The sequence below is a fragment of the Stegodyphus dumicola genome, chromosome 6, assembly GCF_044657685.1.
Source record: "Stegodyphus dumicola isolate Sdum_Otavi_A_Nest chromosome 6, ASM4465768v1".
NCBI classification, from domain to species: Eukaryota; Metazoa; Arthropoda; class Arachnida; order Araneae; family Eresidae; genus Stegodyphus; species Stegodyphus dumicola.
This window is the reverse complement of record NC_140773.1, coordinates 190,303,163-190,375,251: the sequence shown is the minus strand read 5'-3', so window position 1 is coordinate 190,375,251 and position 72,089 is coordinate 190,303,163. Positions and strand designations below refer to the sequence as shown.

At 33.9% G+C, this 72,089-nt stretch overlaps 2 protein-coding genes across 2 annotated transcripts; both read right to left on the bottom strand.

Annotated features, from left to right (window-relative positions):
• Positions 1-32,232: 32,232 nt before the first annotated feature.
• On the bottom strand, positions 32,233-33,531 carry LOC118197231 (acid-sensing ion channel 2-like). Its single transcript, XM_035368740.2, has one exon. It carries the CDS (start codon positions 33,529-33,531, stop codon positions 32,233-32,235), a length of 1,299 nt encoding a protein of 432 aa, XP_035224631.2.
• Positions 33,532-43,403: 9,872 nt separating this feature from the next.
• On the bottom strand, positions 43,404-56,680 carry LOC118179950 (uncharacterized). Its single transcript, XM_035349108.2, has 4 exons — positions 56,621-56,680; positions 51,457-51,549; positions 46,124-46,351; positions 43,404-43,542 (listed from the first exon to the last, which is right to left on the bottom strand). The coding sequence occupies exons 2-4, from the start codon at positions 51,542-51,544 to the stop codon at positions 43,517-43,519; spliced, it is 342 nt and encodes a 113-aa protein (XP_035204999.1). The 5' UTR covers positions 51,545-51,549; positions 56,621-56,680; the 3' UTR covers positions 43,404-43,516.
• Positions 56,681-72,089: the final 15,409 nt, after the last annotated feature.

The following is a 72,089-nucleotide window of genomic DNA, read 5'->3' as shown; positions in this document are numbered from 1 at the left end:
AGTTTATCGGCCAGAGAAAGCCTCTACCAAGCTTCGCGTTGTGTTTAATGCATCCGCGGCTACTAGCAATGGAAAGTCACTGAACTCAATATTAATGAAAGGGCGAATACCTCAAGAAGATTTATTTTCTATTATTATTAGATTTCGAAAGTACAACTATGCATTAGGAGCTGATGTTCAGAAGATGTACAGACAAATACTTATTGAACCATCTCAACGAAACCTGCAGTTGATCTTGTGGAAGGAATCAGTTGGTAGTCCTGTGCAGACTTACCGTCTAAGGACTGTAACATACGGAACAGCAAGTGCACCATTCCTTGCAACAAGGGTCCTGAAGCAGTTAGCAATGGATGAAGCGACAGACTTTCCTTATGCCTCAAGAGCCATACTGAAGGACTGTTACGTGGACGACATTATTACTGGAGCTAATACGATGGAGCTAATACTTGGCTCGATGCAAGAAGCCAAGGAGTTGCAGACACAGTTAACCTGTCTTCTAGAACGTGGTGGAATGCAGTTACACAAATGGTGTTCAAACAATCCAGAACTATTGAAGAATAAAGAAATTGCTACTCAGGATTACTCCTTTCAAGTTACGGAGAAGCCTCAGATTACAAAAGCCTTAGGAATGTCATGGAATACGTCTACAGACTGTTTTTCTTACGATCTAAAGATACCTGACTTTGAAGAAACAGGCACGAAAAGAGATGTCTTATCAACGATAGGTCGCCTGTTTGATCCGTTAGGTTTAATTGGACCTGTTACGACAAAAGCTAAAATATTTCTACAAAAACTTTGGCTTCTAAAATTAAATTGGAATACACCTCTTCCTAAAAATTACTCTGAAGAATGGAAGGCATTTCTGCATAGTCTCAAAATAGTCAACGATTATCGCATCCCTAGATTTGTTCTAGCCAATGGATTACAACAAATAGAAATTATAGGATTCTGTGATGCTAGTCAGAAAGCCTATGGTGCTGCAATTTATGTGAAATGTATGTCATCTTCAAATGAATGTTCATCAAGACTTCTGTGCAGCAAGTCTCATGTGTCACCTCTGAAGTCAATTACCATTCCTCGTTTGGAACTTTGTGGTGCAGTTCTGTTGGTAAAACTAATGAAAAAAATATTAGAGGCCATTCAGCTACCTATTGTCAAGGTGTATTACTTCACTGATTCGTCAATAGATTCGTCATGGATTAAGAAGGAACCTTATCAACTAAATACATTTGTTGCTAATAGAGTATCTGTTATTCGAAGCATGACTGCGGTTCATGAGTGGTACCATGTTAGCACTCACAATAATCCAGCTGATTTAATATCACGTGGAGCTGAACCTAAAGATCTTCTTCATAATGATTTATGGTGGTGTGGACCAACTTTCTTGACTAAGGAGAGGTTTGTGACTAATCCTTGTGAATTAATTTCATCTGATATGGATGATGTGGAATACGTCAAAGAACTCAAACTTAAGGATAATGACTTAGTTAATCTAAATGTGAACTCTAATTCCCTTGTTTTAGATCATATTCTTAACATTAGTAATAACTATATTCGTATTATTCGTGTATTAAGTTTTGTTTGTAGATTTATAGCCAATTGTAAGGGAAAACATTTAATAGGTTCTCTAACTGTTAAAGAATTGGATGACGCTGAGAAAATCATTATCAGGTATGTACAGTTACAGCATTTTAGCAAGGATATTCTGTCTTTAAAAAATAGGAATTGTGTTTCTTCCAAAAGTAAGTTAAAATTTTTATGTCCATTTCTAGATAATGATTCTTTTCTGAGAGTAGGAGGCAGACTTGCCAATAGTAATCTTAATTACAATCAAAAGTTTCCTTATGTAATGCCAAAAGATCATGTATTTACTAGATTAATTTTTCAGTATTACCATGTTAAATATTTACATCTTGGTGCTCAAGCACTATTGCATCAGGTTCGTAGTAAATTTTGGGTTATTAATGGTCGAGATGTAGCTCGAAAGGTTGTATATGAATGTGTAACATGTTTTAAGGTTAAACCAACTGTATGTGAACAACTTATGGGAAATTTACCTAGTGAGAGAGTTAAGCCAGGGTTTGTATTTAATACTTGTGGACTCGATTTTTCTGGTCCATTCCTCATCAAGTATAAAAATCAGAGAAAGGGTAATTATGCAAAAGTGTACGTTGCTAAATTCATTTGTTTAGCTACTAAAGCAATACATTTAGAGGTAGTAACTGATTTAACCACAGATTCATTACTTGCTACTATTAAAAGATTTATTGCTAGACGTGGAAAATGTAATACCATAATGTCAGATAACGGTACTAATATGGTTGGTGCAAAATCAGAACTGAAAAAATTGCATAGTTTAGTCCTTAAATCTAATTCTGATATAGCAGATTTCTTAACATCTGAAGGTATAAATTGGAAACTAATTCCACCTAGAGCACCAAATTTCGGTGGTTTATGGGAAGCAGGTATTAAGTCATTTAAATACCATCTTCAGCGTACAATCAGCAGTTACAAATTAACTTTAGAAGAATTTTGGACTGTTGTCACGCAGATTGAAGGTATTCTCAATTCTCGTCCAATTTTACCCTTATCAACAGATGCAAATGACTTTGAAGCCTTAACGCCGGGTCATTTCTTAATTGGACGTTCCATTTCTTCATATCCTGAACCAGATTTGTCTCATCTTACAGATAATAGACTTTCTAAATGGCAAGTTATTACCAAATTCATTCAAATTATTTGGAAACGTTGGCAAACTGATTATTTAAATCATCTACAACAATGCACCAAATGGTTTATTAATAAAGAAAATTTAAAGGCAGGTATGTTAGTTGTGTTAAAGGAAGATAATCTTCCGCCATTTAAATGGTCTTTAGCAAGAATTCTAGAAGTTTTACCTGGTAAAGATAATAAGGCCAGAGTTGTTAAAGTGAAAACATCAAATGGTGTGTATATTCGATGTATTAGTAAAATTTGTTTATTACCTATCCAGGATAATAATGCTTAGTTTACATTATTATGCTCTTATTGAAAATTGTGCTTTACATTAAAATGGAATTGCTTAAAGAATAAGTTCGATTGTAGCATAGTGAATGTTTATGTTCTTAAAATGTTACATTATTTTATATTATATTCATGATGAAAGATTATCTATTAGCTTTCATATTGTATTGTAGAATTAGTTGTTCTTGATTGGTTAAATTGTGTGTTTGTTTGTAATTTACATGTTGAAATTTGTAATTTCAACGGGCGGCGGCATGTTAAGTTAGAATATAGCGCCACCTATTGGATAGGGAGAGAAACTCTCACTTGGCCATCTGGATTCGGCTAAGCAACATGCCAGAGCATGTATTAGATTTGAATAGTTAATTACTGTAAATAAATTACTTAGTTCTTTTGCTATACAGTCCACATATTAGTTTAGAGTCATAGTACACTGTCAAAATGGATATTTTCATTGAAGTATTATACCCTAAATATTTCGCGATTAAAATACTAAAGAAGTCTCGGTGGAATTATATAAAGCTTTAAAGCCTCATGGTATAACTGAATCAATTTTTTCTTACCAAATTAACAACTTAAATGTGCGGGAAGAAGGAAGAAAATTCTTTTTAAACTTTGAGTGCTTGAAATTCTAAGCCTACAACTAAAATGACTCGATTTAAAGCATTCCGACTAAAAAAATGAAAATCGGGACAACCTAGTACCCAAACACTGAGAAATTCCAAGAAGAGGTACTACTTTGAGAAACAGAACTAAATTTTATTCTTTATACATATCTAGAGATACGTGTAGTAATATAGAATTTTAGTGAAATGATGAAAAAACATGAAGAAGTAGAAGATGCTAGGTTATTACGCAGGTATAATTTCTTTGAATAATGAACGCAGTATAGCAATAAAATCAACGGAGGCAAATGCAATAAACAATTAGGTCAACAATTTCACGTGTATGTTTCATGATTGCAGTACCACAATTGGATAAAAATGTAAGGTCTCTTTAAATTTATTAACCAGTTATATTATGTTAATTTACTTTCTTATCCCTTATTTCCCATTTTCCGGCCAGAATATAAATTTCTAGCTCGCGTGAAGTTCAAATGAGGTAGAAAGGAGATAGTATTTAAAGGAAGGTTTTAGAGGGTAGAATTCGAGAGTATTTTTGCCTGTTGAAGGCCACGATATTGATTTTGATTCTCTTGAGAGTATTATTCTGAGGCGTTACATTATTCTCGCCATTAGGCTTGTCATGCCGAGTAAGGTCACAGCGAACTTGCGCGTTACTTGTTGTGTAACTGTTATACTAACTTGCGCGTTAGTTGTGTAACTGTTATACTAACTTTTACTCAGAGTCAATTTCAGTACCTTTGATTTAAGGCATAAATGCTGGCTTCTGTAAGCATGAGTTGCGGCTTCTGTTAACTTTTATTTGCATCAAATCAGTGTACTTTAAACCCTTTTCCCTGCCTCTGCTGTACTTACAAGACATAGTGGTAATTCATTTTTAAATGCTTTATGAATGTTGTATAATAAGCATATAAAAGTGACTAATTTTGAAATAATGCAGTTTAGAATGGTTTATTACAACTATGCTACAGTTTTAGAATAGAAAGTGGTAATAAACGGATTAAATAGAACACTAAAGGGGCTATGGCAAATTAAAGTTAGAATTTTAATCTTACATATTATTTATCTTTACATGCAATTTCTATCATGCCTTAAATATTCTATGTAATTCGTTGTGTTTACTCCCACTTTCCTATATTACTTACAACTTTAGGATGCTAAGAAAGAGGACTTTAAAGAGTTGCTTATTATGCCTTGGGGCATGCGACTTCCTAGTAATTTTGGGGAATACTCTGCGGAAGAAAAGAAAAATTAAATACAGGTTCTAGCATTGCCTTTGTATGCCTTGATATGGAAAGATTTTGGAAACTTTATTAGCAATGATTTTGCTTTAAAGAAAAATAATGATAGAACAAAATTACAGCCTCAAAAACAACGTTCCTTCTTAAAGAGAGAAAAAATGGCATAAATTATATGCAAAGTTAAATGAAATATTTTTAGATTTTGAAAATATGTCATGATAAGCGAATTCATGAGTTATTCGGGAGAATATGTAAAGGGATTTGGCTGCATTTAATTGGTAAAAGATTCGAAAAAATAGCAATAAGCTTAAAAGAATTCATAAACTGCATCAATTTTCAACAGAATTTCAAATCCATACAAAATTTTTATGAGATCTTTAGTACAGTGGAAGCTGAGATTCTTACTGAGCGCCGTCTGAGATAAACACTGACCTGACTTTGTCGCTGAAGTCTTACAGTGTTAATAGTCATACTAGCAGAAGGGAATATTTCTTCCGCATAAAAATACAAATATGAATATTACATGGGCATACAAGGCCTGTGTATAAGCATAGATATGTTAATTACAAACATTCTCTTGCACAATTTACATGTGATACACTGGTTATCATAAATTAAGGAAAAATCACAAAAATTAAAAAAAAAAATCATAAAATTCTACATGTAACTGAAAAAGTTACATGTAGAATTTTATGAAACTAACCCACAATATACAACACATAGTATAAATAACATAAAAAGAAATTACCAGACAATTATAGTAGTATAGAAATTAGCACATGTATAAAATGAACAAATCGAAGATGTCAGTTTGCTATAGTAAAAGTACCTTCAATATGGAATATAATCCCCTCTAGAAGAAATACAGCACATTCAGCGATGTGTGATGCTTTCAATTATGCGGTCTATCAGTTCCATAGGAAGCGAGAGTCATTGCTCTTGCAAAGCAGTTGCAAGGATCTAAGGGGGCGGATTGAGAGCAGCTAAACGTCTCCCTAAAGCATCCCAAACGTGCTCGATAGGATTCAAGTCCGGGGATCGAGCCGGCCACTCCATGCGCATAATTGTTTCCTGTTGAAGATAATCATATACGATGTGATCCCTGTGTGGTCTTGCATTTTCGTCCTGTAACAGGAAAGCATCACCTATTGCCCCAGCATATAGGCGCACATAAGCATCAAGGATGTCATCTCTATAAACATGAGCATTCACGGTTCCCCTAGGAAAAACATGGAGGTTTGTGCGTTCCCCCAAAGAGATGCCACCCCAAACACAGACACTGCCTTTTCCGTATGCATCTCTTTCACGGATGTTTGACGGATGATAACGGGTTCCAGGTTCTCTCCATATCAAATAAAGCCTACTATCGCTTTCTAAACTAAACCTGGACTCATCCGTAAAGAGAATAGCTCTCCATTGCTCAGGCTTCCAGTGGACATGTTGTCGTGCGCACTGCAAACAGTCCCTCCTATGGCGTGACTTGAGCAGCATGCAAATGGTTATTCGCCTCGCATACAGACCACCTTCGTGAAGCTTTCTACGTACAGTTGACGTTGACACCAACCTTCCGGTGGCTGCAGCAAAGGAGGATCTACGAAGAGTCGGAGTAGCGGTTCTATTCCTGAGTGCACATGTCAAATATCGGTCATCGGCGTTCGTCGTAGCAGTTGGCCGTCCTTGACTGAACCTCCTAGGTGCCGAATCTGTGATTTGAAATTGCCTCCAAAGTCTATCAACCACAGAAGGACTCCCATCTAGCCATCTGACCACTTCTGTTTGACTTTGTCCTGCCTCTAGTCTCCCAATGGCTTTCTGCCGTAGTTCTGCAGGCACATGATGCCTGGAGATCATTGTTACGAATTGGCTATCTCAGATTTCTGATCACAGTGAAATATGTGGGCTTGCTCTCAAACATGGACTTTTATGCTCCTCGCAGATGACGTATTCCGAGTGCAGCGCCACTAATTTGCATATTGGAATTTTACTCAGCTACTCTTACTTGGCAACATATTCAGATTTTACACGGTTTGGCTTATTTTTGAGGGAGTTATCGCTATTTATGTGATTTTTCCTAAATTTATGATAACCAGTGTAGTTACATAAAATATGTGCACATTTAAACATTATCTGATTTCATATTTACAATACTTTTCCTGAGATAATCAAAGTAAACTTGTAATTTATTAACACATTGACTGGATTTTCAATGTCATTTTAAACTGCTTTACAATATTATTTTTATCAAGTACATACAAACTGGATAGTAATATGCTTACATTACAATAGTTTTGCTCTTACAGTCCTGTTACTATTCTACGGGGTAAGCTATTTTTCTAGTGTTTATTTTCAATTGTTGTAGTATTTTGATTTGCTATTACAGTTATGCTGCGAAGATACAGTTCTCAAGGGAGGGGGAGAATTTCTCACTACCTTGCTGAGCATAGCCTGATCACCTCCTCTATCTTAGTTTTCGTCTGCTTGATGCCGCAGGTATTCTCCGTCCTTTGCGACCAGTATTCACTGCTTCGCATTTTTAAATGAAGTTTATCGGTTTGTGGGCAGTTGAAGAGGTAGTGATCTGCATCACCTACCGCACCACATTCACACAATTCTGATGCTCGTTTGCTGAATCTCTTATAATGTGGGAAGGGACCATGGCCAGTGTAGAATTGAGTTTGTGCTCCTCTGTATGTATTAATTGAGCATGTAATTTTCGGAAAGAACTTGTAGGTTATCTTCCTTGTGCTTTCCCTTTCCCATCTTTACTGCCATTGCTGTAAAAGGCTGTTGAGTGTGATTTTTTTAAATAGGACTGCGGAACATTCACTGCGTTTTCCAGTCTACTGGAATCATCGGCTGCAGATTTCGCAAGCACGTCCGCCGCTTCGTTACCAGTAATACCCACATGAGCTGGAACCAAGATCAGAATAGATCTGTTATCTGGTGGGATACTTAGAAGAATTTTCTGAATATCTTGCACCAAAGGACTCCTTGTCTTGTGCCTTCGGATGAACTCCAAACCTGAGGCAGAGTTGCTATATATGTTGACCTTTATTCCTAATTGATATTTTGACAAATTGATGGCTGCTTTTAATTCAAGAAGTTCCGCCTGAAAGACGGTATTCTTGTCTGTCAGTCGTCTTTCCCAAGTTTTAACCACTTCTGCTTCTTATAGTACACAGTAGGTGCAGCCTGTGCCCTTCTGCGTGTTTGAGTCATCTGTATAAATAGCTAATGCTTTCACATTTGGCGGGGTGTATTGTATGTGTATCGTGTGCGATAAATCTGTATCTGCAGGGTGTCCAAGCATGATCGGTAGTCTCATAGTCCGTGTGGTAGAATGTCTTTTGCCACAGAGAGACGTTATTTTCCAGGCGTTTATTTTCCAGACGTTATTTTCCAGTCCTTAATAGTGATTCTCTCTCCACTAGAAGGTCCAGTGAAGGGATACCCGCCAGTACTTTGCAGTGCCGCAGTTGGGGATGTTCTGTAACCTTTGCATATGATCAAAAGTTGCATTCTTTGGATGAGAAGCTGCCTCTTCATATGGGCGGTAAGATTCCTTCCCCATATGGCAGCCCTACTGAACGAAATTTCTCAAAAGGTTTTTCGAATCTTTAGCAATATAGAAAAACGCATGCAAGACAATGTTTTCTAAAACGTACATGCGTGAACTTGATATCGCCAGTTAGAAAACATAGTTTCATCTTCAGCTTATTTCGACTTTTGAAAATTTTTTGTAAACGTAAGAAATCTAAATGTATCTCTTAGATAGGTTAATTATTTCCATAAATAAAGAATGATTTAGAACACTGAATTTTAATAATTTTTTTGTTTATTTTTTCTACTTTAAAAATAAAAACATTGCTATAAAAAAGAGATCAAAACAAATGACGAGTGTTGTCGTATTATAAAAAATATCCATTTTTCTTATTTAGAAAAGACCATTGGTCGATTCGTTAAGACAACTGAATACTGGAATTTTACTTTGGTTCGATTTCAGACGAACAGGTTAATTCAGAAATTAGAGTTATCATGTATGAAAATTTTGAAATACTTAACTATAATATCAGGAAGACTATATAATGTATTCACTCAAAAATTTTGTGAGCTAACTAAAACGTGTACTGGTGAATTAATATATCGATCTTGATACTTGATATCTTCTTCATTTTTACTTCCTTGTACGAAGTAAAAAGAAAGTATCGTAGTCGCGAAATGTTTCAGGCAGCATATTTCAACGAAAATATCCATTTTGACCGCTATCGAATGCAATTTAACGATATTTTTGCGTGACATATGTACGTAAGGACAGAATAAAAGCCTCTTTTCGTCCAAAAAAACTATAAAACTACTTTAAAATGAAATCTGAAGAGAATTTTTCGTGGTGTCTGTACGTACGTATTTTGCATAACTCAAAAACGAGTAGCCTCAGAACGTTGAAATTTTGCATACAGGACTACTATAACATGCAGATGTGCACCTCGTATTTTGGTTGCAATCGGCCTCATCAAACACATATTAATATATATATATATACATTCTGTTACCCGGCTCAGGGATCTTAGTTTCTTTACTCTTATATGTTTGTAAATTGTGCATTTTTTGCTTTAAAAATGATTGAATTATGTTGTTCTTATCTTCCGGTTAAGGTTTTTATGCCGTTAGGAAATCTGCAAGCAATATTTGTAGAATTATCAACAATTTAAAAGCTGTTTAAGTGCGGTTAAGCTTAATTTTTAAATAACATGGCGAAAATGTTTGTTTACATTTGAAACAGCAGAATAGTACATTTTTGTTGCCAATCTAGAGAGACTAAGCTTCAAGAACAAAGATAACGCCTTCATTTATTATTACAAATTAAATCATGCTTAATCCTTTCCGAAATTTTTTCGAGGAAATAAGTGTTTATGATTTACTTCGTAATTTTTAATATAGATATTTTGAGCCTTTTTGAGAAGTGAGAACTGAATTAATTGAATGAAAAATACTGAATCGTCTGTGAAAAACTGTTTCTTTTTAGTATTGTTTGCTTAATTTGTTTTATACATCGTTCTAGATTTATTATAATATTTGGATAGAACATGTGGCAACGATTAGATAATTTTTCAAATGATATAATTTTTGTGCATTCTGAGTTATAATATGAACGAAATACAATGCTGTTAAGTGAGCCTATCGCCAGAGTGTCGCTATGGTAAACAAAGGTAGTGAATTTTAAAGAGCGCATTTATTCTATTGTGGTTTATGCGCTATCGAAGAAGTAGATTTAATTCAATACAAAGGGAAAGGTGCCTTCATGGAAGACGCTTTAAGAGAAACAGATTCGTATTCTCGTTTACAGAAGCGTTTGAAAACTCCATGCAGCCAGCCTGTTTACTGGGGATTGAATTCGGATTGAATTAGCAATAACTAGTAGTCTCATTTAATCTGCTAGTGGAAATTTATCCTTTCATTCTGAACTTGAAGCAAGAGAGGAGACTAAAGCGAATTTGCATAGAATTTGAGCAAATTTTCAGTCACTTTGAGTGTGCTAAGGAAAGTATATATGATGCTTATAACATCAGATCTAGGTCTTAATGAAGTCTAATAAATAATTCACCAGCTATCATAGGTTGCATAATAAAAAATAGATCATTTAATCAATCATCTAAAGTTTCATACAAATTTTGTTCAGTCAAATAGATTAATTAAATTAAACAATTGACGAATTCCGATTCAGAAACTGAGAAAATTAAACAAATACTGTATAAATTAAGCAAGTGATTTTTATATACTTTGATGATTTTATAATGCATGTTAATAGTATATGTATGTGTGTGTATGTGTATGTATGTTAGATAAAAAACTAAGTAAAGCAAATTTCTAATTTTAGTTCGGAACAATCCAGTAACTATTCATTTTAATTCGGCTATTTTCCCTTTCTGCACTTAGAAAATAGTAAGTGTTTTTAGTTTTATTATTTTTAGTTTCTCCACTAAAAATATTAAAATTCATTAAAGTGCATCATTTCAAAATGAGGCGCTGTTGTATGATTCTTGCATAAATCATGACGCAGATAGCTTATATAACGCTTTAGCCAATAATAATTTTAAACTCTTAAAATTAACCAATAGAAATTGAATCGAAACTTTCAACAGCCAATAACGAGAGCTTTTATTAGTCAATGGCAAAATTCCAAACCATAACTATTAAATCACTCCGAACTAAGTTTTCATATTGAAAATACCACATCTGCTTGCTGTTTAACATTGTTAACTTGCTGCTGCCTACTTGCTTCGAAAATGTAAAACTTTCTAGGACTGGTGCCTGTGATCTGTGTTGGCTAATAAAATGTCTATCAACGGACATAGAAAGAAAATTTAAACTGGCCATGTGTGTGAACTTCTATCTTATACATGTGCATGACGCCACCAACTTCCCAATCATTTCATATGGATTCAAATTTACGTTAATAGATGGAGGAGATATTAGTATTCTCTTCCTTTAGTGTATTCGCTTAACAACCTAATTTTCCTTAGAGCACATTATTTGAAGGATTCCATTAAAAGAGTGTTTGTTTCCTGTGCGGTACCGTCAATTTAAATTTAGAAAAATGTTCATTTAAAAGATAAATGCTTCCGCCTCTAGTCATAAGACCTCTGAAACCGAAAACATGAAACGATAGCTTTAATACATTCCAGAATATGCATACACAGTCAAACCCCGCTATAACGAATAACTTTGGTTGGCTGTATCTGACCCGATAAGAAAAATGGATTATTTCATAAAAATGCGAAAAAATACACAAAACACACACACACACACACAAAACAAAACAAAAAAACAAAAAAAAAAAAAAAAAAAAAAAAACGAGGAAGGGAAAGCAGAAAAAATCCGATAACATTGTTACATCTATCAAAAGAAGTGGATAATAAATGTAATATCAAAAAATCATATTGCGATTTCTTTAAAAATATCTATTACGTGTATTTATTACGTTTTTCTGTTTTTCTTTTCCATATTTACTGTAAGTTAAAATTTTTACACAGTAAATTATTTAGCATGAGTATCATAATTCTTATCATCCCCTCGAATTGCTCATTCAGTATAACAATGAATAAATATTTTATTCATAATAACATGAAAGCACTAATAATGAATAATAAAAAATATTGAAGATTTTAACTCCTGAGTGCAAAAATAATTTGTAATTTTGTGCTGGCAGGATGCAGATTGTAAAAACCTTTTAGCCGTGGTTGGTGTCTTTGCTAATCTTCGTATCGTAATCCAAATAATGTTAACTATTATAGTTTTTATTACCAGCTATGAAAGATCTTTTAGAAAACGGAAATTAATCTTGGATTATTTTAGAGCCTCCATGGCTCAAAATCGATTATATATGGGGTCGAGATGGATTGCTGGTCCATGGGTCAAGATAGATTGCTGAAAGAGAAGAAATTGAAAAAAGTAATTTTGAGTTCTTTATTAATGAATTAGCATGGATAAAGACGAGGGAGGTATGGTTCTAATAATCATCTGGAAATACTGTAACTCTAATTATAAAAAGTCATAAGATGTGTATGCTAATTAACCACTTAATTTATATTCTGAATGTGCACTGACACTTCTCTCTTTTCTTTTTCCTGCCAGAATGCAAATTATTTTGCATATCTTTAAGTGAGAGTTTGAGATTGTTTAGACAGAGTGTGTTCTGCCTGCTGAAGGCCACATTACTAGTTGTTATTCTAGGATAAGAGTTCCTGTCTTCGGCGTTGCTTTATTCTTGCAATGAGTGATGTCAGGCCGGTGCAAGTTTAAGAGCCAAATTACATATTTAAATTATTCTGAGTAGCCTCTGACTAATAGTAATTTAGATTTAATTTTAGTTTAAAATTCTGTCTCAAGTTCCCGCCATAAATGCCGGCTGATTTGTAAGCACTTCTGTTACCTTTCTTACGTTCTGTTTCATGTTAGACACAGCGATAAGTCGTTTACAGTCTTACATTTAGTAAAAAGCATATTCTCTACAAAGTTTTTAAATATGTAATATATAAATAGAAATATATGCTATTAGTTTATTTTTTAACAGTGCCATTTCCCTGACAATATTGCGCTTTTTAAAATATATGTGCATATTTTATTGAAATCTTGTATTTTGTAATTATTTACCTAGTGGCTTCGTTTAGTTTGCATAATTTGATTTGGATCGTTTAGATATCAATAGTTTAGAAGTGATACTTTGCTATTAATTTTGTAGCATGTATGTATTAGTGCGTATTAAAAAAATTATATTCCTGAAACCAAAAAGAAGAAATATAAAATTTTTAAAATCAAAAGGAGATAAATATAATTTTAAATACTTTAAAGGGAGCTCAACTTAAATTTTTGCCACAGGAGCCATTTTATGTAGATACGCCACTGCATAGCTGCAAAGAAAATATTCAATAATCTTTATATATAATTCCAATGTCTTGCAAAAGACACCAACAAAACTCTTATTCGAAGGACATTACTTATTTTGTACTCAAGCAAAAGAGTAATGTTCATTTTACAGCACTACTTCCTACATCTAATCCGACAGCTCAGTGAAAGAATTTGAATAGAATCATAGAATGTATTCACGGTTTCTGGTTTGGTGTTCTTTGGTTTGGTGGTCTCTAAATAACACCATATGATGTTCTAAGATAAGCTTATTTTGTCCTCATTCTCCTAGAATTGTATTCACACTGTCTTACTGCGCCTTTGTTTAGAACACAGAGAAACGCGGTGGTGAAGATTAAAAAAAATTAAAATAAAACAATTTTCCTTTACGAGTGGAGGCCACCAGTAACTGAGCGGTAAAATTTCTAAACACTGGTATTCTAACTTAGTATCTAATCTAGGCGAACGGGTAGGCTGCATGGGCGTTTTCGTGGTTTTCTCCATGTGTAACAAGTAACCTTAGAAATTTCTGCACAAAGGCATCCCTTCCCTTAGGCACATAGCCCTTAATGTGCTTTGCCATAATAAACTAAGCCAAACCAAACCACCCTTTACGGATGGAATGTGAACCCTAACATTTTAAAAGTGTATTATCTTAAGGCTCAGTAACGTTTCCATTCAAATTTCCAGAAATTCTGGAAAAAAATATGAAGAAAGTTTCAATCGAAAATCAAAAATTTTTCAGTCGAAGAATTTCGTTTATATACGTTTTTCATACGTTTGGCGATTAGCTCTAGCTAGCTAGCTATTATTTTATAGTGATAAAATGATATTAAGTGCATAGTAAACTGAAAAAAAAAAAAAAAAAAAAAAGGTTCGTTACAAGCCGGATTCGATGTAATGGGGTTCGACTGTAGCAGTTTCAACTGGCGAACGTTTCATTTGACAGATTGTTTACATTTCATTGGTACAGATAAGAATCTTTCATAAGAAGTGCTAGCCCTTATTTGCATTTGTAACATAAAAGTTGAAAGATTTATGCGACTAAGATTTTGAATAATCTTTGAGAAAGTTTGTGAGCTAACTCAGCACACTTGTTTAGTTTCCGTATTTTCTGTTATCCTTTTCATCGTGCCATAAAATCAAAAAAGCTGTTTGAAGTTTCGGTTACAGTGTGATAATGCAAGACATGTGTACAAACCTCCATCTCAGATAAGATCTTTTGCCGTTTCTGCGATATAATGTTTTAGCTGCTGTAGATAATACCGAAAAGTTCCTTTGATTAAGTTAGTGAGCGAAAAAAAAATATACATATATATCTTTGATAAAATATTTACCTAAAGGAACAGTATAAAAAATAAGTCATCTACCTTTCAGAATGAAAGAAAGTAAGAATGGAATGCCAGAAATATTTTGTTTTCAAAATTACTCTAAACAGTTCAAAATACAAATGAAAATATTACATTGTTATGTTACAACGTACGATATCACACTAAACAAGGTAAAATAAATGGGTTTAGACAATAAACGTATTTAACGATATAAAAGAATACATAAATTATTCTCTTTGGCTGGCAAACCGTCTCCAAATATTAAAAGATGAATAACTAACCATCATATTTTTAAAATTCAAATATTCGCAAGGTTCATCTGCTAGATTTGAACTTGGGAGAAGTTGCAAGGACTATCTGCCTAAAGGGAAAGTTGTTTTCGTGCAGAAATTTCTTGGGAAAACTGTCTTGTATCCACGTTATGCATTGGGGAAAACCACGAAAACACCCCTGCAGCCAGCCCCTTCACTAATGTTTGAACCTAGGTCGAACTACCAGTGTTAAGCCATCTTACGCATTCGACCATTGGTAGGCCTAAAATAACCACAGAAATATTCCAAGAATTTAACTTTTTTTGCGGGTATTTTATGCCCACCAGTGGCCGAGTTAGATATTTAAGTATATATTCCGGAATATTACATAATTAAATTGATGAACAAGAGGGGAGAATTTAAGATTTAGCTTGAGACTGCTTTTGATTCTTGATTGCATGCTTTTATTTAATTTGATTTCTTTCTTTCTTTAAGTTCAAATATTGAATTAATTTTTGAACCATTTGTACCGGACCATTTGTCTTGAAATGTTTCAGACACACATGTACTTCCAATAGCAATATAATAGTCTACGATAGTTTTTTTTTTTTTTTTTTTCAAAATTCAATATACATTTCCCCCCTTTATTTAACAACTAAACTAATCACTACATTATAGAATTTGGTGTTTTTTGGTAACATAAACTGGATTCAAAACTCTAAAAGATGACATGCAAATTTCGCTGTCCTGTAAGTACTACAGAGAAAGAGTGTAAAGGAGACTTTTGTTAATCCAAACAAAGTTTAACAGATGGCACCAACTCGTACTCACCGAAGCCAACACTTCTGGCTTTAAATCAAAGATAATGGATAACTAAAATTCATGATATTTAGTCTAGCCTAACGGCTTCACAGTTTAACTGGTGGGAAAGTTGGCTCTGACCGCAGTCGGCGTAAACACGCCTAATGGTAAGATTAACTCAAAGCCGCAGAATTCTAATCGCTAGAGAATCAGACTTAGCAACGTAGTCTTCAAGCAGGCAGAACACTCTTTGATTTCAGCCTCCAAAACCTTCCATTAAATACTTCTTTCTTTCTAATTTAAACACCGCGCGAGCTGGAAATTTGCATTCTGACAGGGAAATGAAATGGGAATTGATAGGAAAGGGAATTAACATAAAATAACGTGTTATAAAACTAAAATGACCCTTACAACACAATTTCAATATTTAATAACATTTGATAGATAGAAATTTGCTCTTCCATTTAATGACTTTGAGGAATTTTAAAGTGGTAACTGAATTTTGGCTTCCGTAAGCTAACGAATGCTAACGATGATGGATAAATCAAAAGATTAATCCTTCGTTATTAGCAGCCCTGTAATTTAAAGTTGCGTTGATCTTGGCTTCTAAACAATATAAAAATTTAAATGAATTGAATGTAAATTTACGTTTTCGGAGAGACAAAAAGATATTGAAAGAAAGACGATGATACACAACTAATTGCTGCGCTAATAACATGAAACACTAGTTTTCTTGTGTTCAGAAGTGATAATTTTCTTCCTTTATTACTTTTCGGAATAAAGATTGTAAAGTATAAAATAATGTATGTATTATTTATGCATAAAATAATACATGCATGTAAATCAGCTTTCTAATTCAGTCTAACAATAGGCTGTAAATTCCTCATTTTTAATTTTAGTATTTCCTGTTTGAATTCTAAAAATTGAAATAACTTTTCTGGACTGCGTCATTTCTAGATCAATCTATGATACATGGCTTGCACTACGCTGATGATGTAGCTAACTGGGAACTTAAAATTTTGATAACTGAAGCCTTTTTAACCTAAACCAAACCTTCCTCTTGGCAACCTTCAATATTGGACAAATGCACACTTAGCATGTAGCTTTGTTGCCGCTTGGACGAAATTTCGATGCGCTCTCTTTCTATCGCATTAGTATTCAAAAATGCAAATATTCTTAAATAGGCACTATTAGAGTGCCAAGTAAATTGTAGTCACAAATGTCAGTTGAAATAGAGTTGAATATTTGATCTTATTCGGCTGCCAAATTTCTTCTTCAATATGGATTCACGATTTAGCCTATTTACGCGACGCGTAATCGGTATTTCTGCGTTTCTACATATCAGTATTCCTACATCATTATTTCTCTAAATTTTTTAATTACACACATATGTGTGTATATATATATATAACTTTTTAAATTACAAGCATTAAAAAATAAAAAAAATCATATGCTTATCTATCATGACATTGTTGTCATACGTGATTATAAATAAAATTATGGGTCGTCGATAGATGAATTATAAATTGCAATAGTTGAAAAAACATTAAACTATTGTTTATTAGTGTATTTAGCTAAACACTTAAGAAAATTTCCTTTTAGATATATATTTTATGTATATTTATCGAAAATTCTCTGAATATATATACTTCTTGGAAACGAGAGAAAAAAAAATCCCTCAGCAATTCCAGTAACATCAATGACATTGGATCCAGTAAATCTTTGATGAAACTAACAGTACCAAAAGAAGAAACAGAAAATCTCTCTATTTTATTTTATTTCCCAGTGGCAGGCTGTAGCCTTCTATAGCTGTTGACCACTAATACTGGCCGGAGCGGTGGCCTCTTTATTATGGAGGCACCTAATAGGTGGGCCACTATTGCCTCCTATGAAGGGACGGAAAATTTACGTGTCCATGTTTTCTATAGTATTCAAACCCGTGTCCGTCGGTACAGCAGTCAGAGTTACTGACCTCTTTCCCTTTTGGACGGCGTGATGAACCTCTTTACAAATTTCTCATTTCTGTGCTAACTCATTGCTCTTCGTCATATCTCCATCACCGAATTTCACATCTCATCTTTTATTAATAGTCTTAATTTCTTCATAAAATATTCATTCTGCACCTCTTATAGTCTATACATAGTGTATAACTTTAGAATAATTAATTCGGGGACATATTTCCTTACCCTTCTTTCCTCGTAACTAATGACAAATGCAAAGACATTGAAATACCCAAACTGTATTTTTCTCATTTAATTTTCGTTTAACGTGGTGAAAAGTGCAGGAATGAAGGCTGACTCGAGCTGTAGTCTCATGAGGTAAAGAAGCTAAGTGCTGTGCGACAATCATATACGTTATGATTGAAATCGAGGGAGGATGAATAGGTCTATTTTCAAGTAAAAAACTGTAAGATACCTTATTTTAATAGCTCCCGTTTGTCACCTGCAGTTTTGTACTTAATGTTTCACTCAAAACTTTCAGGAAAACGTTCCTCTCCAAATGGCTGCGCTTCGTTTCACGAACTTTTAAAGTCAGGTTTAAAAACGGAATTTTAGCTACTCAATATTAGGAATATACTAAAGATGTGTAACACCTTTAGCATATTTCTAATAAACATGAAAGCAGCATTATATTGAGTGCAAAAAGGAGTATGTTGCTCGGGTATTAAAAACATCTGATAATCTATAGATCAAAATGCAATTTACAAGTACTAGAAATGTGGAAAATCAGATTAATTCCTTTCTCCGAAGTTTTCAAATTAATACTATAAGTATTCAGCATAATAACATAGAAGAATTTTTCAAGATGCTAGTTATAAGTATTAACCTTTTCTTAAAAAGCTACCAAAAATATAGTTTTAGAAAACAGTTTTGTGGATATTTCTTCTTATAATATTCTTAATACTGAAAATCAGGTGTAAATTTTGTGTCGTGTTTTAATAAAATTATTTAAATGCTTCTTTTATGTAATTATTTTACAATACATTTTACTCATAAAATATTTTTTCATCTGTAAATGCGTGTAATTTAAATAAATAGATGATAGCGATGGAATATGCTAACAACAATGTCGCCATCAAATAATTTGATGAATTCGAAAAGGTGCCACAGGTTGCCAACTAATTTTATGCTTCGCGAAATGTCACATATAGGAATCGCTTAGAGCTAGCGGAAGTCTCTAACCAATGTTTCAATGCGCAGTCTAGAATGAAAGATTTCGAATTTTTCTATATTTCTAACATCACAGATGTAAGTCACAGCACTTCAGTGGAATTTCACCGAAAATGAATGATTAACATTTTAATAGGGTGTAAGGATCTTAAGTTTTACTAACGTTTATTTCATTTTAAATCTTTACTATCACTTCTTATTTTCTACTTCCGGCCAGAATTAAAAGCTTTAACTTATTTATGCAAATTTGTCTTGCGAACGCCAAGTACTTAAGTTGTGGCTTTTTGCCAAGCAAGAGAGAGAAAGGAGTGATTAGGAGCAGGCCGCTTGCCATAGCAGTTTTACTCGGTTGCTGGTTGCCTTCAAGGCCAGAGGTTTAATCCTCTTGATAATTTTAAACGTATCGTAGTGTTAACAGTTCTCTGTACTACATACGGCCTTTCTGTTAACATACGGCCAATCTTCAAGTAGGCACTTGTTTATTAATCCAAAGTTAGTTTAGTTAGAGTTTAGTTAATATTTTTTATATTCTTACGTTCAGACCACAAGTGGTTGGTCTCTGTATTCCGAAGTCCGGAAATCATTGTAAAGAGAGAAAAATAAAGGGTTTCGTATACCCTTCTTGTGTGTATTGTCTGCTTCCCACATTTATTGAACATAGCTTTAGTAAGCTCCCTGTTCCGAGTCAGGTCATTTAATGTTCCCAAAGCAAGTAAAGAGGAACACAGAACCTGATAGTGGCGCCCGACGAAGAAGAATAACCATGGCCGAGTTTCAAGAAGAACCTGTGCTGCCTGCAGAAGCGGCTCAGAATCCAGAAATGCCAGCTGCCGCCCTGGAAGGATTTGGTTACGTCGTCCAGACCATGCGCGCATCGATGAAACCAGAAGCAACATTTAATGGAAACTCACCGGTAACCAGTTCTTTGGAAAAATTGGATAACCACTTCATGCTGTAACCCGTGCATGAGTTCCAGAAAGTCACCTTAGCTACCAGCGCTTTGAGGGGCCAAGCGCTTAATTGGTTCAAATGTATCGGCAGAAGCCTCTTGGGTCAAGCGGGAAGTCCCACCTATACTTACGAAAATTTCAAGACTGCCTTAGTAAAAGCCTTCCGTGTCGTAAGAGATCGTGCAAAATTAGAAACGGAACTTTTCAGCATATATCAGCAACGAATCGAAAATCTTTCCACCTTTATTTTAAGAAAAATTTACGTTTTCAAACTCTTGTATGGAAACCGTCCGGATCCTGAGGTAATTCAAGTGATTTTGCTGAGGTTACTTCCCCAAGTACAAGACTTTATTGAATTAAGGAATCCGACTACACTGGAAAAGTTATTTGAGCTAGCAATCCAGTTTCATTGAAAGAAGACGCCAGTATGAGCAACGAAACCAATTTGGTGCGCCAAGACCACAGCAAAGTCAAGCACACGGCTACGGAAGCAAAGCGAATCAGTGGGCAAGGAAACCCGAGTATCCAAAAACAACCAGCGAACGTCGACAGTTTAATAGTAATCCAGGAAAAAAGTCTGAAGGCCAGTGGAAAAAGAAGGAAAGCATGGAAAGGAAAAAACAAGATTTAAACTAAAACGGATTTCTGCTGACGGGAGGGTGCGGAAATCCGAAGGCCAAGAAAACCCCTCTTCCTTCAAGTTAAATACAGTGATGGTGAAAAATTTGACTCTTCCAAAGATTGAAGTGTTGGTGAACAACATCCCAGCCACCGCACTCCTGGATACAGGCGCGCAGTGTCCTGTGTGGCAGAAGACATTTTTAGGAAGTATTTTCGTAAATACCGCATATATAATTCGGATAATACGACAGTGTTAGCTGCGCAGAGAGAAAGATGCAAGTCCATAGGTAAATTACCGCTATACGTTCGTATCAAGGACGAACAAGTAAAGATTATGTTTTTTATAGTAAAGAATTTGCAAGCACATATCATCTTAGGGATAGATTTTCTTTCAGAGGCAGAAGCAACGCTGGATTTTAACGAAGCGTCCGCTAAGCTGACGATGAAACCAGTTCGAGAAGAAAAAACAGAACCACCAATGTTAAACCTTGACCACCTGCCTAAGGAAGAGCAAGAAAAAATTCGACAAGTGGTAGGTGAATTTGCTTCGTTATTTAGTGATATTCCAGGATTTACTCAAGTTACTAACCATAGTATCGACACCGGAGATTCACTTCCAGTTCGCCACAAACCATACTGATATGATAAGAATAAAGAAAAAATTATAGAGTGGCAGATTAGAGATATGTTACGTAAAACGATCATAACGCCCATCTCAAGTAGTTATGCTAGCCCGGTTGTTTTATGTAAGAAAAACAATGACTATCCAGTAACACATCCAAAAAGGTGGCGTTTTGCGATTGACTATCGTAAATTAAACTCCATGACTAAATATCCGGTATATCCGTTACTTATTATTGAAGAAATTCTAAGGAACATAACTTCTACCAAATACATGACTACTTTAGACTTAACGACTGGTTATTTTAAAATAGGGGTTAGACCGGAAGATGTGCCTAAGACTGATTTTATAACCAAGTCTGTCACTTATGCATTCCTGCGTATGCCGTTTGGCCTTTCAGGGGCACCGGCAACATTTCAGCGATGTATGGACATTGTGCTAAGGCCTGTTCTTGGAAAGTCCACGTTTATCTATTTAGACGATATCATTATTACTAGTAATCTGGACCAACATGTACAGGATTTAAGACTGTTTTCATTATTAAATGAGGCCGGTCTAAAAGTTAATGTCGAAAAGTGCAAATTTGCAGCCCCTGAATTAAAATAGTTAGGTTACAAAATATCTCAGAAAGGAATAGAGACAGACGAATCAAAAATAATCGCTGTGCAAAAGTATCCGCCGGCAAATACGGCGAAGAAGCTCTCTTCTTTTCTAGGACTTTGTTCATATTATAGGTCCTTTATAAAAGATTTTGCAGCTATTGCTGAACCATTGTTAAAATTAAAAAGGAAAAAGGCAAGATTCTCGTGGACGGCCGAAGCCAACAGTGCTTTCGAAAAATTAAAGCAAGCATTAACGCAAGCCCCTGTTTTGAAATTTCCTGAAAAGGATGAGAATTTAGAAATTTCAGCGGATGCTTCGGATTATGCGGTAGGAGCGGTACTTTCGCAAAATCAGCAGCCCGTGGCATTTTTTAGTCGAACTTTAAATCAAACACAAAGAAATTATTCCGCGACCGAGAGAGAGGCACTTGCAGTTCTGTTAGCAGTGCAAAAGTTCCGAGTCTATTTTGGAAGGGCGCCAATAACAGTGTATTCTGATCATGCGGCGGTAACTAGATTGTACTCAGGAAAAACTTATCCCCAAGGTTAATAAGATGGGCACTTAAGTTACAAGAGTATAATCTGGTAATCAAGCACACCACCGGAAAGGAAAATATCGTAGCAGATGCCCTATTCAGAATAAAAATAGATGAAGAAGGTAATACTGTAAAGGTGACAATGCTCACAGCATGTACAATAAATTCCCGAGAAACTGTAATAACCGAACTGGGTAAGGATCCTGAATTTAGAAACATTTATGAGTATTTAAAGGATCCTGAAAATTTTAGCCACCAAGATATTGTGGCGATAAGAAATAGGGCGGCCCATTACGAACTAATAGATGGTCTATTATTTTATTCAAAAACTACAAATTCCAACAACGAATTTCGACCTGTTATCCCAGCTAGTCTTAGATTAAATATCCTGCATGAGCTCCATGACAGCCCTTTAGCTTCTCATGCTGGTATTCGAAAAACTATCCAACGCGTACGCGAAGCAGTCTATTTTCCTGAACTGCAAAAGTTAACAAGGCGTATGTCCAGTCCTGCCCAACATGTCAAGCAGTTAATTATATTAATATCCGCCCGGCCGGGTTTCTAAATAGCATTAAATCCGAATTTCCAAATGAAATAATTGGCATCGATTTATTGGGCCCTTTCCCAAAAAGTCAGTTAAATAAAAGTCGGTATCTCCTTGTTATGGTTGATCATTTTAGTAAGTGGACCGAAATTGTTCCCTTAAAACGAGCCTCCGCGAAATTAGTTACTGATTCTATTTTAAATAAATATATTTTAAAATACGGGGTGCCCCTAAAAGTTATATCGGATAATGGTCCTCAATTTGTAAGTAATATATTTGAAGACATGTGCCAAAAACTGGGCATACGTCATTTAAAAATGGTCCCGTATCGGCCGCAATCAAATATAGCGGAACGAGTCAATAGAAATATAGTGAAAATTATCCGTAGTTGTGTTAAAAATTTTCATAAAACCTGGGATAACTATGTCAATGAATTAGCTTTCGCCCTTAGGACCGCAAAACATGATACAACGGGCAAAACTCTTGCTGAGTTATTTTTAGGCAGAAAGATTATAACGCCGTTAGATAAATTATTTTATGTTCAACAAAGAGCCCCAGAATTTAAAATGGGTGATATAGAAAAATTAATTAAAGAAGCAAAAAAGAACATTGAAGTAGCACAGAGAAAACAGAAACTTTATTACGATATGAAACGACGGGGAGTAACTTATAAAGTAGGAGATGAAGTGTTAAAAATTAAGCATTCACTTTTTTCAGCACCAGAAGATAAAACTGCCAAATTTTTTCCACGATTTGAAGGACCATATGTCATAGAAAAAATAACTCAGGCTGTAGTGGTGTTAAGAGCCAGGAATGGTGAAACATGCTCCGCAAACATTGACCAGATAAAACCCTTTTATAACCGTAATAAAATGCAAATATTTAAAGATCTTTTGCAGGATCCGGCACGGCAGGCACAAGCTCCAGAGGTGGAACAACGACAAGCACAAGGACAAGCCATTAGGAGGCAGGAGCAATTGAAAAGAAAGTTTCCCCGTTGGAAAATTGAAGGTAACAAGAAAAAGAAGCCGTTCCACCGACCAGAAAAGGGAGAGCACGACCACCCCCAGAATGAAGAAGGGAGAAGTACGACGAATGCAAAGAGAGCCAGGAGAAATAACGGCAACTATAACCCGGCTCCGAAACGAAAGATCTACCCATCGGACAGGAGTCTACGCAGCAAATGTCGACGAATTGCTGAAGGAACACCAGCTGCGGAGGCAAAGAAACAAGGAAAATTCAAGGAGGTTAGAATAGAAGGAGGGAGGGTTCGCAGTTTCCTCCACTATCGGGGAATGAAGCTCCACGGAACAAGCGGCGTCCATGTTTGTAACTTTAAAACATTTGCTATACGGTAGTGAAACGTACTTGTTTCTCAGCTGTTAAATGCAGGGATTTTCCAGTAAAAATATCTTAAATTTATAATGAAATGCTTCGCTATTGTTAGTTTTTTATTTTAAAGTTATAAAGATGATATCCGTAATTTACTAAGTACAGAAAATCATTAAGAAATAGTTCGAAATCTAAATGATGTTTCTGCATAACTTCAAGAATTTGTATAGGTTTTATTATCAACTTGTTGGGTATACTTTCCAATTGTTTCTTTAAGAAGTGATATTTCTGATTTATTCGCAATATTATTACAATTTATTAAAGAATCACTTAGAATAATTTTTACCTGAAATTAATAGCAGATAATTATCTAAAAAAATGGTAACATGTTGCTTTTTTTAAATGAATGTTTTAAATAGATTTTTTTCACAACCAACAACCTTATATCAACAAGCAAATAAATATTAATAAAATAAACCAGATTTATGTGAATTCAATGATTTCAGTTTATGCGCGTTTCATATTTATAAATCTCAAAGAAATTACCCTGAATTACAGAAATGTACCTATATAAATTTTTGGATATATCTTTCCACATGTTCAATTGTGTAAATATTTTACTTACGTTTATCGCAATACTGCCCAGAAATTTGTAAGCTTATGCAAAAACATTTTAACAACTGAACAGTTTATCTCGATCAAATGCACAAATTATATTCGTAACAGTTCACAAAACTTAAAAATGAATAATAATTAATGCATAAAGAAAGCGTTGCTTTATTTAAAACTTTTACAATTCATAAAAATAGTAACAATTGATTTCTTACTTTTCATGAAAATTATGAAACTATTTACCTAAGCGTTCAAATCATACAGTTTAATTACTAGCACATATCATTGTATGTTAAGGAACGAAGATACCAGCTGTAAGCAAAAACATTAAAATGTATTTAACATGTTTTGATTATTATTAAGTCTTTTTTTTCACATCTGGAAAGAAAACAACATGACATTGTGATATTTTTTAACATATTTATGAAATTACACACACACACAAAAAAAGAAAATCAATACTTACGAGTAAACAGTAATCCCAGGAATATTTTTTGAAAATCTATTTGTGCATCCATATGCAATATAAGCTGACATGCTTCAAAAAGAAAAGGGGGAAAAATGTTACAATTACAGACTTCCTTGCACAAGTCACAGTGATAACAGTAACATGGCCGCCAAGCTTCACCGTTTGAGTTGAACCTTCCCTCCTTCTATTCTAACCTCCTTAGGAAATTTTGAACGGCCAGCAACGAGATCCAAGCAGGAACGAGAGAGAAGTGTCCCGGTTCCGCCAAGACGAGCTACCATCAAACGGCCAAGACCACAGGCAGAGGCTAAAAAGAAGGTATTCAAGGGTGACCGAACTGGAAGGAAAAGAAAGCTCATAGAGGAAGGAACTGAAGGGCGAACCCGCACAAGAAGGAAGATAAACCAAACGCTAATCTTCGCTACCTTCCAGGACTGGGCAGAAAAAAGGATGTCCGAATATCACAAAGATAAGTAAAACTTTATGTTACTTTGCAACCTTAAGTTAATCTTTCATTCTTACTGCAAGTGGCAGAATTCAAGACGTTTTACCTCATGTGAGGTCTACCTTTATCGCCAAAAAGGCGAGAAATGAGTTTTTACCTATTTTGGTATTATGTCTTTCAATTACTCGTGAGTAAAACTAAAATTAATATATAATAGGAATGTGTAAATACTTGAATATTGTAAAAGTTATTGTATAAAATTTTATTTAAAAGATTCTGGCAAGAAAGAAGTTTTAGTCTGAAAGACTTTTGAAATGTAGCATTTGAATGTGAAAGAATTGGCACTTGCTTGGAAAAGAATAGAAGTTAACAATGTACTACTAATGTATGTTTTAAAATGCGTAAAATTAACGGCATGTTAATATGTTCTTATATACAATGTGAACTGTTATTTTAAACGTTAAGAAATACTGTGATATGTTAAAAGTGAAAGTAATGCCAAAAATTTTAACTTATTCGTGTGACTGTAAAAAGAGAAAATTATTGTGAATATGTGTTAAAGGTTGAATGAATGTAGTTAGGCTCTCTGACGCTACACTTCAGATTTAGCCACTTTCAGAATAGTACCTCAGGGTTTAGAGATGAATATAAGGTGTGTTATGAGGTCTTGTTATGTTGAATTTTAACACGTTAGTGTTTTGATTGCAGGCGGTTGTGTTGAACACTTGTACATAAACACGTTCGTGTTTGGTGTTTTCTTTTACAACACATGTCCAGAGAGCACGGGAAGCACGGGTATAATTAAATAAAGTCATGAATGAAATAAGAATGTTAAGAGAAATATAAGTATTCATGTTACTTGCCATTTAATTGTGTAACATTTCATTAAACTAGTTTTCCTTCCAGATCTCTGGAAGGAACCAGATTTCAACTAAGAACTCCTGTTTAGATGCAGTACAGATGAAAAGTAATTGTCCATGGAGTTGATAATGTAAAAAACGATTTTTTTTTAAATTTCTAGTTTCTAGTGAGAAATGTTTGTAAAAGATTGGCCTCGCGTTAGATTCTAGAGCTAAAAGTTTTCAACAAGGTCGTTTTAGACCTCAGTTTCAAACTAATGAACTCTGGCGGGAAGTATGTAAGGATCTTAAGTTTTACTAAAGTTTATTTTATTTTAAATCTTTACTATCACTTCTTATTTTCTACTTCCGGCCAGAATTAAAAGCTTTAACTTATTTATGCAAATTTGTCTTGCGAACGCCAAGTACTTAAGTTGTGGCTTTTTGCCAAGCAAGAGAGAGGAAGGAGTGATTAGGAGCTGGCCGCTTGCCATAGCAGTTTTACTCGGTTGCTGGTTGCCTTCAAGGTCAGAGGTTTAATCCTCTTGATAATTTTAAGCGTATCGTAGTGTTAACAGTTCTCTGTACTACATACGGCCTTTCTGTTAATATACGGCCAATCTTCAAGTAGGCACTTGTTTATTAATCCAAAGTTAGTTTAGTTAGAGTTTAGTTAATATTTTTATATTCTTACGTTCAAACCACAAGTGGTTGGTCTCTGTATTCCGAAGTCCGGAAATCATTGTAAAGAGAGAAAAATAAAGGGTTTCGTATACCCTTCTTGTGTGTATTGTCTGCTTCCCACATTTATTGAACATAGCTTTAGTAAGCTCCCTGTTCCGAGTCAGGTCATTTAATGTTCCCAAAGCAAGTAAGGAGGAACACAGAACCTGATAAGGGTATTCATTTATATTAAGTGAGTATTTGACTACTTTTCACATTCTGTTTATAAAGGAATACTGAATGTATTTCTGTTTTGTAAGGTATTTCGTAAGAAATCTACAGTAACGAAACCATTTATATGTATAACACTGGACTGCTGAAAATGGACTAATGGACCGTTGAAAATTAATAACATTCTGAACATGTGATGAGAATATTATGTATATATATTATATACATATATATATATGTATTAAAGATGAGAAAATTAGGCAAAACAGCTCCCTTATTTTGGAGTAAATTTATTCTAAATCTATGCCAAATTTAAAGTAGCAGTTTTGACTGATTTAAAAATTTCACTGGTATGTTTATTTCCCAGTTTAATTCAAAAATAGTTGGCACAATTATATTACGCAGTTTTCGTAAAGGTATGTGTGTGTGGAAGTAGCGCGTTGAGAATGGTAAAGGGCGCAATCCAGCAGTAGATCAAAGTCTTCTGTTGTCGTAAACTGTCTTTTCTCGCGCTAACGGTGTACATCATTAGACGAAACCGGAGCTCTCCGATATAAATTTTATACAGGAAGTTGCAGATGGAAAAGGAGCAGCTTCTCAAAGTAGGTATAGAGGAATCGTTCTCTGTTCTCTTTCGAGCAGTATCTCTATTTTAGCCGCAGCCCTATAGATAAAAGGAGCATCTGCTCAAAGGAGGTACAGAGGAATCGTTCTCTGTTCTCTTTCGAGCAATATCTCTATTTTAGCCGCAGCCCTATAGATAAAAGGAGCATCTTCTCAAAGGAGGTACAGAAGAATCGTTCTCTGTTCTCTTTCGAGCAGTATCTCTATTTTAGCCGTAACTCGATAGATAAAAGCAAGTCAGAAGTCAATAGATGTAATGCAAATCTGGTTTCATAGCTGGACAAGACTGAGAATAATAATACCGGGTCAGCGTGGCAGAACCACTACACCACGAAGGCACGCTAGGAAGGCGAGAGAAATACCTTATATACCTTTTTTATATCTCTGGTGAAAAAAGATTTACAATCTTTATACATATTTACATAAACATGTATATATTTGTAAGATAAAAAAATATGTAAGTCAGAATTATAGTTTAAATTAGCAATAGTCCTTAATTCCCACTCTCTTCTAAAATTCGCAATAACGTTTCTAGACTGTCTCATTTCTAGATCAGTCTATCTCGCATGGCTTGTGTAACGCTGATGACGTAGCTACTTCGTAACATAAACTCAAAATTTTAAGAGCGTAAACCTTTCTTTCGCTTAGCCTGTGCTAGCTATTGTCCATTGTTCTAAAAATAAGATCTATATAAAACTGTGGGGCTCTAGTGCATCCACAATAATGATGTGAAATGAAAAAGAATATGAGTCCTCAGAATTAATCATCCAGGAATAAAATTATGTGTGGAATTCACGGCTACGTCTGTCTTCGAATGTCGTCTTTCTAACTGCTCAGTAAAGTCTTGGCGAGTTATAACGCGGAGAACCATCCGTTGCAGCTTTCACCAAATCATCTTATTGAAGACATACACACACACAAACACACACACACACAAACACACACACACACACACACACACACATATATATATATATGTAAAATATAAAAAAAAGTACGATGGCTTTTGCTCTACGCGAACACGAAACCATTAATTAACTTTTTGCAATTCAAGATCTTCCCCATCTTATTTATACCCTTCTTGAATTATTGAATCATAAATATTCAATTATTGAATCATAAATTCAATAATTGAATTCAATTATTCAATTATTGAATCATAAAGTGCACAATATTTGTGAACTTATTAGTCCACTAGATGAAAATAAGCTAGACTTACTCGCATCAGGAGACTTTAAAAAAGTATTTCATTCGATTTCAACTACTTTTATGAAAGGACTGTTTAATGGACATTTTGAGAAAAATTCAGGACTTTTATACTTTTAATTTATTTATTATTATTCTTCCATATAAAATTTAGTTATATGTTTATTTATAAATCATTGTAAAATTGCATAATTCAAAAACTTTATAATTATATGAGAAAAGATCATGGTTTATGCTGTGACATAGTTAAAGCCTGTAAGCTATGTCCTGGATGTTTCTTCATGTTTTCCCTCGTACTTTTTGCTTCACTAATCTACTAATGCTTTGTTCACCCGGCCTCTTGTTTTTTGAGGTGGGGGGGGGGGAATGTAGAATATAAAAAAATACGATGGCTTTGCTCTACGCGAACATGCAACCTCTAATTAACTTTCTGCAATTCAGGATCTTCCCCCATAGACCAATACCTTCTAGAATTTGCTAACTTATTACATAACCGCTACTATAAATACTGAGTACGCGCCATTCTACAAGACTCTCCGCTGCCCTGTCCATCTTTTCTTCCTTTCTCAGAATTAGTTATGATGCATAAAGTGTAAATTCAATCATACTTAGTTAAAACCACTATGGATATGTAATTTAAAGAGTGCCATCTAAAAGGAAAATGATCTACTAATTGGACTAAATAAAATTGGGCTATTAAAAGCTAAATCAATTTGTGTCGTCTTTGGATATCCTCCTTACCACTCTGCAAAACGCCATGCCTAAACTTTGATGCCGAGCTACACGACTGCCAAAATATCACATATATATATATAGAGAGAGAAAGAATATAAAGGAAAACTCATCGCCTAGGAAATGTGAAGTATAATTTAGATAGTAAATTTTGAATATTGTGGAAATTAATAAGTTGAATTTGTAAATAATTAAACTGGAAATGTTAATTAAAATGCAAAGCAAAAGAATAAATCAAGATAATTATTATTGATTCTATAGAAAAATCTCAACTTTTCAAGATGAACTGGAACTCCATAAAACCATCAACAATTTATGAGCAGGGCGTTTCGTTATTTTGTATTTCTGAACAAAACCCTGTTCCAGTTGAAAACATCTATTCAATTTTACAAAATCCGAATTTAAATCTTAAACAAGTTCAGAAATGTGAAATGGTTCCCATCGCTCGAATAAACTCGAATCAATTATTATTTTCAAAAATAAATACAGTAATACATACAGAACAATGTTTAAACTAAAACTTACAATAAAAGTATATGAAAAATTAAATAAAAAAGAAGATGCAAATGAAATGAAAGAAATTTATAAATGCAAGTCAAATGAACAGGTACTACACACACATATATATAATATTTCTCGAGTTAACTTTATCATGAAATCTGAGGTCAGAAATTTCTTTTCTGTGTTCCTTTATAAAGAACAAGAGAATTAATTTAGCTAAGATCAAGAAAATGGAAAAAGGTTTACCAGTTAATTTCGTCTCTAAGGTATTCAACACAGCTCAACGTTTTGTCGAAGTCTTCAATCAATGCCAAAGTCTTGTCGAAGTCTTCAATCAATGCCAAAGTCTTCAATATTATGAACCGAATTAATATCACTAGCAATCAAATTGCTTCAATTCTTAAACTTTGAGGGTTAATTCTTAGAGATCTAATCTATAAATAAACTGAGGGAAACTAAATCAGCCTTCTGTCTTCCAAATTCATCATTAAAAAAATATCAAAGTATTTGAGAACTTCTGACGTTTTCAAGCTCTCTTCCATTTTCCGCATGTAATTTCGGGATATAATTCTAGAAGTCATTTTTGCATATAATTTTGTAAGTCAATGTTAGAAAATAGTTTCCTACAGCTTGCAACTATAAAAATAAATCCGAAACGGTATTTCAATTATCCCTGAATATAGCAGACTTATTTTCCAAAGCGGTATCATACTATGTCGACTCGTTTCTTTTTTAGTATTAGAAGATCGAATGTAAATAATAAATTCCAGTACATAGTTAGTGTCCTAACTGCATAAGATAAACATTACTATCTCAAGCTTGCAGATTTTGAAGAGAAACATTGTCTGAAAAACAATCCACTTTTAGAACCAGGTCTTCTCGCTGTAAATGCCATATTGGTGCACATATTTTTCTTGAGGAAAACGTGGTTGGTAGCATAATGGAAAGATTCCATAAATTTTTAAATCATATCTTGAAAAGGTTGAAAGGATAACGCGACAGAAGAAATATAAAAGTTAATACAGTAATTTGTAAAGTTGTGCTAAGGTTATTAATTGTTACAGTTCTAATCCATACGCAAAACAAAACTTTTGTCACTGAAAGTTGCAAAAAAGTACAATATTTTCACTTCATCTCGGAATTTTAAATCTTTGACAGTCCTATGGGCTAGTTTCTATGCTAAAGTAGACCTTTATTTGCAGCCTTAATGTTATATTGCCTTAGGCCTCTAGCGGCATTTAAACTGAAGCAAGTTAGATGAAATACTTATCCCGAGAGAGTTATTAACTTAGTCCGCTTTTGATATTTTTACAGGACTTTCACGACAGATGAGTGTTTTTTGAATGTCTTTCCTTCGATTCTCTAAACGAAACTGCTTTCTACTTCGCTAATTTCTTGGTTCTTAAAGAATACAGCTTTTGATTACGAAGATGAAACGCTTTTCTGTTGAGAGGAATAGCAAGAAGGGAAGAGAGCAATTTACTCTGGGTAGTAGGTCAATATTGAAAATTAAAAGTTTAGCGATAGTTTTTCTACAAGTGTAAAATGTAGTAAAACTATAAGGAGGAAAAAGAAAGCCAAATCCTACATGAAAAATTTTCCTTTGAAAATGACTCAAATTTCCAAACATTTTAATTCAAAATTAAAAATACATCTGATTTAACGATATTATTTTCAAACGACAGATTTTTAAAATGGAAAATTTACCAAAGTACCTAAAAAGTATTAAAAATAAACTCTGAGTTATTTCTATTTAAAAAGTCATAAAATACGGTAATACTTATAACTCGCTGAAATTCACACAAAGCAATAAGCTATAACATCTGCAAGCTTTGTGTAATAACGAAAACTGTAAGAATAATAAATTTCATTCTTAAAATTTAAAAACAAATAAAGAGTAAAATTTGCTTTTTACTGCGAAATTTCCATACAGCAAAGCAATTTTCTAAGCATTCGATTAGGGCAACTAAAGAGATACCGAGCCACAACCCCATTTGACCTCCAATTTGACTTAAGACCTCTGAATCTTCAAACATCGGGCTTTGTTGATATATTAAATGCTCTAGTGTATCAAAATAAATATTCACTCTAAGCCTAGTTTCCCGAAATTCTTCGACTGATATCGATTCCTGTAACTCATTTACTGATTCAGTTGTTCTTTCCTTGAGTCTTGCTTTTTTGGAAGCTCTGGAAGGCCATAAAGTGTTCGAGACCTTCATTTCATAACGTGAATTTTCACAAGCTAATGGACACTTACAGTCACGAAGCGTTACAGTTGAATTTAGAACCATGCAGCAAACTTCTGTGTCGTTATTTAAATCACAATATCTGACATCGTCTGCATTTCCATAGAATGGTATATCGCATGAACAAATAGAGTAAATTACTTTTCTAGTGCAATCTATGCTGCACTTCCACTGATCATTTCCTGGTTTGTAATGTATGCATTGATCTTTGTATGGGTACGGTAATCTTCGAAAAGATATCTTCGAAAGACGTATAGCTGTTTCAAATCCAGGGCTGACACTGAATCCTTCTATTTGCGGGTCTGGTTCACTGAATGGATTGTGAATAACAACTTGTGCTCCAACATTTTCTGTCATCCATAAGTATTCACTGGTTTCTAAATCTAATTCTAAATCCAATCCATGTTGTGTTCCTACATCAAAAATTCTTAGCACAGGTTCCCTTTCTATTCCTTTATTAAATGTGTAACAATTTCCAAATATAGAGTTTTGTTGCGAAGTGAAATCAGAATGGGAGCATGCTATTCCATCGAAGTAACATGACTTGATAAATGTTTCCTGTTGATGTCCGTAATATTTACGAGTGGTGGCGTTTAGTTTAGAATATACAGTAACAAACTTCAATTGTTTAAAGATTGCTGGATTCGCTATCTCAATAAGGTTATCCAAACAACTCGATAGCTTGATATTGGTCCAAAATTCTATTTCTGATTTATTGGTAAATATGGTTTCATTACAATCCTCATAACTAAGTTGTTCAATCAAGCAAGGAACAAAAGCTTTTCGGACAGCGTTAAAATTGCATATAGTGACTGCAGGAAATTCCATACTGTATCCATTTACTGAATTGATGTTGACTACTACTGGGTATGAGTAGTATAAAGATAAGTAGCGAAATATTTGTGAAGAACAGCCCAAAAGCCCTCCTATCATTATAATGCTATAAATAATTTACGCTTAGTTGTCTTGGAGTTGGCAATTTGATTCAAAGCATAAATAGAGGATCTTTTACAAAATGTTCTTGCAACAGCTTTAAAAGTGAGCTTTTTGTTAGTTCGGTTAGTCATGAAATTCACAATATTTGCTTTCACATTTGAATTCTCAACATTTTCCCGAAACTGAAATTCTTCTGGATTATTAGCACTGTTATGGTTAAGCTCACTTTCTTCGTCAAGGTGTTTTTGAGAATTACAATATGTAGGAGACAAAACATATTCCTTAGATGAGCTAAGCGAGTTCATTTTCACGTCAACACAAGAAGCATTGTCCACAACAAACACCTTTCTTTGCCATTTCAGGTGGTTCAGTTTAGAATTTCTTACCGTTTTGTTGATATTAGTCTTCATTTCTCAGATATCATATTATTCAGAAAAAAGTATACGTTACAAAGTGGTAATTATTTAATGAGTTTAGAAAAATACTCAGGTAGTTCTACAAAGTTTAATCTTTAATGAACCTTTAGTCGCCTTTATCCATATTCTACGATAGATCTTACCTAAAAACCTATTCTGCTCTTCAGCAAATGTCAGATTTATTCTCTTGATTTAATGAGAGTGGTACATTAATACTGATAAACTTAGAATTATAGAATTATAACTGCAGTGTCGAAGCAAGTAACTATATAATCAGAATTTATGATGCATTTTGATTATAAATTAAACATAAAATTAAGAGATGATTGCTACTAAGCCTGAAACTCATTACCAAATGTTTTAAGTCTTTTAAGTTGCTTTTCTGATACTTTTAATCTTTTGCTTTTCTAGATACAATTTTCATGAATTTTTAACTGACAATAACGGTGAGAGGCTGCAATGAAAAACGCATTTTGCCCAAATGCTTTGCCAATAATTACAAACCTGCTTAAAAATAACTTAAGTAAACAACAGTTTACTTAAGTTTCATCACTTACAGTGTGAAACCTGCTTAACAGTTTTCATCACTTACAGTAAAATACGAGAAACTCATTGAATATAGTTTCTACCAGAAACGTTTAGCCATTTCAGTACTTTTCTTTCCTCCTTTTGTCTACTTAAAAGATAGTTGGCAAGTATTGTAATGAACGCTATAAAGTAAACTGAAGCAAAGAGAAAAATTGAAGCAAAACATTTCGTTACTCTATCGTCTGAAAATGGTTAACTTTCGCTTTCAAACTGGTAACTATTTATAATGGCGAAGTTTTAACATACACGATTCCCTTAAAAATTTTTTAAACCATTATTTAGCTTTACTTTAGAGCATCTACATTTCTACCAGAACAAATGCAACACACCAAATAATTTCACTAAATTACTTATTGATTAATTCTGCTACCTAATTTCGTAACATGTAAAAAGTCCCTTATAATAAATTTTTAAGCCATTTTGCAAACTGGGGATCCGTTCGGTCAGCATGTTAACACAATATGAAATTTTGTTAGTAATGGCTTGATACTTTGTTACAATTAATTATAACTACGTATAATATGCTTTTTGTATAATATGCTAATATTATGTATAAAATGCTTTTTTATATTTTTAGTGGCACTATATTGATTGAACTCTCTTAAAGAGATAAGCAAATGAAAGGACATTATGAAACCAAAATGCTTTCGCATTTTCGCAGTAAATTGGAAATCAATATCTTTTTCTATTAAGTAAATAATAAATAATTAATTTTACCGTTTTAAAGAACAAAATATGATACACTATTATTATAATAAGCAATTTATGTTTAAAATTATTGGTTAGATGAAAGCTGTTTGTTATGTGGAATTAGCTTAAGAATTCAAGTTGCCTTAGAAAACTTTCATAACTTCAGTTACCATGGAAACCTTTCATGTTTTATGAATACATATACTAACTTTACCAAAACTTCCTTTAGTAACTGGTTTTTAGTACGTAATTTACACTCTATGTAGCTAACCATTCGTTAAGAGCAGATTGCCCTGCGATCAATTATTATATAAGAATTTTTTTTTTGTGTTTCTTTCCACATTCAAGAGAATAGGAATTAAATTCACTCAATCTCTAGTTATACATAAAAGATTTGGGTCTAATAACTTACTGGTGCAAATTTTCTGTTTTGTTCTGTAATAGATCGCTAAGCCTCGCAAAGCACCACCTATGGGTTACTGTGTAAAGGAAAAACGTACCTCATGATCTATTTCTCTTTCTGTTCTAATGGCTAAGTACTTGCTCAGGAATGACCAAATCTATTGGTAATTTAGTCGCTTCATGAGCGGGAACATTGCTTAGACAACACCCTTGAGAATAAGCCGATATTACATACAGACAATCCTTATACAGAAGTCTAACACACACCTTTGGTTTCGGGTTAGCAATCAGTCTTTGCTGTACTTTCCCAGAAAGGCTCTTTCGTTGCATTCCTTCCATAACCCAGAAAAAGTCATTTTTATGTAGTCCGCCAGCTCCACTGTAATGGCACTACATGAGCTGACACTTTGCCTCCTTATTAGGTGGAAGGCTGGAATCCGTCAAAGACAACCCCTGATAGAGATGCTAGATACGTTCACATTATGCCAAACGCCGATAGGCTCCCTACTAAGAGCGGAGACCTTTAAATTATCTCATTACTGCCACCTCACTGATTGGAAACCAGAGGTAATGAACCTTTCGAGTGCTCAGAGACCACGAGATGTTGGGTCAGTCCTATGAATCTAGAGATTTGATTGGTCGTAATGATGCTACCAGCCAGTACTACGAGGACAACCCACAATGGGGATTAACATCGAGTCAGTCTGTGGGCCCTTCGTTGCTGAATGTACCAAGCCTTACCCCTTCTCCCACGGATCACCCTAAACTGCCAAATTCATGTTTTTATCTCTTGGTGCACGACTGCCAGAGTATAAATCCTTGCGAGAGCAATAAACCCATTGCTGATGCAGGGTAATCAGAGAAGGATAATGAAAATAAAGTTTTGATGCTGAGAGCTTGATGAATTGAAAGCCAAACAATCAATACTTTCTGCAAAAGTAGGAAAATCTCGAACGTCTTTCTTCTCAATGATAAATAAAACCCTAACAGTGGCCGAGTGGTTAAGAGTGCTGACTACTGGTAGTTCAATCGAGGTTTGATCTCAAGAGAATGGGCTGGCTGCATGCTGGATTTTTGTGCTTTCCTTATGTTTAACGTGAATACGAGCAAGTTTTCTTTAGAAAATCCTACAAGAAAACATCCATTTCCTTTAGCAGAACGTTCTTATGTGTTTTGCCATATTCCTACAGCTTAACCATTCAGTGATAAATTCGACAGGAAAGATATTCCAAACAGTTGGTTGCTCTAATTAAATGAGCAACCAACTCTAATTAATGAGCTCTAATTAATCTGCTCTAATTAAATGAGCTCTAATTAAATGAGCTCTAATCACTACTATGTGATAAAGCTTTTAAAAAAGTCATCCAGCAGGTATTCCTTTTAAATCACTTAGGTTCTGAATGCTTTGCATCCTAAATAACTAACTAAACACATTAGATATATTTACTTTTCTCGTATGTCTTTCCCAAACATGATTTACCATATTTTAATAAAACTTTAAGACAAACATTTTACAGACGAGAAATATATTATGTGAATACTCTTGCTGAGATTTCTAGATAATGCCTGGACAAATTTCAATTGACGTTAAAAGACACAGGGAAAGGTTTATGTGACTAACTATACATTTTCCTCCTGAAAAGCTCACTAGAAGCTTTATTTTAGATATTGATATTTCATATGTACTTCCGTATGTTTCAATTCATGTTGTTAAAACAACTGGTACTTTCCGTGAAGGTTTCGGTGTTCCAGTGTGAGTGTATATTAAAAAGTATTTCAAAATACATATAAAAACAATAGTTCTTTGAATTTCATGTCTTTAATACATACGAGAGACGTTCAATAAGTTTTAAGTCTAACACACTTCAAGATGAACGACTGAAAGTGCTTTAATATTTTTCCTATAGATTTCCCATTGAATTCGGTGCACATAGAAAAGAAATATGTAAGCATCAGGTTCCAGCATTAAGACAAATGATTTGACACAATCTTCAAACTATTGTTGAGTGGCACCTTTCAAATCACCACCGTCATTGTAAATGAACCTTGAAAATGCTGCTTTAGTTTTTGAAGCAAAAACGAAATCATTTGAGGCTAGATGCGGTGAATTTTCTTGGTGGCGGAGAAACTTAAATTCACATGGCTGAATAGCAGTTTGGGAAATCTGAGCCTTGTGTTTTGAAGCACTGTATGTAAAAGAAACATACTTCTGCTTACTTTGCTACGGCATTTTACCAGTTTGCTTTGTCAAAGTTGAGTCAACAGGTTAGCATAATGAAAAGCTGTTTTCATGATATTATAAAACATATAATCAATAATTGTGGCTAGCGCGTCGCGCAGCTGCACCACAGGTCTGGGGTTCGATACCCGGGCAGAACTAGGTTGACTCAGCCTTTCATCCCTTAAGTCAGTCGATAAAATGAGTATCCAGCTCGCTTGGGGACTAAACACCGAGTATCCTGCGACAAGCTAGCCACTTGCCCAGGGCATATGCTGATGCACTCCGGGGCCCAAAGGTCAAGAAAGCACAAAAAGGGCATTGCAGGCCGTGGTCCACTAGGGCTGTTGAGCCACTGCGTTTTTTATAATTAATAATTAGCAGTGACTCTTCATTCTTCCGAAACAATGGAACTCAAAATCTTCCTAGCAGATTTTTGGGATCTGAACTTATGCAGCTGGGAAGAACCGTAAATTTTTTTTAGTTGTATCTGGGGCATGGTGATAAACATTCAGGTGAACGGTTTTTCATTTCCATGGCAAACATTTTGGATATATATTTCTTGTAAATTTTTAAAGCCCAAGCTTATAATAAGCTTGATAATTTTTTCTACTGATTTGATACTCCGTCTTTTAAGGAATCTTAAAAGATCGTATCTTATTTTTTTATCATGTAGGAAGATGATTTATCCCCATTGGCGCAACCAAGTGTTCTTGAATATTTATCAAAATAATCCTTTCATTTTTAAGAGCTCAGTCACGGAAGGAATTTTGATATTTTCAGCATCAAGTCTATTAATAGACTTAATGCTCAGTTGGCAATGGTCTCTCAAAAATTAAACTACAACTGTGAATATTTCCAAAATACCATGCAATAGTTTCGCCACTTTACACCATCCCACAAGTATTACACCAAACTAAAGCAGTAGGAAGAGGCCTTACAAAAGTGGAGAACATGGAACTGACAACTCGCAGATAACGAAGCAACAGATTAGTGTAGTTATTTCTGACAGCAGTCATACGCAAGTAATTGAACAGTAACAAAGATACTCCCTTGATAGGTACTACAAATATAATAGCAGTTGCAATTATTCCAAGCAATTAAGTTAAGGTACCAGAAAATTGAGTCACGTAAGTACTTACCCAGTTTAAGCCTGATATTGCTACCACAGCTGAAAATCAACATAAGAAAAATAGCTCGCCTCGTAGAATAGTAACTGGATTTTAAGAGCAAAAATTATTGTAATGTAAGCTTATTACTATCCATTTTGCATGCACTTGTTAAATAATGTTGTAAAGCAATTAAAAATAATGTAGAAAATGCAGTCAATGTGTAATTGAATTAAAAGTTTACTTTGATTATCTCATTATTAGTGATCTTACTTTGATTATGATACTTAGATTATCAAGTATTGTAAATATGAAATCGGATAATGTATAAATGTTCACATAATTGTCATGATTATAACTAACTATCTCATGTAACTTTTACAAGGCAATGTTTGTAATTAGCATATCTATGCTTATACACAAGCCTTGTATTCCTATATGTAATATTTATATTTTTACACCGAAGAAATAATCCCTTCTGCCAGGATGACTATTAACACTGTAAGGCGTTTACAACAAACTCAGGTCAGAGGTTATCCCAGGTGGCACTCAGTATGTTCAACATAAGTTTGAAAGGTATCGTTTTAGTTCTTTAATCAGTTATTTTGTGTTAATCAGCTTTTCTTTTCCCCTCATTTCCATTTTACTGCCAGAATGTTGATTTCTAGCTTGCGAGATATTCAAATGAGGTAGAAAGAAGAGAGTATTTAAAGGAAGGTTTGAGAAGGGACAATCAGCCACTGCTCCTTTTTGTTTCAAATTTCTTTTCTTTTATTTATTCCAATTTCTAGTTTACTGGAAAAATATGTTTTTTAGGTCTCCGCAAATTGAATATTTTGTAAATAGCAAATTTTCCATGATTTTCGCATACTCGTCTCAACAGCCAATCAGAAGACCTCTACTAAGATATATCTTTGACTGCTTCTGCTGGACTCCCTGCATACTTTTACCTCGTAAATACTTATTTTATTTTTGTATATAGTCTTTCTAATTGTGAGAAAAATGCACTTTGATGAGTTTATGCACTGAAAATTTGTAAAAATGCACACTGTTCCTGAAACTTTGACCAGCATCTCTCCAGCTTACCAGATGCCGCTATAGCTTCACGTGACAAAGTAGTCACGCCCTCTTTCACTTTGCATCCTGTCCTCCGGACACACTCATGTACCACAGCCTATGAACTCGCGTCTACTTTAGATGTAATTTTTAAACTCAACAATCGAGTAATCGTAGGTGGAGACTTTAACGCAAAACATCAAGCATGAAACTGCAATTCAGTAAACACCCCAGGCCGCACAATCTACCGACTTGCTAACTCAGCCAAATTCCAAATTGTAGCTCTAAATACACCCAACACACTACAGTATGGGATATGCCACTGTTATCGACTTTTTCCTCCTAAAGGGAATAAATTACCCATATATGATGGAAACCATTTACGAGCTTTCATCGGATCATAATCCGGTCGTCATGGTCAGTGGTTTGCGGAGTGTTGCAGTCATCAGTAGTGTAGGAAGCTTCAGCATTCTGCGACTGGATCTTCTGTCTTCTTTCTTACTGTCTATTATTCTATTTTCCGTATAAATCGGATGACCATCGGGAAATTTCAGAGCATATAATGTATCGTGAAAGGCTTTTCTTTCGAAATCTAAACTATCAGTAGGTGCATAGAATATTTTCTCTGCTCTGCGCAAAGCTGCTTTAACAGGTTTGCCAGTCTTCAATTGCAAATTCAGTTCGTCCACAAAACGAAGGGCCTTGTACATTTCAGCGTATTCCGGATGTTTTGGATTATTATCAGGAATCTTAAAAAACTTGGTGTAGCTTAAAAAACAAGCATACACTTGCTCAACACGTACCGAGTGGTGCTCGTTAGGCATAGTGAATAAAACCGAGCTCGAGGCAGGGACGTACGTATTACGAAATCACGTGGCTATCGCCAAAATAGCCATCATCTCAGTCATCTATCTTACCGCTTCAAAAACCTGGAAAACCTGCAGCCCACGTGACCTCCTTCGACCAATAAGCTTATTACCTATTCTAAGCAAAATCACGGAGAAAGTTATATTGGACAGCATGAATGCATTTATCACTGCAAGAAAAATCATCATCCCAGCTCAATATGGGTTCAGAAAAAATCCTTCCACGACTCTACAACTTTACAGAGTGGTTGAACTCATCTCCAGTGGCCTGCAAAATAACACCCATACTCCAGCAGTATTCTTAGATATAGCCAAAGCATTTGATCGCGTTTGGCTTGATGGCCTACTATACAAATGAATCATTCTGGGATTCCCAGAGCATATCATCTCACTCATTAAATCATATTTTGCCGATAGAACATTTGTCGTTCGCATTAATCATACACCTTCCACTAAAAGAAACATTGAGGCTGGCACACCACAGGGATGTCTTCTCTCGCCAACATTATTTAATTTATATGCGAACCATATACCACACACATACAACACTACTCTCGCCATGTATGATGAATGCTGACGATACAGCGATTCTTACTCAAAGTGCTTCAATTAGCTCAACAATACAACAACTACAAGAACACATACATGCTATCGAGTCCTGGCTTACAGCTTGAAAAATACAAATTAATGTCAACAAATCAGAAGTTGTGTTATTCTCAAAGAAAATCTATGTCCACGGATGTATCACCATGCTCGATGGAAGAATTCCCTGGGTCAAGCATACCAAATACCTAGGTGTTATTTTGGATAGGCGACTCACATTCTTACCCCACAGCAAACACTTAATTTCAAAGTTTCAAGACAGTAGAAGTTTACTTGGCCCCTTACTCACTCGAAACAACGTTTTAGATATTGATCATAAATTACTCATTTATACTGCCGTATTGCGTCCCATAGTAACTTACGTGTGCCCAGTCTGGAGGTACTTATGTAAATCTCAACTAAAAAGACTAAACTCAATGGAAAATAATACTTTACGAATCATCGCAGCAGCCAAATGGTATGTTAGGAACGAAGTAATTCGTAAAGAACTCAGTGTCACATGTATTAATGAGTTTATCAAAAATATCTCCAAAAACATTTTTAAGAACTTGCATAAGTCCCAAAATCCTAGCATACCAAATTTGACTTATTTTAATTCAGTCACAAACAGGGAAAGACTCAAAGCCCTTCTTAGGAATGTGCCGTAAGTCTTAATTTATTTACCTAACAATTTCCAACAAACAAATAAATAAAAAAAATAAATAATTTAATAGTAATAATATATATATATGAAAAATTACAGTTTAATTATTTAATACACTTTGGATCCAGAAAAATCACTGCTTGCATGTGATACCCCTCAACCTATCATAATGCAGCTCCTCCTCAACTAACCAGGGGACGTTCTAGTGTCACCTGACCATCTTCGACTCCAGACAGTACAGGCTTCCCTCCGCCCAGTTCCCGCTAGGATATCATCAGTGAAGGACGCTACATCTCTTGTCGCCAAACGGTGCCCATAAATACTCCCGATGCTACGATCTGATCCTCCGGCCATGGCCTCACAATTGCTAGTGTCGTCCCTACAGCGAATTACTGCACAATCAACAACTTAAATGCTTATCAAGGACTATCACATAGAAAAGATCATAATAATTGCTCTTCAAGAAACATAAGATATGCCTTCACGCATCATAAGAAAACAGCGATCGAAAAGCGACTCAAACATCGATGGGGATAGGACACTCCATTCTCCAGTCCAGGTGCCCGTGGCAATGAACGTCTCGTTCAAGGATAATATACCTGCAGTGTACTTATTAATTCATGACCAACGGTAAACAGCTTGCTATCTGCAAGCTACACACGGCAATAGTGGGAAAAGGAAAGGAAAGGAAAGGGAGAATCAGAGCGCGTTCTGCTTGCTGAAGGTCCCGTTGCTAAATTGATTCTCTCGTTAGTAGTATTCTGCGGTGTTGCGTTCCCGCTATTAGGCTTGTTGCGCTGATCTTAGGTCAGAGCCAACTTGCGCTTTCCTCTAGTTGTGCAGCCATTAAGCTAACTTACTTTTCTTAGCTTTGGTTAAAACATTGTTTTTGATTTAAGCTATAATTATTGGCTTTTGTAAGAACGAGTGGTACCGTCTGTCAACTTTTATTTGAATCAAATAAAAGTGTCCTTTACACTCTTTCCCTGTCCCTGTGGTTCTAACAAGATATAGTGATAATTTACTACCCAGTCCTTACGACGCCTCGTACATCTTATGCTTGCAAACAAAACGATCCATAAGCACTTTTTCTAACAAAACCAAGAAAGTTTATTCTAACAGCTCTGAAAAAAAAATCGTTGCTGTTGACTTTAAGAATATACACGTTTTTACACACAGAATTGTTTTTAGTTATTAAGAGTGCTATGTGAGTATAATATAGATAAAATGGAAAAAATTCAAATAAAAATATAGAACTTGTAAGGCACAAAAAGTATAGTTTGCTAGCTTTATTTATTATGGCATATTATACGATAAAGACAGTTAAGTTCAAAATTCGTTCAAATTTCAAATCTTCAGAATTTCAAATCAATCTGCTTTGCTTCTAATTTTCAGAAAACACAAATCATGCCTTGAGCTACGGAAAAAAAGAGAGAAAAAAAAGAGGTTAATATTAAGATTAAATTATGCTTCCAGGTTCAATTTATTTAAATTTTGTATTAAAGAGAAAATCATAATCTGTAACAATAAGTTAGGGTGTTTAACACAATAAAAGAACTCTCTTGTAGCAGAAAAATAAATTTCACGTGATTTTTTTTAAACATCTGAATGTTTTTGTTTTACGCTTTAAGGAAAAAGATAAAGAAAACCGTTATCCTTACAAACAATTTATATCACCATTCAAGTTCAGATACTGTCAACAAGTAGGGTGCAAGACCTTGGATTCACTGATTTCGCACCAGGGCCTTATTTACAAAACTGTAACCAGGCCAAAATCTCTTATGCAGGTCACCTGCTCCAAATATTTTCAACATTGTAAGTATCAAGGATGCAAAATTTTTTCATTCAATGTAATTTAAATATAAATATACGCATTTCTTCTTTTCATTTCATTTGTTTTCATTGCCTGTGTGCTGCATAAAATATGTGCTTTACATGCTGTATGAAATATAAGTTCACACATTTTAAACCAGAGTTTTACTTTTTATTACTTATAAATTTTAACAATTAAACTGCATACACAAAACCAGATCATTAGTTTATTAATTCAATAGAGAAATGTATAAATAAAATATAGAATTTAATAATTCAAATTCTTTTTTCCTAGTGTTACATGTTTTTAGTCCAAACGGCGTTAGCCCAGAAGGGCTATTAATTTCGTTTTGGCATTTTGCATTCAAAATTTTAAATGCCCGTTTCACTTTTCAAATTGTTGTCACCAGATATTATCGCCCTGTGTTACATTTAAAGAAATTAAATAACGAAGAATCTGCATGAATGTATGTTTCTCGCATTGCGATAAAACACCAGTACCTAGAGTCATCAAATTTTGAATAACGTACGTCTCCACCCGAGTATGGGCAACTGGAAGCCCAAATTTGGAATTTGTTTTATTATCCATTTCATATTTTGTAAAGCATTTATGAATTTCAAGAAACTCAACAATTTCAAAAGGAGCAATGGAAACACTGTGCGGTAAAAAAAAAATTATCTAAAGCGCGTGAGACTGTGTCGGAAATTCTAAAGATATGCTCCTTTTAAAATATTTTGGGATACTGTTTTTGAACTGAATGTTATGGCTTAAGTGCGAAAAACATGATATCTAATAAATAAAGGTAACACACAAAACGTTAAAAAATGCCCCTTTGGGTGTAATATAAAATCTGAAAGCTTTCAGATTTTTTCTGACATATTCTTTTTCTTTTTCCCACTTATTATGAAAAAGGGACCTTGCAGTTTGCGGTTAAACTTCCGTTTCTGCAACTGCATCAATGCGTTAAAACTGTAAAAATGCACACTAAATTAATTATATAGCTCACAAGTCAGATAGTGAGAAAATGGCTCAATGTCTGATTTTTAACAAAGACATGCAAAACTAGAATATGAAGTATAAAATTTTATTCCTTTTTTCTAATTTTATTTCTCCAAAATCTAGAGTGGAAAGCTATATAACATTTTACATATTTTATACCCCATAAAAAATTATGAAGCCTTTGAAGGATGCCCCTTTTGCCCTTGTGCAGATCAGGTCCTAATTCCAAACTCCGAAAAATTGTAGAGTCCCTTAAAAAGTAATGCACCTGTAAATGCTAAATAAGACCGCTTCTAATTTTCAATTATTTGCTTTGAAAACTACCTTATGTCATTTGCCTAAAGATAATTTTTACTTTCAAGGATAAAGGAGAAGATACATCTAAACCGTAAGTAATCTGACTATTAGCTAGCTACCTCTCTGATTGAAGCTTCTGTGGTGAGCAGCAACATTTATAAATCCTAGAGGAAAGGTCTGCTGCTCAAAACCCGAAGTATACAACTTGTTTTTGCTTATTTTGGTGTTGTTTGTTATAGTCGCAAAGTTCAGTATATTGATTAGTTATGTTGGCTGCCGCATCGTTGGGGGCCTGGCCTCCAATTCCGGAGAAGGCATGGATATTTGTAAGTGTACAGAGTCTGAGAGGTATCAGGGCACTTGAAATACTGGCGAGCTTCTTGAGTAGTCTGGTGGTCAGAAAAAATGACTAGGAGACCCTTTGATCCGTCCCTCGGGACGCGAACGAAAAGATGGGGCGGAGATGCCCAGTTAGTATACAGTTGCACCATACCTGTGTGACCTATAAAGAAATTCTGGTGACCCGCTCTATTCCACCTGTTGTTTGTTGAATTTGTTTTATTTTCCATGAAGATTTAATTATCTTTTTAAATTAATGATATGAAAAACGAAATTAATTTTTTAGCATAATGACTCAAAATACGGAAATTAACTTTTCGTATGTCTTTTAACGTGCCTGTAAAATTGGTGATGAATATTTCTATAGTAAAGTTTTTACCACCAAATACAGAGCTGTCAACATTACAAAAATTAGAAATTTGCGTCACGAAAACACGTTGTCAATATTCACACTCCGTCATACATTGAAATCTTGGGTTTCTTCATCTTCGAATTAATTTTGAATTGTACCAGGATTAGATAGCGATTTGTGTAGAAGTAATATACTAACCATTCTGAGGCTGTTGGAGAGGATTCATTTCTTGAGCTCCTGCTTCAATAGCTGTTCCGCTTTTCCCTGTTGTTTCGGTAGGAGCAATGTCTTGTGCTGGTTTGATAACAGCCTGACTAGGATAACCTAGCAAACAATATCCAGCACCATTATGATGACCAGACCGATAACAAGCAAAAGGAAATTTGCAGCACTTATAATTGTCTTTGCCATGCATACGACAACATTCTAAAAGATAAAAGGATTCATAAATATGTTTATAGAGTAAATTTAATAATACTGAAAGAGAATTATTTGGACATATGCACTGATATATTTCCGCGTTTAACTCTTTTCTAATTATTGAAATAAAGTAGAAAATTGGATTTCCTGCATCAAATAGTTTACGAATATTATTGGTAAGATGATCAAAAGTAAAATAACGATACTTAATCAGATAAAGTGAATTTATTCAAAATAAAATTTCATAATTGATAGTTAAGTTCACTTTAAAGTAATTACCATTAGAAACGTGCTTTAGCTAAAAAATAGGTAAAGAAATTCATAGAAATATACTTAAAAAAGTGATAATTTCTCTGCAAGTTTCATTAAATGCTGACGCAGTAATATATAAAAAACAGAATCATCAGTGTGTAAGGTTTAAGTTTATAACAGATATTTTTAAGTATATGCTCCTTTCCTATCTCTCCTAGCTTCAGTTTACAATTCCTTACCAAAATGTGTTTTTAGAATCGCTTTAAATGCAAATGAAAAGGAGTAGTATTTAAGTCGAAGTTCCACTGACTTCGAGAGAGAGAATCGAGAGAGAGTTTCTGACTAGCGCGCGTTTGCCTTTTGGCCAAATCTGTCTAAGCTGTTACTACGTTCGGCCGTATTACGGGCTCTTGATAGCTTTGCTAGCTAACTCGATATTGAGGGTCCAACTAGTTTAAAATTGTGTTAGCTTCGGATAAATCTCTCTGGTTAGTCATTAGCTAAGTTCTTATTTCTTATATTTTTGAGTTTAAACCCAAGTGGAGGCTTTGTTTTACGTCCTAAGAAAGGGACCGTCTGTACACCTTTAGTTTGAGCGAACAAAGGGTAATTTAACCAAAGAGTTTACGTTCATGCAAGTGAACTTAAGTGATTATTCGCTTAGCTGTTCACTAGGTTTCTCAACACTGAGTTAATAGATAAAAGAGAGGAACACTACAAGTGTAGCGTTGAATATCACTCAACGTTCTGTGTTTTTACATGAACTTTAACAGAGATATGTTATGTTATTTACATGTCTAAGAATTAGGTGCTTAAAATCTGTAGAGGAAAACATAGATACGTGATTACGAAAACGACAAAAGGTGTCTTCGTTATGCAGAATAGAAAGAACTAGTGTTGTTATAGCCAACTGTCATGCCTAAACTTTAATCTTTTACACAAAATTTATTATAAGAATGTAAATTAAAATCGCTTAAAACTCCCCAAAGCCAGCAAATTCCAACGTGTAGCGGGGATTTACTGGCTTTAGTTTTCATACTGGCTAGAAGTACTGCCAGTAGCTGGGATTTACTGGCTATAGTTGTTCGTTTTTGATGACTAGCATCAAAAAAGCAAACAGCAATTTTAAATTCCGTAGTCCATTACGTATGCATGTATAGCCTAGTGCCGAATACAAAAAGAATTATCTTGATCAAACATGACACAAATGAGAGCATTTTACAGCAAACAAAAATTAATATACTTTAAAAGAAAAATTATAACATGGAAAAACTCTTCAAACGGAGAAACACTGTAACAGAGTATTAATCAGAATTCTAAAATGAAAATTCGGAATTTGGGTGGCTTAGTACGTAGGACTGCATGGAAAAGATTATGTTTTTTGTAAGTTTCATAATCTCTCTGTTAGCGTTAGAACTATATATGTCTTCAAAAATGGTTAATATGGTATATTTAACCGAAAACATTGCTAATTTCTTTAAAACTTTTACAGGCCGAAGCATTTGGATTTTTTCTCTGGTTTTGCCAAGCTAATATCGTTTGAGATCGCAGCGAAGTCAGAGCTATAAATTGAATGTTCCGATTTTCCCACTAAAAGTTGTAATGCAGATTTGTGTGGATGCGGCGACATGCGGCTAGGAATTGCCACGGAGAAGATAAGCTGGGGAAAGCGCTTGCCTAAGAAAAAGAGAAACTGCCATCCTCCCTGCTCAAAAACGTTTATCCTTCAGGAAACTCATGGGCGCATATCTACATAATACATCCTTCAGAACTTTTGTTACTAGGCAACATTTCGCTTACAGTACCGATCGTCTCCCATCGTTGATTATCATTTTATAAAATTTATGGAGTTTTGGGCTGGAAAGAACTTTACTGACAACGAAGAACGTTAGAAAGCAGTAATGGAATTTCTCATTAAATTCGCGAAAGAATTATAGGACAAAGATACACTGAAACTTATATCACAGTATCATAATTGCCTCGGTGTCATGAGGACCTAAGAAGACAAATAATAGACAAAGATAGTGATCTCAAAATTAAAAAAAAAAATCTGCGTTCAACTGACTTCTTCCGTTCTTTTCTGCTATTAAACGGAAGTGCCTCAAATATCTCAGAATTGTGTGAATTTTTCTCAGAATTGTTCGGCATTTGTACTCTTTTTTATTAAAACTGTAGGCCAATATTCCACAAAATTGCCATCACTGATCCCTAACTACATGATATATTTATTCATATCCTTATAAAAGTACAGTTAAAAGCGGAAACGATACATAATTTGAACTAATTTTATTATATTAAAAAGCAAATAGAAGAAACTTTTGTTATTTCATTTGAGCTTGGGACAGATGGAAATATTTTACTTTATACAGGTTGTAAATTAATTTACATTCATTTCTCTGAAATTTAAAGAAGTTCCAGTTAAATGTACCTGAGCCTGCATTTGAACACGGTCAACTTTATGTTGCCTGTTCAAGAGTTCATGAAAGATCGGACGTAAAATTAAAAATTATGGAAGGTCCTCTGCAAGGCGAGTTTAAAAATGATGGAAAGATCTACACAAGAAATGTTGTGTACAAAGAGATCTTTGACATGTGAATTAACATTTCATTATTTAAATCACCTTTATTGATTGAGCTAGCGATGGCTCTTAAGAAATGTACCGCCAGTGGTTTCCTTCATTGCACTCTACTTTAAGCAATTAAGCAAGTAGAAGGAGGAAACCCCGTGGTGCAGTAAGCAAAGGGGCGTCCTCGCCGCCTGCCATGGGTAATTCAGTTTAAATTAGCAGACACCTTTGCACAAATCATTTTAATTACAATATATAATATCTAGAACAGCGGTCATTTCGTATGACCGCCGGCCGTTCTAGAAACTAATATATATGAATAAAAGTAAAAAAGTAACCTAATGTATATTTGTATTATATGAACAAATAGAACAAATAGAGTTAAAAGTATTTCACCATATTCCAGAGTTCCTTGGGATAAACCACCTTGGGATAAGGTTAAACTACTTTATGCCAAGCTTGGCATAAAGTGTATTATTCAGTGTATTCAGGGTAGATATATCATCACTTTAATAATGCGTTAATTCTAAATCTAAACATACAAGCAAACAAAAAAAATCGGTTTTTAAACTGAGCGTATTATTCAGTGTATTGCCTCATTAAATGATGGTGCACAGCATTTTTTATCTAACTGCCTGTTCTGAATTTGCCTCATTAAATGACCCACTTATAAATCTGCTGAGAACCTTAGACTTTAATGTATCTAATTTCTTATTCCAATACTGGCCATATACTTTTAAGAACTTTGAAGCCAAGTATTAACCTAATATTGCCTCAGGTAAATGTTTCACTTTCAGTGCTCAGAAACGAGCTTGCTATATAACGATATCCGGTCTTAAAGATGATAGCACGATTATGCAAGATGAAGATCAATTTCTGACTTGTAAAGAAGTAACCTTCATAAGAAAAGTGGGGGACTTTAATTGCCGGGAACCGATATGCAAGTTGGGTTTTATTTGCTACTGTATTTAGAAAAGCAAATGAAAATTCAACTTGCATAGCTGTCTCCCAATATGAAAGAGTCCACAGTTGTACCTGCAGTTGTTAGTATAGTTATGCAACGGAATCTGAAAACACTTGCATTTAAGAGCATTGACAATTAGTACAGTTATTGACAATTGACAATTAATAGTAATTAGTAGTTAGTATAGTTATAGTCTGTTTAAGGTGTAAACAATAATTATCTTTAAAAATGTATTTGAATGAAGTTTGCTTTAATTAATTATTTTACTGAAAAGAAAACTGCAGCAGAAACGCATCGTTTGTTGAAGTAAATTTCACTTGTTTATCATTTATTGCTTTTTCAGATTACTACTTGTTTCGATTCATGCAGAGTAACTTTTTCGAAGAGCGATTCAGTTGTAATTACAAAAACCAGAGTTGGATTGTTTCAAAGCTGGATTTTTTCAAAACAACCAAGTCTTTTTCTTCGTGAAATCTGTTTGTCGCCTGATCGGTTTGTTGAATGACAGAATGCTGTAACTTCTGATGAAAAATATTTTGAATAAACCGTTCTTGAATTTTGAAAACAGACATATGTGTCTTTGTTACAAACCTATTGGAAACTGATGTAAATATTCAGTGATCTTTATGCCAATGAACTCTCGTAACGTATTTCTATATTTTCGAGCTGTGGTCGATTTGCATAAACAGACAGACAAACTAGATAGGTGTCTTGTTTGCATCCGCTAAGTCTTTCTGCCCGTAGGGCGGAAAATCAAACTTTGGTACGAAGGAAAGGCAAAAATTATTTCGTAGCATTTGGTAGGAGAATTTTTTAAGCCAGGTAAAAACGTGGGTTAAAAAAAAAGCAATGACAAGGCACTGACTTTAATGACAAGGCACAGATTATATATATACATATAATATATATACAGAAAAAAAATTGGGCCTAAGCAAGATAGGGAAGAAGAAACAGAAGAGTGAAATAACCTAACCATGAATGTATCCTAAAATGCAACAAGCAAAGAGTTAAAAATGAAGAAGTCCATAAAATGAGGCTCCTGTGTGGTAAGACACGGTTATGAAAGCGTGCCCTAAAACTGAATGGTTGTACTCTTCTCTTTCGCTTTCTCCGTACCATGCATTCAGATGGATGGTCATCTTGCTGCGGCTGCTGTTACTTGACGATCTAGCCCATCAAGTAGACAATTCTGCACTGACGTCTGAAGATGAGGAGTACAAGACATTTCTAGTATCTCCTATATTATCTACTATACTATTTTATCTTTTTAAAGTATTTTTTACTCTTTTTCATGTATTAGTAAGTAAAATTTTATTACTCTGGTCTTACCTCCCTTACATTCTGATGCATCAGGACAAATCTCTGCAGCAGCGATAGCAATCAAGAGGCTAGCTAAGAATATGCCCAAAAAAAGCATTGTTACTGAAACAAAAAATTAATTTTTATTCATTTATTGAGAGCATCAAGTATTTCATCTTAATTTTAAAAAGTAGATTTTTTAGCGTTTCATTTGAACAAAGATAATAAGAATTGATGCTATAAACATTAAAGTTGATATATAATTTATGATACACAACTTCAAGGAACATTATCATAACATATTTATTCATACATTTAATTTAAATAAAGCTCTAGTTATTAATTAAACGACAAATCTCGGCCCAAAGACTACATATATGATGTTTTATGTTTTTTAATAATATTTAATGACAATGCCTTTATGATCTGATAAATGAAATTTATAAATTAGATTTCAGGTCAAAACAGAGGATTCAAATTAAGAATCAATAATTTTTTGTTAAAAATGAACATAAAAATATTAACCTAGGTTGACTTTCAAATGGAGAGGAAAGAATATTTTTCATAATTTAAAAATTGACTTTCTCAGTTAATTTTAATAGCTTTATTCAATAAAGAAATCACTGCTTGCACAATAATTTCTTAAATTACTCCGTTTGTAAGGAATTATTATAGCATTCCTCCGTGCGTGCTGCGATGCCTAGTAATTAGAAGATCTATATGATTCGAATCTCAGTGAGAGCATAGTTGATTTTTCCCATTTCTTGCTCCAAGAAATCCTAATATCCTTACAGTAGTACCGAACTAAAATGGGACAGATAATATCGCATCATTGAATGTATTTGGTTGACTGAGTCTCCACCTCTCCCCGTATGCATTTTATGCATGGAGGTAGGAAGTAAGATGGAGTTACCCTAAACAAGTTTCTCCCGTATCCTGCTCTGAAGCACCGGCGATCCCTACGTGGTGACCAAAACATTGGGTCATTTATCATTGAGTTCAATGGGATTTGACGCATTCGGATGTAAATATTTTGTAATTACGTCGTAAATATACATATAAATGTATATATTTTCTTTTTTATACAACACTTCAGAGTCCTAAGTATATGAAAACAACATATTTTTAAACAACATTTCATTCTGAACGGAATTAAATGCTATACTTTTCACAGGACTTTTCACAGAATGGTTTAATTTGAATGAAATATTTTCACAAGTTTTCGTTAATTACATTAGAAAAAAAAATTAAGGTAATTCGATTTTATTCGGTTAAGGTACAAAAATTAAGATCAAGGTTTATTGTATTATTAATATTAAAATTATGCATTATTTCTTTTCTATTTATAGAGCTTCTTCCTAAAATACTTTCTTAAATATGACATGATTTTTTGGCTTCTGAGGCATCTTTTAAATCGAAAAATGTAAGTCAATTTATAATTAATGCTCTATTCAGTTAATTATAAATTAGAGAATTATTAGGAATTAGCGAAATACTTTAAATAGTACTTGACTTTCTCTGAACATTTCTGAAAGGGAATAAAATAAGTTTTTAGTCCAAAGGGATTTGAATCCCGAAGGACTATTAGTTTCGTTTTGGCATTTTGCGTCCGACTCATAAATGTCGGTTCACTTTTCAAACTGTTGCCACAAAATGTTAGAGTCCTGCATTATATTTGAAGAAATTAAATAATGAAAAATCTGCATAAATGTATGTATATTTCTCGTATTGTGATAAAACAACGGTACATAGAGTCATCGAATTTTGAATAACGTAATCCTGCAACGAATATGAGCATGTGGAAGACCAAATTTGAAATTTGAAATTTGTTTTATGATCGATTTCCTATTTTTTAAAACTCTGACGAATTTTTGATTAACAAACTCAAGGATTTCAAAGCGAGCAATGGCAACGTTGTGCAGAAAAAACATTTTTATCTCCAGCGCGTGAGTCTCTGTATCGGAAATTCTAAAGATATGCTCGTTTTAAAACTATTTTGCGATATTGCTGTTGCACTGGTTCTTATGGTTTAAGTGCGAGGAACATGATATTTAATAAAGAAAGGTAACACACAAAATGTTAAAAAACGTAATTTAAAATCTGAAACATTTCAGATTTTTTTTTTTTTTTTTTTTTTTTAAAGTATTATTTAAAATTTATAACTGAGTTATTATAAAATGTAAGGGGAATAATTCTTTTAATTATACTTATCAGATTTTTTTTACCCTTCATTTCAACAATACATATTCAAAAACTCTTTATTACCTTCTTAAGTGCGCATCTCATAGCATTTGCTTTACAATACCTTTTAACAGATTGCTTTCCAATACGAACAATTCTTGCTTAAATAGTTTTATAACGTATTTGTCAACAGGATTTCAATTTATGTTTACAATTCAATATTAAGGTTATTATATATTTAGATAACATTTATAATCATTATAAATTAGATACATTTAATAATTAGATTTCTTCACAGTACTTTCACAGTTGTTTATAAGTGAATAAATTCTTAATTTCAAATACATTTATAAATAATTTAATGAATATTTATGTATTTTGTCAAAGGCAGATACATGCTTTTTGCAATAATATGCAAGAATAATATATGGATGTGAAAAAAATTTGTTTTATTTAAAACATTTTGGCGTTTGGAAAATAAAATAAAAGTAGCGAATACTCTATCAAGGGTATCGAAAGACGTATACAATTTTAAATGTACCGTAAGGTATTTTTCATTCTTTAAGCATAACATTTTTCTTAAAATCTATATTTTTGTAGTTCAACAGCTTAGAATTTTATAAAACAAATTCATAATCAAAATCGCGCTGTTGTTAGTTATCGAAAAATAACCAAGATGTGATTTTTGCGTAAATGTCACTAAACTATACAAACTGTTAATATCCATCACACTATGAATGTTTCTTTCATGCGAAAGTGTCCCTTTTTCGATTTGTATGGAACTGTCGTGTGTCGAAATACTATCAAAATCGTGTCAAGCGAGCTTCTGAATGTAAACAAAGAACACCCCATCTGGTGACCCAAGCTTCAAAGTAGTGCTTCACTTCTAGTGCCGACTGGCCCCTCCTTCCTTTCCTACCTCCATGATTTTACGTGGGGGGGGGGAGAATGTAATACATCAACTTATTCCTACGTGCGTACTTTCGTCATGTTAGTTGTTAATCCATCCAGCTAGCAGATGGAACATGTATGATTCAGATGTTGGCGACAGTGTAGTTGCTTTTTCATGTGCCCTGGTCTAAGAAAACTTAATGTTCTCCACAAATTTGTAAATAACTAAACAAATTTAACTTCACATATATCTGAACCCATATCTCTCCTTGTAGCTTTAATGTAGCTACGAGTAATGTGATTTAAAACTGATTGCAGTAAATTATATAAATGCGATATGTTCCAAACAAAGCTCTAATAAACATTTAGCGTATAGAGATAAATTTGTAATAAACATTTTAAAAGTACAGAGTAAATAAATGCTTGGAGAGAGAGAGAACCATTTCTATAATTTATACTTTTTGATAAAAAAAAAAATGTTTCTTGGGTACTACATTGTACTAGCAAAATTGTCAGAATTGAAATATTTTGAACAATAAATTAATTTCGAATATCATTGAATTTAAAACAATGTTTATTAAAGGATTATATAAGAAGGTATATAATATATGACATCAAAAGCATCTTTTATTAATTACAAAATGACTGTAAATACCAATCATTAGTTATATTTTTTAATTAAACGTATTTAAATTATACGAGTTATACAGAATATTAAAAACAAAATAAATATTTAAATTATAAAGAAATATGTTTAATATTTCTAAATCTTTCAGTTTGTTAAGAATGCTATTATAATTTGAAAGATAAATTAAATATCTTTTATTACGTCGAACAGTAACACCCTAGAGAGTATCTTTTGTCAGGCTGCGTAGACGATAAATTGAAAAATCACGCAGTGTCAGTACTTGCAAAGTCCCATGGGCAATAAATAGTTTAATAGCGGCAAAAAAGTTTTGAAAAGACTTCTTTTAGAGATAGTTCTAACACCAAAATAAAGTTTCAGGAAGGCACAATAAATAAAATAATTTCTGAAATGTATTTCGTCATTTCTAGTTTTTCTTTGTTAACTATATAGAAATTAAACAAACATGAGAAAACTGGACAGTGGACAGAAACGTTCAGTGTTTAAAATATTCATTTACAGAATGGACACTACCAGAGCGGAAATATATCCCATTAAGTCCGCGTGTGTGCAAAAGAGTTGTTTTGAGCAAAATGCATTCGACGCTGTGGGAAAAATTGAGTTGCTCAACACTACGAGTTGAAAATTTTAAAGGACTGGTTCTTAACTCCAACATTTCTTTCGAAGATCTAAAATATTTCTTCTAACCGAGCTTTATAGTAAACAAATTTAGCCTAAAGTACTTGGAGTTACATATTTATTGACCCGGGCTATTATCATTAAATTGCATGTTATTCAGTAGATCAAAAAGAAGGTAGAACACAACCGGAATCAATATTTTTTCAATTTTTTTTGCATGGAACTTGCTGCCCGAATCCTCTTTTTAACAGTGCGAGCGAAAGGGGATTTCTTCTTAGCCTTCGAGTTAAGGTACTGAATGTAACTCGCATATGTAAGCAAAATTCTCCGTTGCGGTGGTTCCGTATTGCTGAAAATTGTTGCTCAATATAGGCCGTTTAATAAGGGGCAAATTTCGACTATAATTGTCTTTATACTTTGATTTAATTTGCTGCTAATATTCTATTCTAAAATTCTAAAAGATTCTAAAAGATCGAATAAAATTGAAGGCAATTGATTAACAGTGTTCTTTTCAAATTACCAAATTCTCTCACGGTTACCTTAAGTACCTCATATAATAATTTCTTGTGCAACCAAGGATTTCATTTTCTTAAGCTGGAGATTTAATATACAAAAGGCACGATAAACATAAAATATCATCAGAAAATATTTTTGACGTTACATTTATTTTGAAAAAAAATTAGGAAATATGATATGGTGTTGGAAACAATAATATTCGATAAACGAAATAAACCATAATACGTCAAAAAATAGAATTTTGTAGCAAAGATTGGCTAGCAGTTCATAATGATGAATAAAATATCAAATTCATTACAATAAAAAAATGCAACCTTAGAATGCAATAAGCATTAAACTTACCACAGTTAAATTGATTTTCTGAATGTGAAGTGGTGATACGATACAAAATTCTTCTCAGTTTCTTCGCTTTATATAATCTGATATCATTCCAAAAGTTTATTGATTTTTCTAGCTCGGATTACTATGCTTTTATCTATACAACGGATATTTTTAAAATCTTTTTCTTGAAATTTTAATTATCTTTTTCAGTTAGATAGTATTTGCACACGATAAATTTAACAGTTCACCTGAATTTTCTCTTCTGCTTTGATTCAAACTAATAAACAGTCGCAACTTCGCTCTAGATTTTTTTCATTTTGTTTAATGTTAAATAGAATATCAGTTGTTAGTGATTTAGATAAAAAGTTGTATTTATTTTATTAATAGTCTCATTTTTGCTTAAGCACAATATGTATGATACAGAAGGTGTTCATACAGTTTTTGCAGATTTGATATAGCAAAACAATTAATTATAATACAAACATTGCACTTAAGCACACAATCTGATAGCCCTTTCTTTTCCTCAAACTACACCTTTTCATGGCGAAAAAGGCATTTCTTAATTTTATTGCAGAGAACTTTCACCACTCCTCCTGTGCTGATTTTCATAATTTATCAGTTGTCTTGTAGAACGTAACACAAAAGTTTGTCGGTGCCACAATGAAAATAATGTTTTGGAACATTTCAAAAAGGTAGGCACATTATGCCACTTTTTGCCCGCCTAATAATACAAATTTAATCATTTTGTCTTCATGCCATACCGCTTACGTACAATAAATAGCTGTTTTGTATTTGCTTTTCTTCATGGTGTTGCAATTTTAATGGCCAGCAGTTTTTTTAGGTCATAGAACATGTTAAGAACGAAAGCTTTGCCAAAATAGGAGTGACTCCGTCAAACTGCAGAGAGAAACATTGTAATGCATTTTGCAGTAATTTACAAAACAGACAATCTTCTTAGTAGAACAAAAATTTTATTTCTCGTTCATGGTGATAGACAAATTTTATACAATTCTTAAGTGACAAAATTTCCATACTACTCCTAGCTGGTAAAAATCTACAGAATTCTAATCTTTTTAAAACAATATCTCACGTTACTGAGTAACGGTTTAATACAAATATGGCGTTGTCACTTCAACAATAATTATATTTATTTATTAAATAACAAGATATTACAACCTCTCACCCCTCCAGATAAACTTTAATTTATATTTTTATAAATTAAAGTTTACTTTTTTTTTTCAAAACAATAATATCAGCACAATACAGAATTGAAATACAAGATATAACACAATAACATACACTGAGGAAGAGCGGAAGGAACAAAATATTTTTTTATCTATATAGAGAAACAAATTATTTAATCAGGCCAGGGAGTACGACTTAATGCGTCTACATTTTTATGGTTTTTATCACTTCGATGAACGATCGTGTAATTGTAGGGTTGTAGTACTAGTGCCCATCTCATAAGTCGTGGATTTAGACTCACATTATTTTTGAGCCAAACTAAGGGATTATGATAGGTCATGATGAGGAATTTAATATGCCGTCTAAATAACATTGAAGTTTCTTTACAGCAAATATTATGGCGGCGCATTCCTTTTCTGTGGTAGAGTACTTTTTTCAGTTTCTGTAAACTTCTTACTGAGGTATAATACTGGATGTTCATTGTCTCGTTCATCTTTTTGAGCTAAAAATGACACCCATACCAGAGTCTAAAACATCAATTTGCAAAATAAACTCCTTATTGAAATCAGGCGAGTGTGACAAAGGCTTTTGTGGCAGTTTTGCTTCTTCAACAACTCGCTCTTGTCTGTTTAGTTTCTTTAAAAACTTCTCTTTGACTTGCATCTCAACTCCAGAACTTGGCAATTCATCTGGAACTTTTAACTGAGAATCGTTTAATTTTATCAGTTCTTTCTTGTAAGATAGTTTTTGCTCTTTGCGAGATGAATCTTTGTCCTTATCTGCTACTTGCACTCTCACTGAATGTGGCAACTTTGAGTATCCTTCATCATGTTTGTGCCTCTTTGCTAAGTTTTCTGACGTGTGCGTAGATTCTGAATGTATTTTTAATTTTTTAGCTTTAGAAGCACCTTCATGAGTTCTTTTATCAAAAGTTCTTTGATCTGCTGTTAACAAACCGTCAAACACCTCTTTGCTTTTTGGAGAAGAAGGAACTGGGGAACTTGTAGAGGAATAATCATACACATTATCCATAGAAGATGAATCACCAGGTAAATAAGGTGAGTCAACTTCCATATAAATAGCTTCAGCTTTCTCATCAAGAGATGAACGCTTAGATTGTTTGTCAGATTATTTGTTTATTATTTGTTTACTATTATTTGTATACTATTATTTGTTTGGTTCTGAATCAAAGTTGTGTAGTTCTGCATTTGATCCCTATATTTTTCAGGAATAACAATTACTTCCCTTTCATTTCCATTTTTATCTAATTTCTTTTTCAGCAACAATCTGTTTTCTTTTACTTTGAAATTATTTGTCTTGCTGGAGTTTTCATTTTTAGCTTCGTTAAGCAATGACGCTAGATCTCTGCTTTGATGCTGAGATTCAATTAATTCCTTTGAATTAACATTAATCACTTTCTTAATTTCCTTGTCTTCCTCATCAGCTTGAGGTAAAATATCTTCGTCAGTGTCAATAAACGTCAGTTCTTCTAGTTTCTCCATCTCGGTTTCTCTATTTCGACCTTCTTCACGAGATCTTTTTACTTGAGATCGTGTCAAAACTGCATTTATTTTTTCTAAATTTAAGAATGATTTATTTTTGAACAATTGGGCAGTTTTGTTACCCAATACATATCTGCCTGGATCATTTGTAACAACAGCTGCCTTTGTCTTTATATGACCAAGTTCGCAATTAATTTCAACTTCCGCTAACGGTAGACACACTAAATGGTCATTTAACAGATATTGTACCCAGACATGTTCTCCAGTCATTTTTGCGTTATCTATGTATTTCCGAGAAATAACATCAACAGTGGCTCCTGTGTCTCGAAGAATAGGCATTTCATGCCCATTAACTAAACCGTTAATGTATATGTCTCTAACAAATCATCATTCGAAGATACGCAATTTACCTTTTCATTTGGTTTTAAGCGAGGACACTGAGGCTTAAAATGTTCGTATGATCCACACTCGAAACAGCGTGGTCGATATCTTTTGTATATAAGTTTTCTTGGTTTTTGTTTTGGAACTGATTCCTTTGCTGATGATCTTTCTTGTATTTTGAATCATCCCATCTATCAGAATGCTTAAAATGAGGCGGATGCTCTATTTTTTTCACAAAATTATCATAACGCGGTTTAAATGATCCTTTGTTAATTTTCTCAGTCTGATTGACAGAAAATTTCGGTTTTATTGTTTTTCTCACATCTTCAAAATCTTCAATTTTCTTAACCATTTCGGTAGGTGAAATGATGGTTGTCCATTGATCCATAAAATGTTCTTTGAAATCAGGAGAAGTACGCTTTTTTATTTGATCAACCAGCATGAGATCTTTTAGCTGTTCAAAAGTTTTAACGTTTAATCCATTAAGCCATCCTTCTGAATAATTCTTTAATTCATAGTAGAAATCACACCAAGTACTTTTAGTAGATTTTGATGTTTATTAAATAGTTGTCGAAATTTTTCCGCACTCAATTTAAATCGTTGTAACAGTGAAGGTTTTACATATTCATACTTTTTCGCGTCCTCTTCTGGTTCTCTAGCAATAAGCTGAACAATGTCACGAGGCAGCAATGAAATAAGTTGAGTCATTTGATTTTCAGCAGGTATATTCATTATTTTAGCTCAAATAACACCAGAAATAAACTTATTTCATCTTCTTTAGGGTTGAAACGTGGCATGACATCGTGAATTCTGATTTTTAAAGGCTGCTCAGGTAACAGCGTAGTTTCTACCAGCTGTGCTGTTGCAGCCATTGCTTCCAACTGAAGTTTCTGTAGCTCAAAGGCTCTAATTCGCTCTTCTCTTTCACGCTCTTCTTTTCTTTCCCTTTCTTCTCTTTCGCGTTCCTTTTCTCTTTCCTCCCTTTCGCGTTCTTCTCTTTCGCGTACCCTTTCTCTTTCTTCCCTTTCGCGTTCTTCTCTTCTTTCTCTTTCTTCTCTTTCGCGTTCTTTTTCTCTTTCTTCTCTTTCGCGTTCCTTTTCTCTTTATCTTTCTTCTCTTTCGCATTCTTCTTTTCGTTCCCTTTCTTCTCTAATTTCAGCCAGTAGTTCTCGAGTAAACTCTTCATCATAATCGGGACTTTCAGTAATTAGTTTATGCAGCTGAGCAATCTTAAATTCAGGTTTCACGGTTAAACCTAACTCTTCTGCTTCTCTTTAAATCCTATTTTTTACTCCTAGCTAAGAATTACATGTTGACACAAGTTACCTTTATTAGGCTTCCTTTTGAAATTGAATCTAAAAGATCGTACTTGTACTAAAAATGTATAATTTCTAGCGAGACTTAATTTTTCAAATACGAAATTCACACTAACCAATTGGAGAGAATTATTTAAACAACTTTGCCAGGTTGGCAAAAAATACTATAATACTACGTCGGGTTGACGTTTTAATTCACTATTCACAAGCTTCGTTAGCTATAACTATATAAACACCTTTGCCAGTTAAGGCAATACAATGGAATTTTATCCACGTCAGTTTGACGACTTTACTATCTATCTCCACGCCTGGTTGGCGATAACAAAAACAATTTTTTCCAGTTTGGCAATACAACTTTTAGAATATACAATCTGCAATACGTCGGGATGACGTTACTATCTATCACACGCCTGGATGGCGAGAACTAAGAAAACATCTTTGCCAATTCAGCAGTATAATCAAATCACACTACGTCAGTTTGACGTTATTACTTATTTTTCCCTCGCGTGCTTGGCAACAAATTCAAAACTCAGCTAGCAGTTCTTTTTTTTTATAAACGCCGGGATGGCTTACATATATCAAATATCAACATAGAATTTCAATACAAATAAAAGTAAAGCATAAATAATAATTTTAAAATACTTCTTTACCACAAATATCAATTATAAATTTAAGCTGAATATTTTTAGTGTCAGTTATTTTAAACAAAATCTTACACGATAAACTATAATTCTGAAACAAAGTATTAAAATTCAATAAAATCTTTTTTAAGAAAACCAAAAGTTAATCTTATATTCAGAGATCAGCAGTATCCTGTTTTGACAGATTTTTGCTCGGACGCAAGTTATAGAAGCACAGAAGACAACCTTTGAATGATCTGCTTCAAATCTGGCTTTAAAACGGCAGACTTCTTACATCCATTTCTCCTTGAAATAAACAAACTCGGCAATTGGTATTAACAAACTTGTTCTAAAAAATTCAGCAAATTTCTGGGATTAGGAGACCAGCACCACCGAAATTGATAATTGCACTCCTAATTTCCAGTATCTCGGTGGAACCTCCAATTAATTAAGACTGTAATGTATTTTGCAGTAATTTACAAAACAGACAATCTTCTTAGTAGAAGATAAATTTTATTTCTAGTTCATGGTGATAGACAAATTTTATACAACTCTTAAGTGGCAAAATTTCCATACTACTCCTAGCTGGTAAAAATCTACAGAATTCTAATCTTTTTAAAACAATATTTCATGTTACTGAGTAACGGTTTAATACAAATATGGCGTTGCCACTTTAACAATAATTATATTTATTTATTAAATAACAAGATATTATAACCTATACTCCAAGTTTACTTTACAGGGGCTATCTATCCTGCCTGAATACTTTTTTTTTCGCATGCAAACCGGAGAATAGCTGTCGAAGCATATCCACCCTTGATACCTTATAGAACATGCGCGAATTTTTACATTGTCATACACTACAAAAGTATTAAAATGCACGAAAACACAGCGTGTTAAAAGACAAGCGGAACTGGTATTTTGCTGCAAAATGTACAAATTTGAAGCGTCTGAAATTAGATAATACATGATCCTTTGCCAGTCTTCTGAAAAAGCTCTCGAAGCTTCGTATGAGCTACCCCTACGCATCGCAAAGGCCACGGAAAGTCTTATTATCAGAGAAACATTCGTCAAACCTTGCGTGTTGAAAGCAGATATTGGTTTCAAACTAGAAAGTATACAGAAGTTTTCACAAATACCGCTTTCTGAAAACACTGTGCATTGATGATATGGCCGAAGATATAAAAAAATCAGTTAGTGCAGGCCGTGAAAGAATCAAATGTTTTCGTGATATAGTTGGACGAGAGTATAGAGTTGCAAAATTTAGTCAACTGTTAGTTTTCGTTCAGTTCTTACAAAATAAAACAATTAAAGATGAGATACTGTTTTTTACAGAGTTAACGACTATTTATTTCAATAGCAGTTTATACTATAATGACAACGTTGATGGAACGAGACGGCTTCCGTCCTAATGCGATCTAATAAAGCGCCTATCGGAATTAAGTGCCGTCCCGCCCTTGATCAATCCACAATGTTGCGACCCCGCAGAGCAAGGGCAGACAAGGCAGTACCAGTACGGTCCCTGCCGAGCCTTACTCTGTCCTGAGAGCCCTCAGGCCTTCTGTGAAGTCTGTTATTATGCCGCCGTGGTTGAGACTGCCTAGGTACAGATCCTAACCAGTACTTCCCGGGGGTTCAGTAATCTCTGAATTCTTTTAGAAGTAAAAACTGTCATGGCAAAAGCTGATAGGCATATGCACAGACGGCGTTCCGTCAATGCTTTGGTTTCGCTCAAGATTCGTGCAGATGATCTGAGAAAAGAATCGCAGTGCTACAGGTATGCATTGTGTTGCACACCATCATGCCCTGGCAGTTCTTTCATACAGAAGTCCGCTGGCTGTCAAAAGGAAACATGTTATCAAGATTACTTAAACTTCGAGATGAAATGATTCATTTTTTGTAAATTCAGAAGCAAACGGAATTGTATGTGGAATTCCAAAAGACAAGTGTTCAAGTTGTATTGAATTCTCTGTCAGATATATTTGATTCGTTGTACTCATTGAACTTAAAATTACAAGGTGATTTATCATCAGAACATAATTATTATTGTGGGAAGAAACGTTTTTAGCAGTTGTAGCAATATAAACGAAGTAGAGGAGCAAACTCAGATTGCTAGTGATTTAGGTTGCGAACTTTCTTCTATTCAAAGAATTGACCATCTTGTCAAAAATATGCAAGTACATCCATCTCATTGATTAATCTCTTTCTTTTTTTCTTACTCTTTGTGCCTGAAACAGCATATTTCTGTCATAAAAATCTTTATAAATTATGTTTTCTGTTCTTACTACTCTTATAGGTAGATAATAATATTATTATTAGGGAAGGGGTGAGCGGGATATTTCATTTTTGGCAGTATCGAGACTTGACAAAAACAAAAAACCACAACAACAAAATATGGGAACCATTACTTATCTCTCAAACAAAATTGCCCGCTTTCTACGTGTCGTTCTTTCCCACCTAAGCTTGATTTTTCGCCCTGCGAGCAGAAGGACTTAGCGCGTGCGAAACAAGACGTCTGTCTCTCGCATATTCACAAAGCCCACAGACCTTTTATGCTACGGTCTGCTCTCATTGGATGAAACGTCTGCTTGGCGGTTATTTTCGGAATGGCGAGTTATCGCCTTGTAGGCTTTTTAACAAACGCCAAACACTCCTTGTGGGCTTCTAGTAAATCGAGAGGAAACAGCGTTAGTTTCATTAGAAAAATATTTATTTTATGAATGAAAGCTAAGGGGAATTTTGTAGAATAAGTTTTAAATAACCTATTGATCTTATTAACAGCTTATTTGTATATGGTTAAAGAATGAATTTAAACTGTTAAAAGTAAGGTAATTGTTTTGCAAGAAAAGTGTTTACATAGAAAATGGCTTATGTACCTTTTCATCATTTCTGTTAGAAAGATTTGTTGTGTAAATTTCCATAGCGCATTAATTTATACAAATAAAGGAATATTAAAAAAATTGAAATAAAATTCAAATTTTTCACCAGCGGATGTTGGGTAGCTTTCAGTGCGACTATGTATTCTAAAATGTACATCAACGAATACTTTCATTTTTGACAGTCTATAAATAAATTATGCAGAGTTTAAACATATGTTCTTTTAGAAATTATATTAATATTCCTTGGTGATTTATGAAGCATTTACCTTGAATGTATTACAAACAATATAAACTTGCTAAAAGGAAGTCTATATTACAAATTTCAAATAAAAAATTTAATGTTAAAAAATTTGCAAATTGACGAATATGCAATTTTATTTTATTTCACTATGTTTAGAGGTAATAAAAATAGCTAAATAAATGCTTTTAATAAATGATTAATATAATAAATAATTCAAGAGAAAAATATAATAATCTGGAATAAAAGTAATATAAGCCTTCAGCCTACTTTTAGAAATATGTCATCTTAGAAGTTTTCATGCAAAACCAGAAAATATAATTAATAAAGAATAAGTCTAATGGAAAATGGCGTTAAGAATTCTTATTACTTGTGCAAGTATTTATTTTCTTTCATAAGTTTCTCACAATTATTACAGATATATATCAGGTTTCAGCTTCCTAGCATTCTTGTACATGAAGTAATATTAAATGTGTACGTATGTACCTTGCACCTGACAAATGGATGTACATAAGAAAGTGAATTCCCATTTTCTAGAAAAATGTTTTATTGTACACTGTTTTCATCTTTTATTATTGAAGAATGAGTGAAAATTTTCTTGCCATTGGTATAAAAAGATTCTGCTCTTTTAAAAACACAGAATGCTGAAACTTTATTTCCTCAGTTACCTTTAGATGGATGGAGATCGTAATTAGTCATTGTAAACAAATACGTTTGTATCTTGTTCATCTTCAATATTTCTTTTGATCTCCACAAACCAAGGTATGATGTCTGCATATAACATTTCAGTCAAATACAGAAACAGAGAACCTGGAACATGCCATTACAGCTTTATTATATGTGTAATTTAAATCTTTAAACACATTTTCTTTCTAGTAAAATTTTACATATACTCAGACATTTTCAGAGGCTGATTTAATGGATATAAATGTTATGAAAAGAATGTTACGTACACTCAGTGCTAAGAATTATGCTTACTGAATTGATTTTCCTAACTTAAATAACTCCTAGACTACCTACATAGCTTATATTTCCACATGTGATTATTAAATATCAGTATCACCTCTCTCACATTAGAACAGATTTCTTTTCAGTGTCCTTCAGCAGTCACTGAAAAAGTACTTCAGATATGTAAATTTTGTCTTCTATCCTTATTATAATATTTATTTGCAACAATTTTTTGCTTCTATTACTTTTAAATTTTGTACTATTAAGACAATTAAGTTAACCACCTTTTAATTTCTCAATACATAAACTTGGAAATTTCAAAGTACGGATTTTTTTTTCTTTTAATTTTACATGTGGCTCACATATGAGTAATTCTAGAAAACGTCGTGTAATTTCACCTTCAAAGTTAATAACATACCATGAAAATTTTAAGGATGCACTGAATTTAACTACTGCCTGGAAAATATCCTGTTCTAGGCAGATATCACTTATTGTCATAAAATTTTGATTAATCAAATTTTAATAACCATCTTTCTAATATACTGGACACTGAGTTTTCTCATTTTGCGTAACCTTTTTCAACACTCATGTGTAAGAGGTTGGAGGCACTGTGAAATTTCTTATGTTAAAAATAAGATATATTTTTAAAAAATGGAAATCTTTTCCTATGTGAAGATAGATTGCCAATTTTTTTATTGCGTGACTTCATTTGATAAAAGAAATTTAAATGCGAGTTTTATGTCGTCTTATTAATTATGTTAAAATAGAATTCAATTTACACACTGTAAATAAAAGCCCACCCATTCTGGAAACTGGAATTTGAAAGAAAAAGTTGGACTAGTTACATTTGGTAAATGTATTAATTTCTTATTGACATTTTCAGATATATTCAGATCTTAAACTTTCTGAAATTAAATTCTAATTTTCTGAGGTAGTATCTTTTGTAGAAATGAAAAAAGTTTTAATAATAAACTGATCATTAAAATTTAGAGGTACTAGAATAAATATAATTTTTATAGTAGCAATAAATAAAAGTTACATTGTGACAAACACGTCTTCCCAATCTGCAGATCTATTTGAAAACATAAGATTGCTTACATAAGGTAAAACACTGAACAAACATACCCCTCTTTACTTAAATAGTAAGTAACAAAATGAAGGTATCTTTCTTGAATACTTTACTTTTGCATAAAAATTTTATTCTTTAAAGTATTGACATTACCATAACATACTGTATATTATATTACCTAATAGTAATTATAGCAGAAAGCATGATCAGAAATACAGGAGAAATTAGATCATTGGAGACAAAACGGAAGATTCAAAGCATCCTCTTATGAATGTTGAATAATATTTATGACTAGAGTATTAATAGGAAAAGAAGCTAAGATTCTAGAGTGTGGTTTTTCAGTCAAAAATTTTATCCGATTTTCATAACATTTACCATTAGAGAAAAAAACCTACTTATATGAAATAATATGACTATATTGCTTAGATGAATTATATAATTTCTTGTAAAATAAGTCTTGAAATTTAAGAGTCTCCAAAGCTTAATCTTAAAAATCAAATTAAAATCACTACAGTATTTGATATGTATTTTTTGCTGTTGCTGATTTGCACACTTGGCCATACTATCAGTGCAGCAGCTTCATGAATGTTCATAAGTGGGGCAAGGAAACAGCTGGTCATTCACCACGGCCTCAGCACATATCTGGTGACAGAATCATTTTACTAAATTTTATCTGAGTTTCAACTAGGAACAATTTAGGAAAATCCAAGAGTATCTTAACCCACATCTTTTAACACCAGCCTCTAAAGGGGACTTCTGCTTCAGTAGATTTTAAATGTTCACATGCCAGAAAATCACTATACATTTACAAAGCATTTGTACCTTCTCTGAGATTTGAAACCAGCCTAACGATATGAGATCTAACTTTTGAAATCGCCATATTAGGTCTACTATTTTATCATCGACAATCGTGGATGCTTTTGCACAGAGCAGGTGTTGAATTTGTCACATTGTGTTCCATATCTCTGTTGTTTTGCAAGACCTTAATTTGTGGGAACATTTCCAGATGAGGAATGGTTTCATCAAAATGGATATGTCTGTGGCCAAATTTTGCAAAGCATGAAGCCTTGAAAACCTGCACTTGTTTATCATTCTTCTTTCCAATGAATGCTGAACCTTGCAAGATACTGTCTATTCATTTGCTGTTTTATTGCAAAAGAATGAACATCATTACTAAATATAGCATGATAATGCAAAATGTTTCAGAGTAGATTTCATCACGAAAACATTGGAGGAGGTTTTAAAGGCAGAATTACACGTATATCTAAAAACTAGAGCAATCGGGATCTCTACTTCTTACCGGTCCATACTATTTTTTATGGAGATATTTAACACAAACTTGGTTGTTAAAAATTATTCACACCTTAAAAAGAATCAAAAAAGAACATCACTGCAGTAATTCAAAATATAACATATGAATAAACTTCACTTTGTCACCAAAAATATGTAGACAAATGCACTGAATTGGGGCATTATATTGTTATGTATTTCTTTTCTGACACCAGTTGTTACGTTATTTTCTTCCTTCACGTTCGTATGGGGTTCGTCAGGATTTGGAGTGAATAATGACGATACTACTTGATGAAGTATCGAAACACACTTTTTGGCCGGTATTGTCAGACAGCTCCAAAACACATTTATACACTCGTCGATGAACTACTATAAACACGCTGACACGATCAGTGACACAGCCTCCAGGTTATCAGGCTATCACGATGGAGACAGCTTCAAGTCAAAGCACTCCCGACACTCCCGACTCCCGAGTACAGCTCCCGACTCTGCTTGGTCGTTCTCGGAACTCCACGTACTATCGAGACTTTCCACGCTACAACTCGCGATGCACTCGACGACACACAGAGCACAGCTCCCGACTCTTCGGTTCAGTCGTTCCCGGAGCTCAACACGCTCTCTTGATGATGCACGAACCGAGATACACTACGAGACTTTTGGTGCACTCGACGACCCACTCGGCACTCGCTGCCCGGCTGTCAACTCGATCGACTCCACAGGGATTGACTCGCTAAACGAGACTCCAACTCGATACTAACTCTCCTCGTACCAGCACGGTTTATATAGCTTTCGGCTGGTGTTCAACAACATTCTGGGCTAAACTGGTAAGAATTTGTTCCAGAAGGTTCTCCATCCGTCCATGGCATATTGCCAATTTTGTTGCCAAATGTGGCAACCCTGCCTTTCCTTGCCATTTTATAGCAACCCTAAAACTGCTTTGCGGGGCATTTTACCGCTTAAAAATGCAGTAAGATGCCCCGCAAATGTAAGGTTAAGTAATCTTACATCCCCAGTAAATGCATCTTACCGGCCAATAAAGTGTGTTTCGATACTTCATCAAGTAGTATTGTCATTATACCATCTTACCGCTCCTTCTTATCTATCATTAATATTACTGTTAATTATATTCAGAGGCATAGCTAGGGTTTTCAGCACCTGCAAACAACTGAAGTTTTTGTGCTCCTTTCTGTGTGCCAAGAATGGAAAACATTTCATTCTAAAACTTCCTAACATCAATGTGGCATCCCCGGGATAGATCTCTCCCCTTGCCCCACCTTAGCTACACCACTAATTATATTAATTAAATAACTGTATCATTTTTATATGAGTAGTGTGTCTCATTTTTTATTTTTATCAGCTAGTACAAACAAAAAATACTAGAATATATTGCAAAACATCTTAGAAAATATGGTATATGTTACGCTTGCCTTTCGAAGGGGCACGCATATAAGCAGTGTCAAAAGAAATCTATTTGTGGAATTTGTAAACGTTTTATGTATCACGAATTGATTTGCGATCAACCCAATGTTTATTCTTCTTCCCCCCCTCTGGAGTCTCGTCAGACCGTCGACGCGAATAAATTAAATGTTGTGTCTTCTGTAGCATGTGTGAATGAATCAGATGATTACGGCATACTACTTGAAACTTGCTCGGCAGTATTAATAGGCAGTAATAAAAGCAAAGAGATTAATATTTTGTTAAATAATGCGTCACAGAGATGTTTTTTGAAAAAAGAAGTAGCCGTAGAAATGAAACTACCTATAATTAGATAAGAAAGTCTAGCTGTTTACACTTTCGGCTCTAGAGTGCCAATACAAAAAACGTATGACGTAGTCGGTTTTCACTTTGTAATTTATGTGATTCGGACAAGAAAATAACGATTGAAGCACTTTTGACTGACTGTATTTCTGGATCGCAGTTTAAAGTATCACATAACAAATTAATGCAAATACTTTCGAGGAAGAACATTCAGTTGTCAAACTTCAGTAAATCGTCAGGAAATGAATTCTCTCTGCTTACTGTGTAAGGATCTTAAGTTTTACTAACGTTTATTTTATTTTAAATCTTTACTATCACTTCTTATTTTCTACTTCCGGCCAGAATTAAAAGCTTTAACTTATTTATGCAAATTTGTCATGCGAACGCCAAGTACTTAAGTTGTGGCTTTTTGCCAAGCAAGAGAGAGAAAGGAGTGATTAGGAGCAGGCCGCTTGCCATAGCAGTTTTACTCGGTTGCTGGTTGCCTTCAAGGCCAGAGGTTTAATCCTCTTGATAATTTTAAACGTATCGTAGTGTTAACAGTTCTCTGTACTACATACGGCTTCCTGTTAATATACGGCCAATCTTCAAGTAGGCACTTGTTTATTAATCCAAAGTTAGTTTAGTTAGAGTTTAGTTAATATTTTTATATTCTTACGTTCAGACCACAAGTGGTTGGTCTCTGTATTCCGAAGTCCGGAAATCATTGTAAAGAGAGAAAAATAAAGGGTTTCGTATACCCTTCTTGTGTGTATTGTCTACTTCCCACATTTATTGAACATAGCTTTAGTAAGCTCCCTGTTCCGAGTCAGGTCATTTAATGTTCCCAAAGTAAGTAAGGAGGAACATAGAACCTGATAACTGGAGCACAGTATTTTTGGGATATTCATACGGGAGAAAAACAGCGATTAAATAAATCTTTGTATTTGATTGATACTCTCTTTGGAAGGGTTGTTCAAGGTCGAATCCCTCCATCAGATTTAAATGTGAATCGGGATATTTCTATTATGAAAATTGAATGTTGCGCCGCATTAAATGAAAAACTAACGCAGTTTTGGCAGTTAGATTCAATGGGGATAAATGATACTCACAGTGGACATTTTAAATTTAAAGAGAAATTTATTTCTCAATTCGAAAGTAATTTAAAATATGAAAATGGAATGTATACAACTAAATTATTCTGGGACGGTAAACCAGAAAACTTGTCTAACAATTTCGCGGTAGCAAAACGAAGATTTCGTAACTTAAGTGTAAAAATGAAAGAAAATGATTGGGTTTATAATGAATATAAGAATATAGTTAAGGAGCAATTAAAACTGAATATCGTTGAAGACTGTCCTTTCGGCTTAGAAGAGAATTCTTATTATATGCCTCATTCAGCTGTAGTAAGATCGGATAGGGACACTACGAAAGTCAGATTGGTTTTCGATGCATGGTCAAAAGGTAATGGGTGCAAATCTCTTAATGAATTCTTGAATCCTGGGCCACCGTTGAATCCCAGAAATTTGGATGTAATCTTGCGATTTCACGAATATGAATATGCATTCAGCTGTGATATTCAGGGAGCAATTTTGACCATAGGAATAGCGGAAGAGGATAGAGACTATTTACGTTTTTTCTGGTTTCCAGATGAAAGTGATTCAAAAGCTTACAAAATTTTACGAATGACTCGCGTTTCCTTTGGAGTGACATCAAACCCATTTATCCTTGCTGCGACTATTAAGTACCACATTAGAAAATATAAACTTGAGCAAAGCGAAACTTGTGAAATGCTTGACTCGGCACTTTATGTAGATGATCTTTTTTACGGAGCAAATACAATAGAGAAAACTTCAGGACTTTCACAGAGCGCTGTAAAAATTCTTAAAGATGCGAACATGAATTTAAGAAAATTTAATACTAGTTGGGATGAGTTGAGAAATTTATGGAGTGAACGAGGTTTGTCTGATTTGACAAAAACTAAAGAACGTCCTTTGAAGGTTTTAGGCATAATATGGAACACCGAAGAAGATACTTTTAAGTTAGATGTAAAACCTCTACTGGACATGACCTGTGATAGGAAGAATTCAAAACGTAGTGTACTTCAGACAGTTTCGAAGTTATATGATCCTATGGGAATTGCATTACCTTTTATTGTTCTCATAAAATTATTAATGCAAGAAATATGGAAACTTGGTTTAGGATGGGATGATGATCTATCAACTGACTTGAAGAAAAAATGGGATAATTGGTGCTCTCAGATTTATCTGTTGAAAGATTTGACAATCGAAAGAAAATATTTCTCCATACCATGGAAGTTGGTGA

Excerpts from the sequence above, each read along its gene's own strand:
- LOC118197231 (XM_035368740.2), bottom strand. The coding sequence starts at position 33,531 with ATGATAGGAGGGCTTTTGGGCTGTTCTTCACAAATATTTCGCTACTTA.
- LOC118179950 (XM_035349108.2), bottom strand. The coding sequence starts at position 51,544 with ATGCTTTTTTTGGGCATATTCTTAGCTAGCCTCTTGATTGCTATCGCT. Across the intron at positions 46,352-51,456 it reads TGCATCAGAATGTAAGGGAG|AATGTTGTCGTATGCATGGC; the intron begins GTAAGACCAGAG and ends TTTATCTTTTAG. Across the intron at positions 43,543-46,123 it reads TCTCCAACAGCCTCAGAATG|CTCAAGGCATGATTTGTGTT; the intron begins GTTAGTATATTA and ends TTTTTTCCGTAG.